The following is a 72,089-nucleotide window of genomic DNA, read 5'->3' on the forward strand; positions in this document are numbered from 1 at the left end:
TGGCCGGGCACATCCAATATATATGTATGTGTACACCAGCCATTCCATGCTACAGGATGTTTGAATTTGCTTTGTTGCACCAGGAGGCGTGCAAGTGATTCTCCTCCATCGACACATCTTTCGTTCATACTTAATCTCTTGATTTAGATCATTTTTTCTCTGTTACCATATCAGAGCTTGTATGCAAAAATGGGATTATTCAAAATCTTGAGCTACAAAGAAGGGTGCACAATGTAACAATATCCTGGAAACGCAATTTAGTTTACACTACAATAGTGCATTTTGTTCATTAAAAACTCAAATAATGGCATTTCCATATAGTGATTATTGCAATCTCATTTTGTATTTGTATATGCAGCACCTCCTTTGCCATTTGATTACTTCTCCATAAGATTTGAATCCAAAGGAGAATAATAAAATTTGACATCTTCTAATCAAATTTCACTCCACTTGAGGAAACTAAGACCGTGCCACCTGATCCATCATTCACCTGTTCATAACAACGCAGGTGGCAGGGATGAAAATGGCGAGGATGCTCTGTATGTGCCCAGCGAAAATTCCAGGAGCTCTCCATAATTAATGTTGAAATGGCAACTCGAAATAAAGTTTTTGACCAATACTCGCTAAGAATGGAGCTTATTTATATGGGAACTTGGGAAGAAATAAAGCGGCAGGAAAGAATTATGTGACATTGTTGGCCCTATATCGTCCTACTCTGTCCATGTGGAGTCGGGAAAGAATTGTGTATGTCCACTCCTCATCTGGCACCTGTGCTTGTGACTGCTGCCCCTACATATAATGTCTGAATTTTATTAAGACTAAGGGCTTTGCTCCGGTACTCCAATTACCTCTTAAGAGGTAAGAGAGTCAAAAGAAATCACAGCCGTTGATTTTTGGAATTTCCATCTATTAAGTAATTAAAATAAATAGGAGGAAAATCCCAACAATATCCCGCAAATCATGCAGCTTCCGTTTCCTATACGCTTTCATGCGCGGAGAGCCAGCTCCTCACGTACGCATCATGGAAAAAAAATGCCAGCCATCTCAACACAACCAAATATTGTATGATTCAAATCAAACCTACAGAAGGAACAAATTTCATCTTATAACTACTTTTTTGGTACATGCCATAAAAATAACCAAATCTTCAAGTGTGCCTTCACATGTCTCCCATGTCACGTTTTTGTTATGAACAAATCCATGTCACCCACGTTCACCATTCATGTTAGGAAAAAGTAATCGTTTGATCTGATACACTCATGCTTGTATAACTTGATCTAATAAGAAGATATTGGCCCTGTTTGGTTTCCTGTATTATAGTGTACTAGGAAATTTTGACCGCTAATTATGATGTTAAACAAAGCCAGTTTACAAAACCAACTCCAGAACCCCGCGTTAGGAACCTAAAGAATCTAATGAGGCCTTTGACCGCGTGATTGGAGGATAGTTACTGTAGCATCACTGTAGCCAATCATCGATTAATTACCGTTATTAGATTCATCGCGAAAAATTATACCCATCCCTAAAAAGGTTTTACAAATAGACTTCATTTAGTACTCCATGCATGCGAGATTCTTTTCTTGGATTGTGTGATCTAGGATCTCTAGATTGAACCAAACAGGGCCATTTTTCCTATTTTTAGAATTAAAACGTCACATGCCATTATTATTCTCTAAATTGTCAACCCATTAACCATATCACGTTTAGTTATGGGAAAAAAAATTAAATGACCATTTGATGGGAGAAGTAGCAATTGGCATGTGTATGCAAGCAGGTGCCTCAAATCTTCTACTTGGTGGCTGACGCACCCATGTAGTGACCTGACACGTTTTGACATTCACATTGAAAAACGAAATTCTTTCGTACGCACTCTCATCATGAACAGGAAATTGTCACGTTAAAACAATGAAACTTTATCTGTCCCGTTAGATCTTTTAGACGTTAGATCTAATAGGAAGTTAGTTCCTATATTTTCTCTATTTTTATAATTAAATATATAGATACTATTACCTCCTAGAAAGTAATACTTTATTTTCACCCTCAAGATCTACGGTCCACAGTTATTTCGGAGTACCGTAGGGATAGAAAGTGTGGATGGTAGATTAAATTCTGTTATTATTTAGCTGATTGCACCAAGCGTCTGAAATGAAAGGCAAGACGAGAACATGTTGTGACTGACAGGCTATAACTTATACTACTAGTTATACCAACTCTTAATAGCAAGTTTACTGTTTGTCCTTATGAAATTTAATTTGTTGCGACTGGTGGGTGAGCCAATGAAATCATAAAAGCTCAATTTACAAGTTACACACTATAAAGCTAAAACCACTGATGTGGGAGAAAAACTCACTTGCATGCCTCCTGATACAACAGACAGCAAAACTAATTCGCGCCTCATGTACCATGGAATGGCTCACCAGAGGGTGTGTGTAGCAATGTTGCATGGCGCGTCCGGAATTCAGAAGTGGCGACTCGATCTTGAAGAAGTTTCTTATGGGGATGGGAAACATCAGGAATTTTAGCTGCAGTAATGCTGAAACTGGAAGCCTAAAGTTGTGCAGCGAGGCAAATAAAGCTCTATCATGCTCTAGTTCCAAACCTAACGGGCGCCCAAACCTGTTTGCAAATTTCGGCGAGTTGAGGATGCCAGCAAAACAGACCCTACATCTACATGCATCAGCGTCTTGACGGAGCTGCTAGTCTAGTTTGTTTTACCCCTGCATCTGCCGAGTTCAGAGATGAACTCCAAAAAAATATAAAGAAAATACATTCTAACAATTGTCACAGACGGCTAGATAATAGTTAACAGTGCAAGTATCAAATGACATTGCGAGTGTGTTCTTCCATGCTATCTGAAATGAGAGGGTGTCGGTTTTTTTCAGTAGTTCAGTACACCCTGGGAGTACAAGCCACAAGTCCACAACAATGTAACGTATTGCATCATTTAACTGATTGAAACACGTTGTTAAGCAAGATGATGCATGGGTCAGCTATATAACTGCTGCCTCCTGTGTGGATCGAGCAGAGCAAGATGCTAAGGGGCCTGGCTGGGCTGCTCCGGTTTGGATTTGGATGTGGCCCAGCTGGCCATATCCATTTCTTTATTTCCAAAAAAGATTACAAAATTAAATAAGGGAACCCCCACAACACATACTCCGCTCTTCTTCCTATATAATGAGACCTCCGGGGAGCACAAAAGAGCCTTTTTTTTTCATCAGACTCTTTGGCTCCTCTTGTCTTTGAGATTTGTTTTCAAGTTTGAGGTCTCCCATAGTCAAATCCAAAACTTTCCCCTACATGGCTGCAGATGGAAAATTGACAAAGGTCAGGAATGTTATTATTGATAATTGTACCCGATGGCGGTTAATTTCTAGTTGGGATGGGATACATTGGGAATTTAAGATGAAGCGTGAAAAAGAAAAGATGAGCCGGGCATGAATCGTCATGAGGAGAGATGTCAAGATGAAGGATGCCCTGAAGTTTAGCTATCGCTTCTGCTTTTCTGATGGTTTCCGTTTTGCTTTGTACCCAGAATCTCATATTACAATCTTCGAGATTATGTAATAAATAAATCTATATAATAATTTAGTGCGATGTATGTCTGTGGTTCAAAGTGCATGTGGGGCGGGTTGTGGGCAGCCGCAAACCCACATACTATGTCGCTAATTAATTTTGCAGTTACGCTGCTAGCCACCGCAAACTCATACAAAGTGGACAACAATAATTCGTGGCCTTTGCGGCAGACCCGCCAAACCCGCATACGATCTCTGCTTGCATACTTCTAGAAGCAAGCACTTGTATAACATGGTGGTTAAAACAAATAGGATAAACACAATTAAACTGGCAACGAATCGATCAATGGCACATCAATAGCATAATCCAAAATAGAACTGACATATATTCTATACAGAACAGATGGAGATTACATTACATTACCTGGGATAAACACAAGCAGCTCAACACTAGTTTGCTGGAGATTACAGTACATTACTCGCTCTGTTCAGCTGGCTATGGTTGGCGGCCGGTGCAGATTTGCTGTGAGAGAAAAATACTGCTGGCTGGTTGGTGGCTGCTGGCTGGTGCTAATTTAGTGTGAGAAAAAATCGCTGCTGCTGGTTGCCGGCAGAACAGATTTGCAGACTTTCTAAATACTAATGAAATTTGAGACAGCGATCTTGATGATAGCTTATAATATGAATCTTTCGACACTAACAATGGCAACAAGTAAAAGTACGAATCTTCATACTCAAGTTCTCCTATCAATTCTTTCTTCAAATCTGGTTAGTTAAAAAAACAAAAAGAAAAATTATGTTTAGAACTGCATTGTAATTCAGAGTTCAGAGCTCTACAATACAGTGCATATCAGTTACCTTGTTATAAAGCTTCCAGAGTTTGGCTGTGGCTTCCTGCGACACCGGTTGTGCCCATCAATAATCTCTTTATACAGCTACGCTTCGCGTCATCAAACTCCGCCAGTAAGTGGAGCCTAATGAAACAAAATTCAGGATAAGAAGTCAAAACAATCGTTCTAATATCTAGTGGCTCCAGGCTATGTATATCCATCCACTCTGCACATAGGCAAGTGTCTGTGCTGAGAGCACATGCTAGCTCAAAACACCAAGTGCTCAGAAGATGAAGGCCACCAATCACCACCGATAGTGCCTGAACTTGGGGGAAGAAGAGTACGAGGTGTTGGGATTCAAAACCAGAAAAATTTCAGTTGCTATGCTACTAAAATGGGCGAATTTCAGAAAATTCAGATCGGGGTTCAATTGTTTGACCGGTCAACGAATATATTTTTAAACGAAATTTGGATAGAACTTGATGGAATTTTGGGCATTGATCACTCCTGTAGTAGATGGTGGAGAGAATTGGGGAGATATGGTGAGAAACTTAGGAGAAAGACGGTGAAATCATGTTGTTTCACCATTTGATAACTATCTTAAAGTGAAAGAGGCACAAAAGAGGTTTATAATTAGATTTTATTTGTGTTTTAATACCTAGAGTAGTACATAGACTTGTATGGACCATAGTCATGGCATAAAAATTCAGTTTTGATCAAATTTTTTGAACGATTTGGTTTCGTTTCGGTCCTCACCGAAATGGGCCAATTTCGGTGAAATTCGATCATCTCGGACCGAATCCCAGAACCACTACGTGCATCATCTAGATACCTCAGATTCCAGTGAGGAGGGGTGGAGTGCTGTTGAGGAGGGGCAGAGATGACCTGCACGATGAAGCCTACGCTGAGGGAGCAACGACCAGAGGGGTGGCCGCGACATGCTCTTGTGCTGCGACCGCCACCGTGTCAGCGCTGCCGCACCGCCCTTTGTGCTGCAGCTTCATTTTGCATCCGAGGGAGCTGAAGAAGATGATTCTGAGGAGCAGATGCCGGTGAGGAGGAGCGGTCGTGGCGGAGCGGAGCGGCTGCATCGATGGTGGTGGTGGCTGCCGCCGCTAGGTACGGGAGGGACTGCGAGGATTGTTTGCGGGTTTTGAGGGTTTCGTGTGTTGTCCGCAGGCCTAGGTACCCTGGCAAGTACGAGGCCACCAGAAGTTTGCAGCTGGGCCGCATTGGCCATATCAGTTTTTTTTTTTTTTTGCGAAGCAGCTATTATTAATTCATCAATAATCATGTTCATTTTTTTATTTTACACGAAATGAAATTATAAACGGAAGAGAAAGATGCAATTCAGCTTAAGAATCAAGTCATATGTAAAGGGACATATTGGACATTTGACATCTCAAATACATTCATGAAAAGCAAGTTGAAGCCATTTGGCTAAACGTTTTTCAGAACGACTCCGTCTCCACCGAGAAGCCGCTCCAGCAGAAGAGCCAAAATCCGAACCGTTTTAGGAGCCAGAGTTCTGTCAAACTAGCTCTAAGTGTTTCTTAGCAGAGCTACTACACACAGTTCATCATATTCACTGCACGGGATCTCTACAAGTTGGTTGGCGATGGTTGAACAGACATTGGGAGTGCATTACATACACTTCCCCCAATGAGATGGAAAATATGCACGTGTCCAATAAAAATTATAAGAGTATTATATATATGGACATTACACCTCATCTATCTAACTGCAACAACCAAGAGGAGTTGTTTAACCAAATATTTTTCTGTCACACTCCAAAATATTTAATTTTGGATTGTGAGTATCTTTTAGAATATGTTCAGCCATCTTTAGGGTTTTTCAAGAATTTTTCAGATTATTCTTAAAATTATTCTCATTTTTCCTGTGAGCTAATTTCATTTATTTGAATGGCTCTAAAATCTTTTTCAAGAGTTTCAAATATTTTATTTGGACTCTTGTGTCCCGAACTATCTTCAGCAATTGTTGGGAAAGTTTCGGATCTTCGGATTATATTTTTCAGGGTTTAATTTAAAATAGTTATCTAGACTGTTCTAGATTTATGTTAAGCCTGAAAATATGTCCTGAAAAACAAATTCATTTTTTTTTCACCTCAGGCAACTTGTTTTTGGCTCAATCCACTCTAAATTCTAGAATCGTGCAGTGCACAAGCTTGAGCTTGGCCACGGCCACGATCTCATCATCCATCGTATTTCCACCACAAAAAAAGTGCATCCGAAGCTTCTTGTGATGTACCAAAGCAAACACTCTTGTTTTCGTCGTTTTCCTTATTCCTTCCTTCAAGAAGTTTGCTTTCTTGTCGAAGATAGCTGATTGAAATTATGATCCTCGGTTTGCACGTCACACGAGCCCAACCATCCGTGTCTTATAAAAGGTGTAGCCCGCTCAAGCCTTATCTCTCCATCATTTCTTCTTTCCGCGGCCCACCTCGGAGATCCAGCCCAGCACCAAACAAACCTGCTCAGCCCATCAGCAGCCAGCCTCGATCGAGTCTGTGCGCTGCACGGCGTCACCGCCTTCTTGGCGTGCATGCCATCCTGAGCCAGGGCGTTGTGCCCTATAAATCCCGAGGCCAAAGCCCCCTGTTCCGCCCCTAGCACCGCCGGCCCTAGGTCATCGCATCTCCCCTGCTGCCGCCGACCCTCCTACAGCTGCGCCTCCACCCCTATGCGCGTTCCTCCGTGCCCTGCGTCGCCCAGGTCTGCTCGTCCCTAAGCGCCACCGCCGCCCGGGGTCGCAGCTCGCCCTCCCCCATCGCCTCGATCTGCACTCCTGCGCACGTCCCCTCGTCACGTTCGCTGGTCACAGGTCACGGATAGACCAACGACGCCCGCGCGTCGTGGGCCGTGGCTCCCTGCGACCCTCCCCCTACGGCGCGCCCTCCTGCCGTGCGGAAGCACCCTGCTGCATGCGACCCCATCTGCTCGACTCGCTGCGCCTTGCCCCCCCCTGCAGCGCCGCCTCGCTCCTCGCAGCGCCGTCGCTGCCTGCATTGGGCGAGCATGCCGGGTACCATGCCCCCATCGAGATCGCAAGTGCCTGAGGCTGCATGTCTCACTTCGTCTCAGTGCTACGAGCCCAGCCCTACCGCTCTTTGACTCCCCTGTCCCTGTGCGCCCATGAACCATGGGCAGGAGCTCGCTGGGACGGAGCAGACTGCACGCCGCGAGTTTCCGGCCAAAGCTGTGCTCCCCAACGCTGGTAAACCATCTTTAAATATCTTTACATGTGGTTTATAACTAAAACAAACGAAGCCCATAGTTCTTTTGTTTTCTTTTAAAATGTAAATCCTCCGATAGTTGTTTCTTTTCAACTCTTTCTCCGTTTTCTGTGTTTCTTGCGCTCTCGTAACCGTAGCAGCGAGCCCTATTCTTTAGTGCGTTCGTTTAAGGCGTTTCGTTTATTTTGGTGTAATGTTCTTAGTTGTACCTGTTTGCTTTGTATGGTTGCTCGTTGATTGCTTCGAGTAGAAGGATCGCTGTTTGAAGTTTGAAGAATCAAGAATTCCAAGTGAGCAAGAGCTGAAGAGCAGTAAGAGTAGCTTTTCGTTGGAGAAAGGCAAGTGACCCTAACCATACTTCTATCTATGCTTTATTTACAAGATGATATGATTTAATTGGAACATGGAGAACCACCCAGGAAAACAGTGCAACCACAATACTATATGGCTCTGGTCTTGGCTAAGTAACTAGAGGATCTATATGTCGTGCTGGGGCGTTTGATTGGTGGATTTTTCGGGTTATCGTGCTTTGAGGAGCGGGTGAAAGAAGCTTCGTCTTCTGAGGCACCGCAGAAAAAGGGACCAGTGCGTACATATAGTGATTCTTTGGAAAAGCCTCGTGGTGAATCCCTAGCCACTCACCAAAGGAAGTGTTAAGGGCTTTGCAAACCCGGGCGACATGGGAAACACGAATTGTGGGTAAAGTGTACAACCTCTGCAGAGTGTAAAACTGATATATCAGCCGTGCTCACGGTCAAGAGCGGCTTGGACCCTCACATGATTAATAAACTTAAAGATGGATATAAAACACTTTCTGGTTATTTCTTGTGGCCTTGCTGAGTACCAACCATAAGTGTACTCACCCTTGCTTACTGCTGCTTAGAAGGAAAAGTTGCTGAGAAGTATTCTGAAGATGTTGCTGAGTTCTAGGCATACGCAACCCCCAGTCGATTGCCTGTGAAGTTTGGAGCCCTCATTTCCAGGATAAGCTGTATAACTCTGATAGTCTTTTATTTGTTTTAGTTCTCTTTTTCGTGATACTGTTACTGATTATTCACTTATGATGTCTCTATATGTATGAAACTTGATCCTGACATACATATAGTTATGTATTTTCGGTTTTGTTCTTAAAACCGGGTGTGACATTTTCCAACAAGAAAAGCCAGAAAAGGCCGGTTCATTAGAGTTGCTAGAGCCATATTGGTATGAGTCAAAACCATGCCACACAGACCCTTAGTTTTGCATTTGTTATAGATGTATAAGTATGGTAAATAATTAAGTTTGGCATAAAATCATTTAAAAGATGCACACCTGTATAGCTATAAGTAGAAGAAAAATAAAGTGCTTCCCGTTTAGCAAATGTAACAAGCAAAACCTACGACTCTGACCTTCATAAGAAACGGCCGAGTCAAAACAGAGGAGTAAGACTATGATGTTGTATTGCAGCATGGCAATTAGAATACAGTGAAGACACTTGGGAAGACTTCCCCTAAAGATGGGATACATCGGGAGTTTCAGCTCAAGCTTGTTGAGGAAATCAACCAGAAAAACATTAACGTGAACAAGCACTGCAAGCTACCTTGTCCAAGATGCAAAACATATGTGCATCAGTGTATGTGAATTTGATGTGGGGTGTCTGATGATATCGTCCACGAGGTGTAGAATCTTCAATAACTTGTGTCGTCCGATTAACACGAATGCTTTTATGGTGTCTAGAGGTAATGCAAGTTAAAGAGACAGCACTTATTTTACTGCAGGTTCCTATAAAAGCTGTAGCCTTTCCAAGGGGACTGGGGGAATAAAAACACTTGGATCTTGGTGCAACAGTGACATCACAAAAAAAAAATAAAATTCATACAGACCATGTGTGGAAGAATAATGAGATAGCCTGAAACATGGCGAGGAAGTTGAGACATGAGTGCAAAGATGAATTGCATGGTTGAAGAGGTTTCAAGTGGGGATAGGGTGCATCAGGAGATTCAGCTCAACGTGGAGAGTATGAATCTGTCGTCACTCCCACCAATCTCGGAGAGGTAGTTTGTAGTTGTGTTCCATCATTCTGCGCGCGAACAGATGACACTGGAACATCATGCACGTGCAACATGCTTTTATCGGTATTATTGAACAATAATCTTGGTTTTCACCAAATTTTTAATTTGTAGCCGGTCAATGGAAGGAGGTATTGAATGGTAGAATGGATTTTTCGGTATGTGGGGTCGCGAGGCCACGACAGAGGACTTAAGAGTACATACACAACATTCACGACGCGATAAATTATACTGATGCGATAAACTAATATATCAAGCATTTTTTCAGAAATGATAGATGATGCAAATCAGGCAGGAAGTTTACCATGAGGATAGGATAAAGGCCGTGTCAGAGCAGCTCGTAGGATTCATTTCGAGGGAGATTCGAGATCCTAGAGGAGAGTTCTACCATGACAGCCATATCCATAGATGAGTATCCTCACAGACATCGTGATGGGCTTAGTATACTTGCATACATTGTAATCGTGACATCAATCAATATTTGTATATTTGTAAATATTATTTTGTCTAAATAACTTAATTACATCATTAGCACGCAACTAATGGACATATAGTATTATATAGCTCGTGTGTACATAGCAATTCCGAAAGAATAAACTGTAATAAACAAATTAAATAAAATAGGATTTGGGAGTAATCTGGAAAACCCCTTGGTATAGGTTGAAAAGACCAACTGGTACCTAAGGGGCCGCCAAGTTGCATCAGCGTGGCAACCCCTTAGGTACAGGTTGGTTTTTAATTTCCAACGGGTACCAAAAGAGGCCTTAGCTACCTAGTAAAATACCCGTTGTCCTACACCAACGCCTTTAGTCTCGATTTCGTACTATCGGTTGGAAATCCGGTACCGGTGGCCCTTTCAAACTAATGTCGATGGCCTGTTTTTCAAACTAATGTCGATGGCCTGTTTTGTAGTAGTGTGACCTTGTCATGTAAAATTATTAATGAGAAATATGGTCTACACTAATTAGCAGCACCAGCAAATAAGGTAAGAACATTGTGTTACACCAAGACCAACTTTTTGCTAAATTAAGTTATTATTTCGCCTAATTGACAAAGTCGCTGAGACATCCCTGATCATCTGTCCTTCTTTCTATCATTCAAACTCAACAGTGCGATCAAGGATGCGATGAGGTGCTCTCATTCTTTCAATAATGTGCATACATATAGCTGCCTGCTGGGGAATTGATGAGAGCATAAGGGCTGACTTTATAATGCATGCCTTTAAAACTGCACCATTCATTAAAGAAGTAATAGACCTCTTGCTTATTAACTCTGCAATAGTGGCAAACATCCAGAAAGCAGAATTCACACCACCTTTAGTCTGAAAAGTCTGCTCTTGAGGATCTTGTAATGGGGATGGGATGCGTCAAGAGTTTTTGATCAAGAGCGATTTGAGAAACAAGCAAGATGTAACCCCAGATTAGGAAGCGCTTACTGCTGCAAGATAGTAGCAGGCTTGATGGGTGTCGCAACTCAGCAGCAGCACGCCTTGGCACGTCGTATGATGGCTGCCACTGTTTAGCTGTCATCCACCCTTATCGGCAGCTTCCTTGTGAAACTAGCATGTACAATACCCATGGGTACTTCCCAATCCCAACCAATGTAACAGAGCTCCAAACAATAACCATCATAGCACATCTCAAGCATGGTTAGAATTTCTTAACCATTCACGGCATGGCCCAAGCAAATTAGTGGGTCGCAGTACCAGTGACGAAGGCGCATCTGATATTTTACTCTTTCTCCACTCATCTGTATCTCTTCTTGCTTGCCGTTCTCCCAAATCCAATCGTCACTGGCCACCGACGAAGGGAACAGGACAAAGGCGTGTCCTCGCCCACACAGCAACTGCAGTCGCCCACCTAGAAGAGGCATTGGTAGAGACGGTGGTGGTAGATCAGGTTCTTCTTTGCAGCGCATTGTTTTGTTATTCCCTCGATCTATCCTCACACTAGCTGTCTCGGGCTTATGCGAGGGAAGAAAAACCATAGGATCGGAGTAGATTTTTTGTTTCCCGTGAAATCAGCATCTTGCTACAGTATTCCGGAGGAAAGGAAGTGTCTTACATTTCCTCCATTCCAAACGCTCACTTCAACCTCTTTTCCTACGTTTTTCTTTTGAGATGAGATTCCTTCAATCCAAACGGGGCCTATTTCTTTCTCGAGCAAGCTTTATTCATTATAAGACAGCAATTATGACACATTATCAAAATTGACCTATGACACAGAAGAGAAGATAGCTAATAATTAGACAAACAAAACTGGCTCAAACAAAAGACAACTTCAGGCAATTCTTATGTCTTCTACTAATTGGTCAGAGAAACTGTCTCTGCCTGAGATCTATTTTTTATGATGAAGAAGTAGTTAGTCCATCTTTTTTTTTAAAAAAAATGCAGACATCTCTCCTTCAAATGGATTTGTTCGATCTATGTCTATCTTTTCTGATTTTTTCCGAGTGATGGACCTTGACAGCCCACTAAGATAATTATGCTGAGGCCTGTGTGAGCCAGTCCAGCATAGTGTGGGCTGACACCTCACATGTGTGAGAAAAAGAGCCGCCATTACTGAACGTGCCTATATATATTGGCCATAGCGCCATTGTGGGAGCAGGCTGCCGTTGCCAGCACTAGATGTCCATGTTGCACATAACTTTTTTAACTCAATAGATGTGTAGCCATAAATCACGCTAATGATTTGTTTAGATCCAAAAACTTCAGGACATCATTTTTTGGTCAAGACTCAAACAATTTTTGCGAAATTTGCCGAAACTTCATGAATTTTAGTAATTACTGTGGTGACTGAGAAAATTCTGAAACCGAATTCAGAACCCTGGTAGCGTTAGCAACCATAGTCTCTGATCTTCCATATGAGCTACAGTCAAAATAGTAGCGTGCTCTCTTGGAGTACCGTAGCAAAGCCCCCATCATATATATAGTAGTATTACCCTAAGACATAAAAAAGTTAGATTTAACTTACATTTTGCTACTACTCCCTCCAGTCAAGAAAGCTTGACATTCAGACATCATGGAGAAAAGCAGCAGAAAACTAGCTGTTCTCTTATCTCCAGTCGTGTTTTAATGTCTAGAGATAGTAGCATAGAACATCGACTAGTATTCTTGGACACACTATGTGCATGTATGCTCATCCTAGCTAACTAGCTGATGCAGCCCAACTATTCTTGATCCTGGACCGTGATCTAAATGCGATATGAAGGCAGCATGCAGGCATTTCTGGCACGGAGTCGACACAGCACGTTCGACAATGTTGGGACTCAAGCTACAAACTCCTGATGTATCTCATCCCCAGTAGAAACCTTGCCAATGATTGCTTTCTTGGATATGCTGCCACTGTTGTGCCGGGAAGCAAGTGATGATTCCCTTGCAGGGTGTAGCTTTGTAGGAACGTGTCCTGAAATGAAGGCTATCATATTGTTTCACCGGCGATCACACTATATATGCATAGCCGCATTTCTATTTCTATATATGATAGCCCCGAAGGTCTGCGGCCTGCTACGGTATCCACGTCGATAAAAAAATCGTCGCCGTAATTTCTACATCCAACGGTAAAAAAAAATCTCCCGAAGAATTGATCCATCAGTCAAACCCGAGCTCCCCTCCACCCCGGCGGCGGCGCACCCTCCCCAGCCAAATCCGGCCGGCCGCCGCTCCTCCACTCCTCCCCGCGGCCGGATCCGGCGGCGGCGCCTGCAGGTCGGTCGGTGGAGTCGCAGATCGAGCGGCGGCGGGCGGCGGCGTCAGCGCGGGCGCGACTGGGGCTGAGCGGGCGTGCGAGCGCGCGGGAGGCGAGCAGCGCGGAGCAAGGCGCCCGTCGCGAGGCCGAGGCGCGCGCGTGCAGGCCAGGCCGCGGCTGGAGGCAGGGCAGCACGGCTGCGCACGACGCGGGGGACCATGGGCCCCGCGGCGGCGGCGGCTCGGGTGTGCACGGGCAGGCGCGGGCAGCGCACGAGCAGGAGGCCGGAAGACGCGGCGGCGGCCACACGGAGGAGGTGCCAGCGGCGCGCAGGACGGGTTCCGCACACCTCCCTATGGCCCCCCTGCTCCATTGCCCCCGTTTGCCATTTCCTCGGTAGTTGTTCCACGAACCACACGCCGCCGGCTGCCGCGCGCCGGAGTTAGAACCGCGAGCGCAGCCGCATCCGCAGCCGCGAGCGCCGCCGCCGCAGTCACGGCCGGCGCCGCCACAGCCGTCGCTCCCCGCCCTTCCCGCGCGGTCCGCCATCCGCCGCCCACCTACGCACCCCTGCTACTACTAACGCTAGCATGCCAATGCGTGAGAGGGAGAGGATTAGCCTGCAGGGGCATCTCCGCTTCATGTCGAAAGGCCCAGCAACGGCGGCAGAGCCTAGCTCTGCTTCATATGGCTCACGTATCTCTTGTGTATTCTCTACTTTTACGTGCTGCAAGCCTTCAACTCCATGATTTACAAAATAGAGATTCCTAAATCTTCTAAACTCTACAGTCTTAGCTTGCAACTGTATTCATTAGATCTAGATTTAATTTAGTACTCTTACTATTTGAATCTTGCTAGATGTTCCTTTCATTCTTCCACTGTTTCTACCCTTCTGGCCTGCAGCGTTATGTTACTGTTATTTGTTCCTCTTTTACAATCTATAGCTTCGCAGAATAAAATTTCTATTTCTTTGTAGTGCCTTTTTCCCAATACTGAGACTTACAGTCCCCTTACTACTGGATTTAATCTTGATCTCACAAACTGATGCATTCAAATTTTTGATTCCCATAGATTCTATGCAGCCTGTCAGCTTTCATTTGTATTGATCCTTCTTCACTACACATGGTAAACAATTTTACATACATTTTTTACTTCCTCAAATATTTATTATTACTAGGTAATTAACAACAATGTTCCCTTTTAACAGGCAGCCCCTAGATACTTACCCATCGCACACATCGGGGCAACAGAACTAATTACAAAGGATAGGCAGAGCTTCAAAATGCCCTTGTGACCACACCAGTACCTCCTGCGTCTAAACCACTGATACAAGGCATCTATATTGCTATCCAAAAATACATGTGGTTCGCAACTCCAGCCAAAAAACATTTCATGCTTCCCACCAGATTTCATCCTTGAATTCGCAATGCCGAACCAACGAGACATGGTTCTTTCTTACAGAACCATGGAACTTCAAACTTAACCTCTCACCTTGGACAAATCAATATCGATCCCAGATAATTCCATGGAATACCCCTGTGACAATTAACATGGAAGGTATTCCCCCCACATGCCTTCAGTAATGAATCTTCAGGGCCTCTGCTATTACCTTATTGTGACATACAAGCTTCTGCATTTGATCACAGCACTGGCATATGCACTGCAATTACCTTTGCACATAGCACAGACTTCATTCCTACTGCCCAACAGCTAGGCATATCATATAACCATCAGCACAGCACAACTACACATGCATTTCCAGTAGCATTGCAAACCAGCGCCTACTATCAATCCGAGCACAGCAATGATGCAAAGTAGGCTCCAGACCCTTCCATATGCACTGATGTACATGATTCTTCAACAAATTACGACCCAAGTAATAGCAAGCATACCTTTAGAATTTGTATTCATTTATCTTCTTTTATGTAACACATATGCTACATAATAACTATTCTTATTATGCCTTCTTATTAAAAAAACAAACAAACAGAGATCTATGAGGACCCAGACATGGTTAGAGAAGCTTTCAAGCGTATCGTTGAAGGTATGTTTCTAACTATATAAATCATTTGTTCATCAATTCTACTAATTATAACCTCTGAAATATATTATTACCTCCTACTTATTCCTTTTTATTATAGCTGAAAAAGAGGATGAAGCTTCTTTGAATCCCGCTCAGTACAACAACAGCGAATACTACAGCAACAGCTCGGATGACATCAACCCTAACGACGACTACTATACCATAGGTATAAACAAAGAACAAACCATATTACACTTTCTTTTTTCCTTTCATTCTATTTCTACCTTAAACTAATCAAATATACAAATGCCAATTTAAATCCATTTATCTGTCCACTTGCAGATTCAGACCGTGAACCAGCAGAATGAAAGCATAAATACTAGGTAACCACACCAAAAAAAAGCCTTTCTTCTTACATGTAAACCAATAATATACTTTTGTAGACCAAATACTCTTATGATTAATTACAGGAAGTAACCGTATCTGCCGGTAGGCGAACGACGTCTCCAAGCACATCAAATAAAGTAGAAAGAACCTCTCTGTTCCATTATGAGTAAATATATTATCCGTCAGCTCTCTTAACTAAATTCATTTAATGCAAATTAAAAAATATTGCCAAATGAAATTGATCAAACACTTGCGCAAGGAGCAATATTTAGCAGCTTCAACTGTGCAAGCTTTTCTCTTATTTTTTCCCAAAACACTGTGCAAGCTTTTACCTCCCTCATCCTTTTTCTACACCCCAAGTATAATATATGTACATCTCTATGTATATGAATATGTATGCACTATCTTTCCTTATATATACTATACTCTTTAAATACATTGGCTCTACCTAAATTTAGACAAATGCAAACAAAAAAATATTGCCAAACGGAATCACAGAAAAATTTTACACGCGCGGCGGCGCGCGCACTGCACTCGTAGGTATATTCGAAGTTGAAACCCCTGATCTGATCAGGGCACTAATTGGCCTTTCCTTAACACAATGCAATGTCCTCTTAAGTTTGATGAAACAATTAACCTGCTGTGATGATGCTCCAAAACGTCTTCAGAAACTTTGTTGCTATCCACAAATAACGTTTTCAGAATATTATAGTTCTTAAAGAGTATGGCAATTACAAGAATGGTGCTTGTCAGACTAGGTACGTAAGTTTTTTGGCAACAGTCCACCGAATTGTTATTTAATGATACTCAACACATTATTTTTGGGAACCATACTTTTTCAACTTAAATATTTAGAAAAATCCTATTCAAGGCTGATGTGACAGCACGTGAGATAAATCTTGGTACCCAGTGAATCAAGCAAATAAAACTGACCTGGTGCTGAGCTAACTCTGGCAGCCAGTTTTCGGGTGATAGTAAGTTTCTGCATATATAGCTCCACGGTGGTCCATATATTTCAAGCTTTTCCTAGCCTATAAACAGCACATACTCCAGCATGGCAGCACCTAGATAAAACTCACAACACCAGGATGACACCGTACTATAGTGGAATGGTAATGGGATACATTGAGGAAGAAACGAAAACTCAACAAGAAAGCAGCACAAGCCGTTGGTTTCTTGATGTTGACATCTGGATGGCCCTAGGATCATTTCTGAGTGCTATGGCCTATGGCTCAAGTAGAACTGATCATGGATAGAGATCCTCTACAGAGCGGAGGGTGCTAATGCAGAGCACTGTTGTACTTTAGTATGGATGCATGAAGTGAACTAAAGTACTGTTGTACTTTAGTATGGGTGCTAATGCAGCGGAGGCGGCCTGTCGGTGGCGGACTTTAGTACCTGCTGGAGCCACCAGCCGGTACTAATAGGCTCCCAGGGCCACTATTCCTTTGGCCCGGTACTAAATTTGCACGTTAGTACCGGGCAAAGCGGTGACCGGTACTAACGGCCGTGGACGAATGTGCGTTTTTCCAGTAGTGTGTACTTTATCCGCCACCAGAAACATCCATTCCATGATCAGCGTCATGGATCTCAGTTGCTACAGATATATGTAGATTTTTAACATCACACAGCTGTCTCTAATATTTTTTTCCTTCGATGAAGCCACAAGTTCTTATTCATGTTCGCTTGTGTGTGTGTGTGTGAGCACCAGAAGGCAACCCAAATGGGTAGAGATGTGGTTGTTGCTGGTGCGTGCGCGCATACACATTATTACCCATGAGATAGCAATAACCCTTGCTTGAGACAGATGAAGTTACTGCCAGAATACGATCCGTGTTCTCCTTCTAGTAACGAATAAGCAATAAATTTAATTACTGTTGTTTACTATAATATACTTGTAACACATAGCAAAGACATAATATTGTGAAACTACTTTTTCATACATCTATTTGTATAATTTTCAAATATCAAAACATTACACGCAAAAAGTAAACAGCTACTGCCAGTATTAATTATTTGTTTATGAACCCAAAGTATCGTGCAGATTGTCAGTCCAAAGACCAACGTTTTGAGGCCAAAAGAGGTATATAAAACATTAATATTTCAGTACTACTTGAGACATATGACTTGGTGTATTGGACCCATCCATCCCTACTGAAACCAAATGTGTACAACATTTTTAATTTCTTCTAGTTTGACATGGGTGGTACCAGCACATTCAAGATCAATAGTTTTTGCCTTTCTAGAATCATGTATGCTGAAGTTGTTAGAACATCTTAGTCAGAAATTCCTCAATGTCACTACCTGTTCCGCTCGAACATGCAAAGGATTTTTTGTGTATTCGGTTGAGAAGTCACCTTGTCATTGAAGCGATGAAAATGGAGTGTCACATTTCCGTATACATTGATCGCTTGGTTAAGAGAATTTGGATGTCAAGAACTCCCTCTAGTCAAGTTCACTTGACGTTTCGTACAAGGAAAACAGCTTGTTTCCTTCAGTTTTTTGTCTACACATAAACTTTAGTTGACTACTAGTAATACAAATTTTACTTTTAACTATGAACAGCTGCACCCTTATGTCTCCTTTATTTACTGCAATAAATAGTAATTTGGCAGCCGTATTGCTCTAGCCTTTATTTCCCAGCTTATAAGTAGCACATACTATGTACTCAACTACTCAAGCACCTTTGCCTACGTTTTATGTAGACCGCCACACAAAATCAGGATCGCACTGTACTGCGCAGGGTATGGGAATGGGAGACATCAAGGAAAAAATGAAATGCAGCTCTAAATGATATGGGAAAACAAGCTATCAGTTTCTTCCTGTAAACATCCCTTTTGGCTCCGGTACTGTTTCCCCAGTGCTACGGCTTAAATAGAACTCATCATGAAATCGAGATGCTCAGTTGACTGATGCGGATCTCGAGGAGCTAATGCATATCATGAACAATGGCATTTTGTTTGAGTTTTTTTGTCACCCAATATTTTGAATAGGATAGGAGTAGCTTGTAATCGGATTTTACGAAGTAATTCAAAAATCAATTTCCTATGTCTTTTGTGGGCCGCCAGCGTTTTTCCGTTGAACTTTCGTTAGTCACGATTTCAGTGCAAATTAAATTTGTGAAATTTCTGGAGGGGTTTTGCTGCTAGGATGCTTGTGAGCAACTTTTGTTCAATCTCCCTCAATCTCGCGGATTCAACCCAAATCGTGTTTTTGGAAGAGGCGTTCGGATTTTTGCTCGATTCGTGATGACTTCTTGGTATTTTTGCGAACTTCTTCATGAATATGTGAGGCCTTTGGTTGCGCATCTATAGCTGAAGTTTCATCTTGATTAGTTGAGTATTGGGTGAGTAATTTGCTCTTCAAACTTCAGTTTTTAGCTCTTACTGCCCGTGCAGGCAGCCGGCCCACGCAGCAGCTGCCCGTGCGGCAGCAGCAGGCCACACGACCCGCGACCAGCCCAGCAGGCGGCCCAGGCGCGTGCAAGCGGCCGGTTAGGGTCGACCCATACTGCCCGGGCTGGCTCATTAAGCTGCAGTAATGATTAGTTAGCCTAGTGGGCTGGTAAGAGCAACTCCAGTAGGACTACTAAATGGTCTGCTATTTCCATATTTGCTCGGTGGATGCAAAAAAATTGATCTCCAGCAGGCCTTCCAAATAGGCTGCCATTTTGGTAGGCTTTTCAAATTTCTCCCCTCACCCGCCAATTTGGTAGCCCTCTATTTGGACTGCCAACTATAGGCCCTCTATAGAAGCCTAATTTACTCGGGCTGCTGGAGTGGAGGCCTATATTTGGGTGAGTAAAATTTAGAAGTGGGCTTCTAAATAGACATTTGCTCACCCAAATTTAGAAGCCCTACTGGAGTTGCTTTAAGGCCCATCACTCTCCATTTAGCCCGTTAGGCCGAACTAAAATGTCCAATTTAAGTAAAGTAAACTCGTAAAAAAATCATTTAAAAAGACCAAAAAGAGAGAGAAGGTTGACAAGAATCCGAGAAAATTCTAATAACTATCTGACAAATATGTGTGGAAGGAACATGTACAATTCTTTTCCTCTATATTAATATATGAATGTCAAGACTCTTGTCAGTACCGTTTTAAAAAAATACAACTGTTAAGAATCGGCTGAAGTTATCTTTTATTTAAAATCAATTCTTTAGTTTTTTCTGTTAAACCAAAGTAGTGTATGGCCTGCGGCTACTGTCATGACCTGAGTTGGTTAATCATGGAATCAAATGAGAAGGTAACATATGTGATATTTTCATGATACTAAGGATTTACTGCAAACTAATTTGCAATTTACTTGATTAGTATTAGGTTTCTCTTCTAAACATACTAACAACAGAGTTATGATTTTAGGGTATTCTCAGATTATTCAAGCCTCGCAACACGCTAATGCTAGTTTCACAAGCAAGCTGCTGATAAGTGTGACACTGATGACAGCATCGCGGCAGCCATCGTACGACGTGCCAAGGCGTGATGCTGCGACACCCAGCAAGCCTGCTACTATCTTGCAGCAGTAAGCGCTTCCTAGTCTGGAGTTACATCTTGTTTCTCAACTCACTCTTGATCTAAAACTCTTGACGCATCCTATTCCCATTATTACAAGATCCTCAAGAGCAGACATTTCAGACTAAAGGTGGTGTGAATTTTGCTTTTTGGATGTTTGCCACTATTGCAGAGTTAAGCAAGAGGTCAATTACTTCTTTGATGAATGGTGCAGTTTTAAAGGCATGCGTCATAAAGTCAGCCCTTATGCTCTCATCAATTCCCCAGCAGGCAGTGTATGCACATTATTGAAAGAATGAGAGCACCTCATCACATCCTCGCGAATCGCGATCGCATTGTTGAGTTTGAGCGATAGAAAGAAGGACGGATGATCAGGGGATGTCTCAGCGATTTTGTCAATAAGGCGAAATAACTTAATGAGCTAAAAGTTGGTCTAGGTGTACCACAATGTTCTTACCTTATTTGCTGGTGCTGCTAATTAGTGTAGACAATAAGATTTCTCATTAATAATCTTACATGACAGGGTCATATTTTCAACCAGGAAAAAAGAACAGGAGAGTTACCCTATAATTACATAGGTGTACATCATGCCAAATTATCTATATTAAGCTGACATTATTAAGGACACTAGTTATGCTGATGTGCCGGCAAAGAAATTATTGAGAGAGACAAAGTGCTGTATCTTGCATAATATATAGATTTGGCATGATACATTGGGTTAAAGCATAAATCTAATGTGCTATAGGTCCATTTTCATACATACAACACCGCGACAATTAAATGTTTTAGGAGCTCCTAAAAAACAACATGGTACTACACAATTGAACGAGGTGTTATCTCTGGCAATCAAATTAATGACATTTTTATGATGTACTAGTCTTAGATATGCAATAATTGGGGAGTAAAATCCATCACCGGTCCCTAAACTTATACCGTTGTGTCATCCCGATCCCTAAATTTGCAAATCGACCGTTTAGGTCCTCAAACTTGTTCATCTGGGTTATCTAGGTCCTCAAACTTGTTTAGTTGTATCATCCTGGCCCCTAAACTTAAAAATCACCCGTTTAGGTACTCAAACTTGTTCAGCTATGTCATCCCGATCCCTAAGCTTGATTTTGAGTCTCATCAAGATAAAACAATATGATCTAAAAACTCTATATCAAGAAATAATTCATAACTTTTTCACATAAATTCGAATGAAGATAAACTTTATATCAAAATTGTAGCCCTTGACGCGATCTATAACTTTGTAGTTGAAAAGTTTTTGAATTAAAAATATTTAGGGTCCCAATTTATTTGCTGTAAGTCTATAGAATTTTAAAATTTAAAATTTAAAAATAAATTGCACTAAACGACTTCAAATAAAAAAATTTTAACTACAAAGTTGTAGACCATGCCAAGAGCTATAATTTTGACATAAAATTTATCTTCATGCGAATTTATATGAAAAAAAGTTATAAATTATTTTTAATATAGAGTTTTTGACCGCTCAGACGAGACTCAAAACCAAATTTATGGACCAGGGTGACACAATTGAACAAGTTTGAGGATCTAAATGGGTGATTTCTAAGTTTAGGGACCGGGATGATACAACTGAACAAGTTTGAGGACCTAAACGGTCGATTTGCAAGTTTAGGGACCGGGATGACACAACGGTACAAGTTTAGGGGCATAATTGGGAGACAACTGTCCAATCATCGCTAATCAAATGAACCTAAATCTTTGGATCTTATGCATTTAGGTGTATGCAGAATAGTTGAGATGTATGCGCGAACAAGCTACAAGCTTATAGTATATGCAACCAGTGGGAAGGAGTGCCTCTTCATGTTAAATTCCCAATGCATCCAAAGGGAATCAATCTTTACACCCACGATCATCCTCCTGTGAGGTACAAACCTATCTACTCACCATTTGCACAAGTTTGCTGGCTTAAGCTTAATGTGGTATTTGTCGAAACAAATCCTTTTCTAGCCTTGGAGGAGATCAAAACACAGCTACATCTTCCTTTTTTTATGGATATCATAATTCTGTTCTGTTGGATTATATGGATGCAAAGGAATGATTTAATATTCAAAGGAATCCCACCGTCCCCAGTAAGGTGTCTTAAGACTTTCATAAAGGAATTTGCTCTTGTTATTCTTCGAGCAAAGGCGAGATGGAAGTTATGTTAGAATGGTTAGAAGCCTTTGTGTAATAGCGAAATATTTTTCCTTTCTTTGTTTCTCAAAATTGCTGTATAGAACACTCTTTTCACTTGTTTCTTTTTAATATAATATAATCAGTAGGGGGCAACCCCTCCTTATTTCCTTTCTTCCTTTGTTTCTCAAAATTGCTGTATAGAACACTCTTTTCAATATAATATAATTAGTAGGGGGCAACCCCTCCTGTTTCATAAATAAAAACCTATCTACTCACACAGTCACACATCAGCACTGCACTGAGCTCCACCGTGGGGAATCCCCCCAATCCCACCTTCTCCTCGAATCAATCTATTAAATTTCCTAATGTTTCTCATCCCCGGAGACAACCTAATCTCTGATAACCAATGGATTGCCACGATGTTCGCTGTAATAATCTTCATCACTCCTAGCTTGTCCAATTTGGTAATACATTTATGTAGGAAGCCATGATTTTTGTGGGATGTATGTACCCCTGTATGATGTGTATGCAGTAAATATAGGAGTGCAACGTAAATGTAGGACCAGACACATCCAATATATATGTTACAAGATGTTTGAATTTGCTCTGTTGCACCAGGATGCGTGCAAGTGATAGATTCTTCTCCATTGGCGCATATTTTAGTTATACTTAAATCTCTTGATTTAGATCATTTTTTCTTTGATACCATATCGGCTTGTATGCAAAAATGGGATTATTCTAAATTTTAAGCTACAAAGAAGGGTGCAAAATGTAACAATATCCTGGAAACACAATTTAGTTTACAGTACAATAGTACATTGTTCATTAAAAACTCATATAATGGCATTTCCATGTATATAGTTGATTATTGCAATCTCCTTTTGTATTTGTCTATGCACCTCCTCTGCCTTTTGATTACTTCTCCATAAGGTTTCAATCCATAGGAGAATAATAAAATTGAACATCTTCTAATTAAATTTTAGAGTAAATTTACCAGCGGTCCCTGAACTTGTCCCGAGTTCTCATCCCGGTCCCGGTACTCTCAAAATGCACGTCTAGGTCCCTGAACTTGTCCCGAGTTCTCATCCCGGTCCATGAACTTGCTAATCTGTTTCATATAGGTCAAAACCTCCATAACATGCGCTCCAAACAGTACGATTAAGTGAACTGATAGGTGGGGCCCATATGGTAGTCACACCTCTCCCTTCTCCCTCCTCTCTTGCTCCCAACGTCGCCGCCCATGGCCATGGCCATCTTCAACCTTGAGAATGGGGGAAGGGGGCAGGCTCAGGCGAGGGGGTCGCCGGCTCTCCGGCCGGGGCGGTACTGTGCAGGCCCGCGGGTGCTGGACCGGGACTAGGACCGGAGCGGGGCTCGCCCGCCAGGGCGCGCCGGCGGTGGTGGCCATGGAGGGCGCCGCCCTCGGGGTGGCACGACATCCACAGGGAGCGGGTAGCCGAGGGTCGCGTGGGACGACGGCCTTGACGGCAGCGCGGCTGGGTAGGGAAGGCGTGGGACCGGTGGAGGGGCGGCGGGGATGCGGGGTCCGCCGTCGGCGTGGCCAAGCGGCGGTTGGGGCATGAACGAGGACCGGGGCGGCGCGGAGCTGAGGTCCATCGTGGCAGCGCAGGCGCACAGGTGGCGACGGACGCTAGGGGTGGGGTCCGGCAGCGCCCATACAGAGGGAGGAGGGAGAAGGGAGAAGTGTGACTGCCATATGGGCCCCACCTATCAGTTCACTTAATCGTACTGTTTGCAGCACATGTTATGGAGATTTGGACCTATATGAAACAGATTAGCAAGTTCATGGACCGGGATGAGAACTCGGGACAAGTTCAGGGACCTAGACGTGCATTTTGAGAGTACCGGGACCGGGATGAGAACTCGGGACAAGTTCAGGGACCTAGACGTGCATTTTGAGAGTACCGGGACCGGGATGAGAACTCGGGACAAGTTCAGGGACCGCTGGTGAAATTTACTCTAAATTTTACTCCACTAGAAGAACATACAACTATGCCACCTGATCCATCATTCACCTGTTCATAACATACAGGTGACAGTGATGCAAAATGGCGAAGATCAGCTGTGTGACCCCTGTGAAATTTCCTGGCGCATCCCATCCCCATGATTCTAGCTCTCCATAATTCATGCTGAAATGGAAGCTCGAAATAAAGTGTTTGACCAGTACTCACTATTTGGGAGGGGAGAATGGAGTTTATATGGGAAGAAAGCGAGAGGCAGAAAAGATTCAGTTTGATCCAAATCATGCGACATGGTTGGCTATATCATGCTCCCTCCATGCGGACTCGAGAGAGAATTACATATTTCCACTAGATACCTATCTGAATCGATCGCCTTGTAGAAGGCTCTCCACGTCACAACTGGCACCACTACTAGAAAAGGCCATGAGGCCCGCGCCATGAAGCCCATTAATATCGGTTCTACACCCCGTACTGAGTAGCTGATACTAAAAGTCTCGGTCATCAGTACCGAGTGAATGAGTGTATGAGTTGTACTGTGTAATCTCAAAAAAGAAAAAAATCAGTACCGAGTGCATGACCCGATACCAAAAGTCCCGTTAGTATACTAGGTGATAACATCATACCAAAGCATGACATGTTGTTTTTTTTATAAAAAAATTGAACCTAGGAACAGGCTCGCACATGCTACCGAAATTCAAGAAATTTTGGATTCAAGAAATTTTGCAGAAATTGGAAAGCCAACATGCTACAACTCATCAAAATAATTGTTTTTGACTACTTGCATGCACAAGTAAATTTTGGAATTCAAACCACGAAGTTGCAAGCAATGTTGTTTTTGAACAATCAAGATAGTTCTAAAAGTTAACAAAAAGAAAAAAAAATACTAAAGGTTGCATCATGGCTGAGTCATCCACTTGTTGTCAGTTGTGCCATAGGGCAAGCTATCATAAGCACCCATGCACCACCTCGAGATGCCACCATGTGTGTCGGTTGTGCGTACGTGGCACCCGGAGAACACACGATTAGGCAATGTATTCTAATTGCATTATTACACAATGGCATTCATCAGGACGATATCTGCAGGTAGCTTGCATGCAGTACTTGTTGACATCAATATTGTAGATGCTGGTTCATTTCCTCAATCTCAAGCATAGAGCTGAAACTCCTGATTCATCCCATCCTTGGGGGAAGTCTTGGCAAGTGTCGTGACTATTCTAATTGCCATGCTACTGTAAAAGCACGTCCTCTTGGTAGAGTGCGAGTTTTGACCGTGTCCTATAAACATTACATAGTTTTCTGTACAGTACTGTAGCCTCTGGGCTTTCACTCTTCTTAATTAATACAACGGGCAGCTCTCCTGCCGGCTCCGTTTCAAGAAAAAATGCCGCTGTACAACATCATAGTCTTCCTCCTCTGTTTTGATCCGGCCATTTCTTACTAAGGTCAGAGTCTTGGTTTTTGGTTGTTACATTTGCTAAACGGGAAGCAATTGATTTTTCTACTACTTATAGCTACACATGTATGGGCCTTTTACATGATTTTCTATCTTTTGTCGATTCCTGAGGAACGAGAGTACTCTATCCTGCTTGTGATGAGTGAATTGTCAACCGTGTGATATGATCATGCGCTTGGTCTTTGGATTGCAGGTACACGGGCGTCGAGTGTCGACGGGGAGCTGCCGTGGAGGTGCTGTGGCTGATGGACCGTGCGGTGGACGGCGGTGAAGGGCAGCCGGGACCGGAGCTCGGACCGGGCGGCAGCTGTGGCGTCCACTCCTGGATCGAGGGCGCAAGCGGCGACGGAAGACGGGTTTCTTGGTTTGCGCCACAAAACCAAGGAGGCGGACGGCGGCCGAAGACGCCAAGTCGTGGAGGCACGGGCGTCGGTCTCGGGACTGACGGAGGCGACGGGCGTCGGGCGGCGTTTAGGGCCGTCAGAAGGCCGAGGCGGGAACGGCGTCTAGGGCCACGGCGTGGAGGCGGGAATCTTCCCGCGCGTGAGGTTTTGGCGGTTTTCTCAAAACCGGCCACCTACCCGGATTTCGCGGACCCTCCAAAACCGCGGACAGGATCTTCATCAAGACGGCGGCATCGCGGAGAAGACTTCGTTTCGAAGAAAGAACCTCGGCCGTCGGATGAGATCGTGTACAGGGGGTGCTGCAGGCCAACCGGTCTGACCGGTCCCTGGCACCGGTCTGACCGGTCCAACCAACCGGTCTGACCGGTCCAGCGTACCGGTCTGACCGGTCCTGCGGGTATAAATACCCCTTCACTTGTGTTAGGTGAATTGCGGCTTTTGTAATCTGTTCGTGGACTCGTCTCTTCTCCAGGCCGCCGCCCCTGTGTCTCTCTCCCTCTGTTTCTCTCTTTTGATAAGATTTTGTCCATGGATTGTTGAGACCTTGTGTGGGATTTGATTGGGAAATGAGGTCCTATCCTCCTCGTGCCCTCTGGGCTTTTGAATCAATTCAGTCCCCTGATTTTTGTGCCTTGTGCAATGGATTTTCGACTTTGTTTTTGGCGCACTTGATTACGAGGAGGCTACGAATTCTTTGCGGTGATTCCCGTGTTTCTAGCCCTGTCCTAAACCCTCTGGAATCACTCGCTCGTTAGAATTCAATTTCTTGAGTCTTTGAGAAAACCCCAATCCCTTTTGATCTCCTCCATAATTCTCAAGATTCGTTGATCTTTAGGACGAGATCTTTTGGGGATATGTTCACGGGGTAGGGGCGAAGCTATCCCCCAAGTTTCATCAATTTTCGTGGTCGTTTGGTTGAGATTCATTGTTTGAATCCAAGTTTTCGGGGGTTTTTTGGGTGCCACCGGTCAGACCGGTAGGCAAGACCGGTCAGACCGGTCTGCTCATTTTTGAACAGACTCGACCGGTCAGACCGGTCCTGTGCACCGGTCAGACCGGTACAGGCAGATCAGTTCTGCAGTTTTTCCGATTCGCTTCCGATTTGCTTCGTGGATTCACTCGCACATTCGTGGCTTTTTGTGTTGGTTTAGCTTTTCAATAGCTACTCCAAACTTTGGTCAGAACGCTTGAGGGCTTGGGTGATTTTGGGACATAGTCCAACGATTTGAATTTCAGAAGAAATTTAGATCGGCTCCCATTCACCCCCCCTCTGGTCGCCGGCTTCGGTCCCACAATTGGTATCAGAGCTTGGTTGAGGTTTTCAGTACCTTAACCGGTTCGAAAACCACTCGGAGACCATGGCGAGTCTTGGTAAGATCCCAGTGTTTTCCGGCGAGGATTATACTTACTGGAAGGTTCGCATGAGAGCCTTCCTGCAGAGCATGGGAGCCGATGTCTGGGAGATTACCACGAACCAGCTTTACGAGGTGCTTGCTGTTCGGACCACACCTCTCCAGGTGACTCAGCACGAGGCTAACGCCAAGGCCGTCAATGTCTTGTTAGCAGGCGTTTCTCGTGCAGAGTTCTCACGCGTTCAGGGTTTTCAGGAAGCCCACAAAATTTGGACGTGCCTTGAGAACTACCACAAGGGTACACCTCAGGTGAAGGCCAGACTGTTCGAGACTCACCGGCATGAGTACGAGAACTTCACACAGGAGCCGGGTGAGAGCATTGATCTGATGTTCAGTCATTTTCAGTCGATTGTGAACAAGGTCAATGTGAACAGATCTGCTGGTGCCCTTGAGTACACAAAGCACGAGAAGGCCCTCAAGTTGCTTTACGCACTTGATCGCTCTGTGTGGGATCTCAAGGTGAACACCATCATTGAGTCTGCTGGCTATGAGACTCTGACGGTGAACGAGCTTTTCAGCAAGCTCAAGGCCACTGAGGTGGATAACCAGACATGAGCCAAGCTCAATGGTGCCCCTCCTTCCAAGAGCGTCGCTCTTGTGACTGGCCCAGGTGGTGGTTCGAGCTCTAACGCTAACTCTGCTCTTGGCTTTTCTCTTGCCTCTTTGCCTTCTGTTTCAGATGAGTAGCTGGAGACGCTGGGCGACGACGACTTGTGCCTCCTCATCAGCAAGTTCCAGCGCGTCTACCACAACAGGCAGAGGAAGAAGAACCCCGGGTGCTACAACTGCGGCGATCTGAACCACTTCATCGCCGATTGCCCCAAGAAGTCCGGCGGTGGCCAGAACAACTCCTTCGACTACTACCGCCACCGCGACCGCGACGAGGGAGGCTCCAACAAGGAGCGTCGGCACCACAAGCACCGCAGTAGTGACCGGGGAGGACGCTTCGACAAGGAGTCGCTAAAGAAGCGCTTTCAGTACAAGGCCAAGAAGCGGGAGAAGGCCTTCCTGGCGCAGCTCAGTGACCTCGACAAGAGCTCTGACACCGACCGCTCTTCTTCACCGACCTCCGACGACGACGACAAGAAGAAGAAGAAGCGGGACAAGGAAGCCACCGGCTTCATCTGCCTTTGCTTGGCGGCCGGTCGGCGCAAGATCTTCTGCACCATGGCAGGCGAAGCCGATGGTGCTCGTGCGCCTTCGGGTGGACATGCTACACCGACGCACTCTGGCTCTTCTCCTGGATCAGAGAGCGATTCAGAGGTAAACTCCACGATCGACCTGCTAGATACAGAGGTTAGGGAGTTGTACACCGCTCTCGACAACCAGAAGAGGCTACTTAAGGAAGCATCTAGAGAGCATAGAAAGCTTAGGGCTGAGCTGGCTTGTGCTAGGGAGAAATCTAGTGAGGATGAGTGCGCTGGCTGCATATCTCACATGAACGATCTTGTTGCTCTCCGTGCCAAGCATGATGAGAACGTCGCAAACTTAGATGTTGCTAAGATTTCGCTTGCTGACATGTCTCACGAGCTAGCCAAGGCCAAGCATGAGCTTGAACTTGTCAAGGACGCTCCCATTGTTAGTGATGTGCTTGAATGCGATGAGTGTCCTATCTTCAAGTCTGATCTAGCTTCTTTGCAGTCCAAGTTTGCTACTGTTGTTTGTGAACTAGAGGAGCTTAGATCTAGGCCTGCTTTGCTTGGCGCTTGTAAGCTTTGTCCCACGCTTAGGTCGGAGCTAGAGGAGAAGAACGCTTTGATCAAGTCTTTTGGAAAGACTAAGGTCATAGAGTCTAGCCCACCTATTGACTGCTCTGTTTGCCCTGGTTTGATTGCTGGTTTAGATAGTCTTGCGGTAGAGAAAGCCAACTTGGAGAATGAGAACACATATCTTAGGGCGATTCTGAGTTGGGTTTCTAGCAGTGAGCCGCAGTGGGGCATGATGATTAAGCAGTTCAAGCGTGGTGATGGGTTTGGGGTCGGTTACACATACACGAAGTCAAACTTTGATAGGTTGTATGGTAAGATTGGCAAGGCTGCTGGAAACACTGCTAGCACGAGCACGCAGCCTTCGCTTGTTGACCCCGCGGATGGTGTGCTTAAAGAACCACCGAAAGCACCTCCGCAGAAGCAGGTTTGGGTTCCAAAGCCCAATGAGCTGAGGAATCCCCTCGACACGCTCCTTACTGCCATAGCCCAGGTTGCCCAGAAGAAGAGGGCTGCTCCTCCCCGTCCGCAGGCTAGGCCTCCACCTCCCAACCGTGAGGTGAGGTACCACTGCGAGTTCTGTGACAGGGAAGGTCACCTGGAGGAGTTTTGCTTCAGGAGGAAGCGGGCTGTGAGGAGAGAGAAGGAGAGACAGAACGCGGACAAGTACTCTACTCGGGTGCATGATCCTTCTCGGTGTGGTGGTAGGCAAGATGCTAGGGCGCGCCGTGTAGGTGGAGGTCAGGGAGACGGTGGTGGTTACCATGCTCCAGTGGGTAGTCGCTTTGCCGGCCGTGCTCCTGGTCGTTTTCAGTACGGCTATGGACCACAGGAGCGAGGCTTTGGAGGAGGTTTTGAGGCTCCACGCTTTCCTCGCGGTGGTGTTCGTCAGTCACGCGGTAGACGGGACGGTGGATATGCTTTGTCTGGTTTTGCTAACCCTTCTGTAGAGCAAATGGCTCGACACTGGTTTGCTTCTCACTTTGCTAACCCCAGTGTTGAGACATTTGCTCACCCTTTGTGTGACTACTGATGTGCAGGTCGGAGGCTTGGATAACAGGTGGATCATGGATTCCGGTTGTTCGCGCCACATGACCGAAAATGACAAATTGTTCTCCAGCCTCACCCCGATGCGCTCAAAGGAGTACATTGTGTTCGGGGATAATGGAAGAGGAAAGGTACGTGGACTTGGCGCTGTTCGAGTTTCTGATCGCTTTACCCTGAGAGAAGTTGCTTTGGTTTCGAATCTTGGCTTTAATTTGCTCTCTGTTTCGCAACTTCTTGATGAGGGGTTTGAGGTTCGCTTTAAGGAGGGCTGTTCGTGTGTTCTTGATTCCAGGGGGGATTTGGTTTGCCGGATTACACCTCGCGATCAGGTTTTCTTGGTTGACTTCTCTGGAACTCCGTTTGGCCCTTCTCATTGCTTGATGGCTAGTCCTTCTTCTGATCTGTGGAAGTGGCATAGGAGACTTGGACATTTGAGCTTTGATTCGTTGTCGAGACTGAGCTCACTTGGCCTGATCCGAGGATTGCCCAAATTGAAGTTTGAAAAGGACCTTGTGTGCCATCCGTGTCGTCACGGGAAAATGATTGCCGCTTCTCATCCGCCTGTCAATCAGGTGATGACCGCTCACCCTGGAGAATTGTTACACATGGACACAGTATGTCCTTCTCGGGTGATGTCTGTTGGTGGGAAGTGGTATGTTCTTGTGATTGTGGACGACTTTTCTCGCTATTCTTGGGTCTTTTTCATGAGAACCAAGGATGAGGCTTTCGAGTTTGTTCGAGACTTAATCTTGAGGTTGAAAAACGAGCTACCCCAGGCCATGCGAGCGATTCGCAGTGATAATGGCACAGAATTCAAAAACGCTCGTTTTGATGCCTTTTGCAGTGATCAAGGGCTCGAACACCAGTATTCTTCTCCCTACACTCCACAGCAGAATGGAGTTGTAGAGCGGAAGAATCGGACGCTGGTTGAGATGGCGAGGACGATGCTCGATGAGCATAGGACTCCTCGCAAATACGGGGCTGAAGCGGTTAACACCACTTGTTACGTGTCCAAGCGCATTTTCTTGCGTGCTTTCATGCACAAGACTTCTTATGAGTTACGGTTTGGACGCCAGCCCCGTGTTGACCATCTCAGAGTTTTCGGTTGCCGGTGCTTTGTGCTGAAAGATGGAAATCTTGATAAGTTTGAGTCTCGCTCGTCTGACGGTATTTTTCTCGGTTATGCTTCTCACTCTAGAGCGTACCGTGTGCTGATTATTGATACTAACATCGTCAGAGAGACTTGTGAAGTCACTTTCGACGAGACTGCACCGTGCAATTCTTCTGTCTTTGAAGTTCCAGGAGATGATGAGCTCGGCACCTCCATCTTTGAAGATGAGGAGGAAGAAGCTGCAGATGGCGAGGCTGAGGCTACCACGCGTGTTGTGGACCCAGCTATCTTTGCTACGAGCTCGAACGATGACGACGGCCCCGATCCGACTACGTCTACTTCACGGGGGCAGTTCGAGGAGGTGGCTCAGGCTTCACCAGCTGCACCTGAGGAGACACCAGCTTTGGTTGAGGAGGAGGCGACTTCGACACAGGAAGCACCGCGACACATTCAGCGTCGCCATCCAATTCAACAGATGCTAGGTGATCTCAACGAGCGAGTCACCAGGTCCAAGGTAACAAGTATCGCTGGCTTTGCTCATTCAGCGTTTGTTGCCTCCTTTGAGCCCAAAGATATTGAACACGCTCTTTCTGATTCTAATTAGGTCAATGCCATGCATGAGGAACTTGAAAATTTTGAGAGAAACCAAGTTTGGGTTTTAGTCAAGCCTCCACCTGCTTGTAACCCATCGGAACGAAGTGGGTTTTCAAAAACAAGCAGGGTGAGGATGGTTTGGTTGTTCGGAACAAGGCTCGTCTTGTTGCCCAGGGGTTTTGCCAAAAAGAGGGTATTGATTTTGAGGAGACTTTTGCCCCTGTTGCTCGTTTGGAAGTTATTCGAATCTTTCTTGCATTTGCTGCTTCCAAGGGTTTTAAGGTTTTCCAAATGGATGTTAAATCTGCCTTCTTGAATGGTTTTATCGAAGAAGAGGTTTATGTAAAGCAACCCCCTAGTTTCGAAAATCCCAAATTTCCAAACCGTGTTTATAAACTTCAGAAAGCTCTTTACGGTTTGAAACAGGCACCTAGAGCTTGGTATGATAGATTGAAAACCTTTTTGCTGGCTTAGGGTTTTAAAATGGGATGTGTGGATAAAACTTTGTTCCTCATGCGATCTGGCACTGATTTTCTTTTAGTTCAGATATACGTGGATGATATTATCTTTGGTGGCTCTTCTCACGCTCTTGTCTCCAAGTTTTCTGAGCAGATGTCCAGGGAGTTTGAGATGAGCATGATGGGTGAGTTGCAGTTCTTCCTCGGGCTGCAGATCAAGCAAACTCCTCAGGGCACTTTTGTCCATCAAGCCAAGTACACTAGAGACTTACTGCGGAAGTTCGACATGAGTGACTTGTCTCCTCAGCCGACTCCGATCAGCACATTGACGGCGCTTGATGAGGACTTGGACGGCGAGGCGGTGGACCAGAAGGAGTACAGGAGCATGATCGGCTCTCTCCTGTACCTGACGGCGACGCGACCAGACATCCAGTTCGGCGTCTGCCTCTGCGCGCGGTATCAGGCTTCGCCGCGCACCTCCCACAGGCAGGTGGTGAAACGCATCTTTAGGTATTTGAAATTCACCCCTGAATTTGGTCTTTGGTACTCTGCGGACTCTTCTCTGGTTTTGGTGGGCTTTTCTGATGCCGATTTCGGTGGGTGTCGGTTGGATCGCAAGTCGACATCCGGCACTTGTCAATTTCTCGGTACATCTTTGGTGTCTTGGTCCTCTCGCAAGCAGGCTAACGTAGCGCTTTCTTCCACAGAAGCTGAGTATGTTGCCGCTGCTAGTTGCTGCTCCCAGATACTTTGGATGAAACAAACCTTGCAGGATTATGGCTTGAGTTTCGGTAGGGTTCCCATCTTTGTAGACAACATGTCAGCCATTAGCATTGCAAAGAACCCTGTCCTACACTCCAGAACCAAGCACATAGACATCCAATTCCATTTCCTGCGAGACAACCATGAGAGAGGACACATAGACCTGATCCATGTCCCTTCAGATAGGCAAACTGCAGATATCCTCACCAAACCACTAGAGCAGGACACCTTTGCTCGCTTGCGAGGGGAGCTTGGGGTTTGTTACCCCTTTTGATCGCTGACTTTTGTTTTTGGTTAGCTTGGTAGGTTTTTGTTTTGCTTCTCTTTGTTTTCTAGGTTTGGTAGTTGCATTGTTCATATGCATTGTACATATCTGCATTTTGCATTGACTCACTTGCACTAGCATTCTTGTATACATTGCTATGATCTTCTAGTGCATGCTAGTGTGAGTTGATGAACTTGATCATGTATAGCTTGCTCCACTGTGTATATGACATCATCTGAGTTAAGATATTTTGATTTGAAAATCTGAAAACATGATCACCCTGTCTTGGCTACTAGCATGTTAGCGCGTGTTGATGTGCTTTGCTATCTTATTCATGCTAGTGTAGCCTTTCGTTCAGCAATTCATATTTGAAATGATCTAAATTTGATAAAATTGCTTGAACTGTTCTGAAAATGGATTGAAAAGATCCAGGTGGGATTGCTTGTCGCACTGATCGAGCTTTCGGGACGGCTCACTTTGCACTTGTGAGAACCCGGGCAAGGCTGTGCATGACTGAAAGGAGTACTTTAAGCTTCTGATTGTCTTTTGGCATAGGCTTGGTCTCGTTGCTAAGTGAAGCATGACAAGCTTTCAAACCCTGGCATTAAGATTTGCTTGAGATAAATTTGATTGAAAAATGAATGTTGGCAACTTGTTTTGGCTGCTTTGGCTCACCTGTATGAGTTTAATTAGCACTGCTTTCCATTCCCTACTTGTTAGTGCTAGATCATGAGTGATGCTTTTATTTCTCCTAAACTGAACTTGCCTAGTTCTAGACTGATTTGATATACCCTGTTGAGCTAGATGCAGGTCTTGTTTATGGATGCCCACGTGCTTGAGACTAGATGTTGCTCATATCATTGTATCCCTGAATGCTTTCACTTACACCTCCTGCATTGCATTCATTGCATAGCATCTGTTCAGGGGGAGTTTCAGCTTCAGGGGGAGCTTTAGGTCTTTTTAGACTTGATGTGTGCATGTGCCAATAAGGGGGAGAATTTTGAGAGAAGTGATCGAACAAGGAGGAGACTTGTTGTGCATAGGGCTTTGAGAGTGCATCATTTTGGGAGAGTTGCAGAGTTGCACTTGTGAGAGGGAAAAACTTTTCTTGGGGAGTTTCTGCTTTGGTTTTGGCTCCTGGTTTTCTCGTTTTTCCTCTGCTTCTTGCATGACTGCGTCGAGCGTTACCTCTGTCTTTGAGGAGTCATGTTTTGGCTTTTGATCGATTGCGTCGAGCTGTTGCCCTTGTCTTAGGGGATCGATTTCTGCAAGAGTAAGTGACTGTTTCTGCTTTTCTGGGCTTTGTGTCACTTGCTTGAGTTCTTCACTTTCTTGTTTCTCTTTTTATCACTTCTCTGCTTTTAGGTGGTGTGTTGACAATGCACTCATCAAGGGGGGGATTGAGGAACGAGAGTACTCTATCCTGCTTGTGATGAGTGAATTGTCAACCGTGCGGTGTGATCGTGCGCTTGGTCTTTGGATTGCAGGTACACGGGCGTCGAGTGTCGACGGGGAGCTGCCGTGGAGGTGCTGTGGCTGATGGACCATGCGGTGGACGGCGGTGAAGGGCAGCCGGGACCGGAGCTCGGACCGGGCGGCAGCTGTGGCGTCCACTCCTGGATTGAGGGCGCAAGTGGCGACGGAATGCGGGTTTCTTGGTTTGCGCCACAAAACCAAGGAGGCGGACAACGGTCGAAGACGCCAAGTCGTGGAGGCACGGGCGTCGGTCTCGGGACTGACGGAGGCGACGGGCGTCGGGCGGCGTCTAGGGCCGTCAGAAGGCCGAGGCGGGAACGGCATCTAGGGCCACGGCGTGGAGGCAGGAATCTTCCCGCGCGTGAGGTTTTGGCGGTTTTCTCAAAACCGACCACCTACCCGGGTTTGCGGACCCTCCAAAACCGCGGACTGGATCTTCATCAAGACGGCGGCATCGCGGAGAAGACTTCGTTTCGAAGAAAGAACCTCGGCCGTCGGATGAGATTGTGTACAGGGGGTGCTGCAGGCCAACCGGTCTGACCGGTACCTGGCATCGGTCTGACCGGTCCAACCAACTGGTCTGATCGGTCCAGCGTACCGGTTTGACCGGTCCCGCCTGTATAAATACCCCTTCACTTGTGTTAGGTGAATTGCGGCTTTTGTAATCTGTTCGTGGACTCATCTCTTCTCCAGGCCGCCGCCCCTGTGTCTCTCTCCCTCTGTTTCTCTCTTTTGATTAGATTTTGTCCATGGATTGTTGAGACCTTGTGTGGGATTTGATTGGGAAATGAGGCCCTATCCTCCTCGTGCCCTCTGGGCTTTTGAATCGATTCAGTCTCCTGGTTTTTGTGCCTTGTGCAATAGATTTTCGACTTCGTTTTTGGTGCACTTGATTACGAGGAGGCTACGAGTTCTTTGCGGTGATTCCCGTGTTTCTAGCCCTGTCCTAAACCCTCTGGAATCACTCGCTCGTTAGAATTCGATTTCTTGAGTCTTTGAGAAAACCCCAATTCCTTTTGATCTCCTCCATAATTCTCTAGATTCGTTGATCTTTAGGACGAGATCTTTTGGGGATATGTTCACGGGGTAGGGCGAAGCTATCCCCCAAGTTTCATCGATTTTTGTGGTCGTTTGGTTGAGATTCATCGTTTGAATCCAAGTTTTCGGGGGTTTTCTGGGTGCCACCGGTCAGACCGGTAGGCAAGACCGGTCAGACCGGTCGCCGGTAAGACCGGTCCAGGCAGATCAGTTCTGCAGTTTTTCCGATTCGCTTCCGATTTGCTTCGTGGATTCGCTCGCACGTTCGTGACTTTTTGTGTTGGTTTAGCTTTTCAATAGCTACTCCAAACTTTGGTCAGAACGCTTGATGGCTTTGGTGATTTTGGGACATAGGCCGATGATTTGAATTTCAGAAGAAATTTTGATCGGCTCCCATTCACCCCCCTCTGGTCGCCGGCTTCGGTCCCACAATTCCCTCTTAAAGTAGCTATTAAGAGTTGACATACATTATTGTACAATTTATCCTATTGTTTTTCTTTATTTTTGCGAACAAGACGAGCACTGCTGGGGAATGATGGGGAAAATGCGAAACAAATACTATATTTTTTGGATATGACAAGATGGATTCCTACCCGCTCCGTTGCAATTACAGAATAGATCATGCAATCAACGAACACAACTGTCGGCAGAGTCCATATATACCTCCTATAGTTTGCTGTTTATTTGATAAAGAGGAAACGGAAGATGCACAATGTTTATGATGTTCTACCTAAACCTGCAGTTTATGTTGTTCTACCCCTGTTTCTTTTTGAACTGTAATGGCTTTTGTTGTCTTCGTTTCTGGACTGCTCTTGCTGTCGGCAAGCAGTAGCCTTCTCAGCTACCTAAACCTGGACCGAACATGTTACTTTCTGCTCTGTTTCTATGAAATGAGGCGGGCCGTGGGCCTGTTCTTCTAAAAAAAACAATGTTTATGATGAAAGAAGCTCTAATATTTGATAAAGAGGTTCGTCCTTACAAGGTCCGTCGAGGCCACTTGACCTATCACTCCTGATGTATCAAATTCCCATCCCCATTAGAAACCTCTTCATGGGGTTGCCATTCGATTTTTGTAGTCGCCATGCTATTGAACATATTCAGTAACCTTTCATGTTTTCAGCCTAGCCAATGAGTACTAAAGCAGCTATGAATTTTTTTAAAAAAAACATGTTTCCTCTGTTGAACCAGAAAGCAGGTGAACTTTGTCCTCCACGACCAGTGCAGATTTATAGGCATAACTCATAAGGCTCTAGTCTTTCATTGATTTACCCAGCAGGTAGCCACATTGATAGCATGCGTGTTGCATGTAGACAAGTAAACTAGCTATTAATATTTCTTGTTATTTTCTGATGGAACACTAGCTATTCCGTTGGGCTGATGGAAGACAGAATGCCACACTTTCACTGCTAGAAAAAAGAGTCATTCGTCCACCTCCAATTAGTACCGGTTGCTTTAAATCCGGTACTAATGCCAATTTAGTACCGGTTCTATAACACAGTGCCTTCCGGAGCCATTTAGTACCGGGCCATAACACCACCCGGTACTAAATGCTATCATTTAGTACCGGTTGGTATTATGACCCGGTATTAAATGGCTTCCGGGGCCTCCCAACCATTTAGTACCGGGCTGTAACACCACCCGGTACTAAATGCGCACCAGCAAGCAGCAGCATGCCGCATGCAATAGCAAGCGGCGGTGGCAAGCAGCAGCACGCACAAGCAAGCAGCAGCTTGCCGCACGCAAATAGCAAGCAGCGGCGGGCGGCGAGCAGCAGCATGCAGCGCGGCGGCGGCAAGTAGCACGCGGCGGCGGGCAGGCACAGGGGCGGAGCTAGGTTGTGTGTGGGGTGTGCCTGGGCACCCACGCCAAAACAAAAACTCAGTGTTAATTATCAAATTTTCACTTCATAAATCATAGAGCTAGTAGCACAATCATGGATAGGGCACCCCCCTCGATTTAGCTCTAGCTTCGCCCCTGGGCAGGCAGACGTGCGGGAGGAAGGGGGTATGAGGAGGAAGAAGATTATAGAGTTAAGAAGATTCAATGAATGAGATGATTTGCACGAATCTCAAACACTGAAAGATAGGAAAAAAAAAACTTCCGGAAGATATATAAAATTCCTGACAGGAGGTCGGGTGGACTTGGACCTCGGATCCACGTGCATGCAGAGAGGCGAGGCAACGAGCAGGCATAGAACGGGTTTCATTGTCCCTGCGAACTCATGCTCGGCCTGTTATAGATGAAGGGGCCCACAAGCAAAGGAAGAAAAGAAACGGGCCAGCTGAGTTAACTGATCCAAGTCGATCCATCAAGGAGTGTAGGGTCGTTATTTCTATTCATCGGGAAAGGATATTTAGATGAAAGAAGAAAAAAAAACAAAACCCACAGAAGTCTAACCTCAAGCATCCAAAACTCTTGAGAGAAGTAAAAAATCTCGGAGATAGATTTGGGACACGAGGACTCCAAATGAATTACTTGAATCTCGTGAAAAGGATTCTAGAGCTTTCCATTAAATGAATTTCGCTCTATAGAAATGAGAATAAATGACAAAAAATTCTAAAAAATTCTTGGAATATTTAGAAAAAAGAATTTTATTTGAAAAGATATTCACAACGCAAAATTGAAATTTTGGGGTGTGACACCTAACTATACTATTCACAACATTATTTATATAATTGTGAATTTACTAAGATACCCTTGATTGAAAAAATAACTACGGAAATGGAATTGCCATTAATTTCTAATCCTCTTAACTTTGGAGGCGCATTGGGAGGCGTTACGGCACATATGAGCCCACCGACTATAGACACGTCTAACGCCTCCCGACGCCTCTTCGTTGATGCCTCCCAACGCCTACCCTCAATTGGACCCACAAATTATAGACATATGAAATGCCTCCCAACACTTCCCCAAGCATGGTAAAAAAAGTTCAAATTAGAAACTTGCAATTTCTACGAACATTGGACTTATTGAACTGTTGTAAGGTTTTTTGCTTGCCACCGACTATTGTTCAGCTGAGAAAAATGATTTGCCTATGCATTGATCCCACTACAAAGAGTGCCAAACGGAATTGGAAACCTAACATGCCTTGAAGCATTGATGAATCCAACACAAACATTACAGAAGAGTTTGCCGGCTTACTGAATTATTGAGGGTGCTGCGTGTTAACTTGAAGCAGGATCAGCTGAACGGCGAGCTGTTGGAGAGGGAAGCTGCAAAAGATTCAGGATCTAACTATCTGGGGCAACCATGTTCAATGCAACATCGGTGGATTGGATGGCATGGTTACCCCACCAAATCTCCGTAGTTTGGATACACGACGGGGCTGCTGGTTCTCAACATTGCCAGCTTGGATGAATCAATCGGTGGTAGAAAGGCTACGCATCGCCGTTAGGGTGCTAAAGCAGGACGACCTCGAAATCCTCGGTAGGTTGCCAGCTCTCCCCTATCTAGAACTGAAGGTGGACCACTTAATCAACTGGAGATTCGCTGTTGGTATGGGTGGGCATTCGGGTAACCCAAAATTTTCTGGTTGAGTATTTCAGTTTTTTAAAATTTAGGTTTCTAAAACTCAAACCCGAAATTTACTTTGAAAAATTGATGCCCCCACAATTCGGATACCCAATATTTCGGATTCGGGTTCGGGTATTCCCGAAATGCCCGAGAAATACGATGGATCTTGACTTTGGATCGAATGCTTGCTACAGATGGATGAGTACAAACTGGAAGACCAGCACCGCGTGGACCTGCGCGTGCGTACAGCCATTGAGGCATCCGCAGGGGTAGAACGCATGCGGGAGGGGCCAGTTGTTGAGGTTCCCAGAGGGTTGGCCGCCGCCGGCCGTCGCCGTCCCGCTCGCGCTCCCGCAAAACTTCCAGCGCGGCCCCCAAACATTGAGCACGTGGATCCACGGATCCTCCCCATGGCACTCAGGCGATGGCCTCTGAGGCTCTGATCCGGAGGAAATCAGAGATGTGTTGAGAGAGAAAGAGAGGGAGATGAAATTCTTTTTGCCTTTTGAGTTTTGACCCAACGTGGAGTGAGGGGATAAGTGGCTGACGGACGGTGCTTGGCTTGGTGTTCTACCGTTGGTGGGCCGTGTAAAGCATAGTAGCATTGGGCTAGTTGGGCCATGAGTATGCTAGGCATCTTTCGGGTCCATCGATTAATTCGGGTACCGACCGTTAAAACCTGAACTACCCGCAATTATTTTAGGTACAGACTAGCTACTCGAAGTAGTGATTGGGTTTTTTGGGCTCGGATTTTTCGGATTCGGGCTCAGAGTTTTTCGGGTTCGGAGTTCGAGTTTCAGGTATTGTGCCCACCCATAGCTGCGGGGGCTGGTTGTTCCCGTCCCTGTTAAACTGTAACTTGGATGGATTTAGAGGGCCTGTGTTGTTTCGAATAGAAGCTATGCCGAGGCTCAGACACCTTATGTTGCTTGGGTTGTCTGTATGGGAAAACGCTAGCAGCGATGGTGGTTTTGATTTGGGCCTGGTGAACCTTCTATCGCTGTAGGATATCTGGGTCCATTTCCCGTATGATGGCTCTAACAGGGAGGAATTGGAGCAAGCCAAGACTGCAGTAATGCGTTTGGTTCACATCCATCCCAATCATCCCACCCTTCACATCTACACCAGTAGTCACCCATGAGGAAGGTGTTGCTATTATTCCTTGTTTCTCTCCTTCCCCCTTTCATTCTGAATTAAATTGCATTTGTTTCTTCCACAGTCTGTTTCTTATCAGAATCAGCTGGCAGATTTATTGACCGACAGAGATGAAGGTGTGCCAACCTTGCTGGATTTGGTCTTGAACCATTTTTTCTAACTCACTTTTCCCAATTTCTTTCTTCTAACATTAAAATTTCCTATATTCCTGCCCAGAAGCAGCTCAAAAAGATGATTTGGAGGAAAAAACAAACAAGTCCGCAGTGGTTGCAGGGACAACAGGGATACAAGTTATTAAAATTTTGGGTCATTATGTCGGCCCAAAAATTTGATAAAATAAATTAGAATGGCATTTCATTTAATTAGTTTGGGAAGAAAAATGAATTAGAGTGAAATGTTATTGTAATTAATTAGCTAATCTAGAAAACACCATTGGGTACCCACATTCCACGTTTCCAAATATTTAATTGCTCGCCCATGGACACTTTTTCCAAAGAACCTGCACCTGTGAGTATTGGAATCCTGCACTCATGCGAGTGACACTAATTGTACATCTCTTCAGTAGTCAGTGCTCAGCAGTGATGTTATTTACAGAGTATGTGATTGTTGCTCTAGGAAATGATGTATTATTTTTCAGATTATTATAGAACTAGGAAAAATTGATGAAATATATTTGAGTTGTCACACCAATATGTTTGTTGGGTGAGTTCATGCATGTTGAGAACACCTCGTACGAATACTACACTGCTCGAAAAGTGCTTTGATAGAGAACTACCAGAAAGTTATTTTGCTGGGGTGAGTACATTTTTTAGACCTAGCTAGACCATCCTGTGAATCAGACTGTTTCTATTGCAACCGGAAGCTGTTTACAGAAGTAAAAAATCAAATCGCATCTAAGAAGCATCCTAAGGAACTTGCTTTACTTTAATTGTTACTCTGCTATTAGCCACAACAACATTGGTTTCCGGCATTCCAGATTCATTCTTCATATAGTTCTCCAATGCAAAATTGTAATGAAGTCGTCATAACAAGAAAGGTACATTTCTGCGAGATATATATGGTGTATTCACAGCTATCTAGAAAGTGCAGAAATCAGCTGTCGTGTTTATGCAGTAGTATTGAAAGTCTATCGTCGTGCTCCGGAGAAGAACACGCGTGGACGATTATTTACTTACAGATGAGGATGAAATGAAAATAAGAGCAGTCCCGGCGGGATTTCTACAGCCTTTGTTGGCATCTATCACTGCACTAAGAGCTAGTATTATAGTAGGCTACAAGCAGGTTGAATCCTATGTGGAGGAGAAAAAAGAGAGAAGATAGAAAGAAGCTAGCGTTTCACAAACCACCGGCTGAAACCAAAACTTTATTCTCTGCTAGTGGGCCAACACTAGCGCACTCGCCGGCTTGCAGCCTGCAGCATGCGCGGAGCGAGTGCTTGGCCTCGCGTATACCAGCCGGCCTAATTATTAAACCTGCTCTAATCACAGACATCCTGAGTCCCTCTGCGTATGGAGATGCGAGACGTCAAAAGAAAACTGTTGTTTTCTTGCAGAAAGTTGCAGCGAGATGCTTGTTTCGAGGAGCGCAACGTGCATCCACGTTTTTCCCATTGGAGATGCAAATACTTTCTATTTCCAAAGGAGTCCTACTAGCTTAGCGCCCAAGCTGGCCAGCACTTGCGGCCGCACCAAAGGTGGATGGATCCATGGCCGGCATTCTTTTTGTCCACCCAAGGGCCAAGGCTTGCGCTGCAACGCCTGGTTCTGCTCCAAATTAAAGCTATCTTAAGCAGCGCCACTGCTGCTGGCAGCCTCACACACGTACTCCGAGGTCGCGACGGGTGCGCTTCATGCTTTGGTGCACGGTAATTATAGTTCGTTTAATTTTTTTATTTTAAATTTGACCACTCATCTTATTTAAAAAATTATACAAAATACTATATTTTTATTGTGGCTTACTTTATTACTAATATATAAGTTCTTTAAAAATAATTTATATTTAACTATATTTATTTAAATTTTTTAAATAAAATGAGCGGTCAAATTTGAGATCAGAAAGTCAAACGAACTCTAATTTGAAAGAGGGAGTAGCGGCATGTAATATCAGCGCTTGAAATGCTTGAAGGCACTGGCAACACGTACGTACGTTCCGCTAGAAAGCGATCCAATAATTGCGCATCTCTTTCCCTTGCTACTCAATAATAAGTGCGCAACACTTTCCCTTCTCGCTCCCTGCATCGCTACAGCACTCAGCTCCCCGTACTCTATCTGCTAATCCTGGAACCCCAAATTCTTCAGAAGTTGCTCTAGTGTATATCGAAGATCAAAGACTGGCGGTGAGCGGAGCTGGCGCACGGTCGCAGGACAAAGGAATAGGAGAGCGCGTACGGCGGCGGGTCGAGGCGGCGAGGGCAAGCGGTAAGTCGAGCAGCAAGCCAAAATCACTGGCTCTCTGACTGTTGTCCTCGCCATCTGTTGCTCACGGACTGCGCTCCGGCCAGGTAACCATTTCTCTGCTGCCATTCGGTTCCAGATCTGATCCCTTCGTCCCTCTCCCATTTTCTCTGCTGCTCGCAAGCCTCTTTGCATGCTTCCATCATATATATGCTTCCTTCCGAACACACTAACCGGTCCATGATAGTTAATTAGTACTTAGTAGACCCCCTGTCAACTTCTTCACGAACACAGTGAAGAGCTCAGCTCTGTAAAATGATACATGTTCGACCCTGTTGAACCCAGCGCACCACTGCTTACTTCGTTTCTTTTAACAAAAGAAGGCTCTGTGCAAACAGGAATGGACAGTAGAGCTTCTACCTTTGATGATTACAGGAAGCAGCTTCAGATGGTGCTTGAGGATCCTAGTGAATCACCTGTACCTGTGTCACTGGATTTTTTGAAAGACATCACAGATGGTTTTTCTTCTGATCGACTAATCGGCAGGGGTGGGTTTGGAGAGGTGTACAGGGTAAAATCATTTCTTCTTTTCCACCAGTATTTTCAATTTCTTATTACAGGAATTCACTTTCAGATGTAAGCAGCTGGTAATGATGAAAGGCTCACGTACCATGTTCTTCAGGGAATTCTTGGGAGGGGCAAGTTTATTGCTATCAAGAAGCTTTATGCTGAACATGTGGTTACTGATCACAAATACCAAGCTGAGCTCGATTCTCTATTGAGGATACGGCACCAAAATATAGTGCTACTTATTGGTTACTGTTCCGAGACAAAGTTGCAAGTGGTGTCACGAAACGGGGAACATATTATGGCAGAAGTACGTGAACGTTTGCTCTGCTTTGAGTACATAGGCAACGGAAGTCTTCGTGACTATGTTCCTGATCTCCATATATTTAAGAAAGAAGGTATATACAGTCCATAGATCATCCTTACTTTCTTTACATAATTTATCAATTTATTAGAATATGAGTATGCGCAACCGCACTGTCAATCAGTAAGCCATATTAGAGTTCGGAAAAATATACACCCAATTGGCTGTAAGCACCACCTCACTCACGCAAAACCTTGAACTAATGTTAACCGATACTTTATTGTCTTTTGCTTCCTTGGCAAAAGGGGGATGATTCCAGCACCACCTTGATCTATGTATGCTAGCTTAGAAAATAAATAATCTCCACGTTTGGAAATAGTAGGCATATTTTGTTTAGTTAGGACATAACTTTGATCGTGATTACATTGTTAATGTCATTTGTATGATACAAAATCATATCACAAGTGAATTAGTTGAAACGATTAAAAAGCGTGTCTAATTCCGTGTCATGTTGTGACGATTTAGCGTGTTAAAACATGTGTTTAGAAACCTCTTAACAGTTAACACTGAAAGAGTGTTAAATATTGTGAGATTTGGACGCATCCTCGAAATCGTGTAAAAAACATATTTATGTTCCGGTGTAGATCGCGTGCGTTAAAAAAAATGTAGCTGCGAGGGGTTTTCGGGTAGTTTTGCGTTGTCTTGTTATTTTAATGGCTATTCCGATTGACAAGGAGCTCACTTCAACCGGTCCGCCAATCAGCCAAAATAATCGTGCCGACTTCAAGTAGAATTAAATGAAGAATTGCTTAAAAGTTTCTCCTACTATGATGCCTTGTTTCTGAGGATAAATTTTGAATGATTGGATTCCTTGTATTTGAAGGATGGAGGGAGTAGACATTAGTTTATTTGGTGCCACTTAGGACAGTTTGATGACATGACAACGAGATAAAAACAGTATCTCCATTGAGATACAACTTGAATCATTTAAAAAAAGAGATACAGCTTGGACAGAAAAACCGAGTTTGGAAACTGCGCCCATGTCCATGCCCATGTTTTGGGCCCATTGTTGATACAATACTAACTAATTCACATGTGTTTCTGTAAAAAAATCAACACCATGATACCATGCATTGCAGCGGTAGTATCATGCATGCTCTCATCATACGGCATGATATCTTTAGACAATGTTGGAAGTGGTAGGCCCAAGCCCCTGTTGACCAATCTGATGCCATTAGTTTTGTATTACAAGATCATGTACTATTAATAAAGAATAAAGAAATTTGTTAGTAAAGGCTTGTCTTAATGAAATGAAATTCACCAACTCGTTTCAGACGGAGTGTACATAATTGTTTCACCCCACCCACGTGCACAAAGTGGGCCCAAAATGCTACACAAAGTGTGATCATTTGAATATTTTCTGATCATCTATATATTTGTTCACAGATGATCAAGATCTTCCTGGCTGGGATAAGAGATACGCAATAATGGAAGGGATCTGTAGAGGTTTAGATTTCCTTCATGAGGAATGCAAACTTACTCATATGGACCTTAAACCTGAAAACATACTGTTGGATGGCAATATGGTTCCAAAAATTACGGATTTTGGTTTGTCTAGGCTCAAGGATGCAGAAAAGTCTCAAATTGTCACTCAGACGCTTACCGGAACACTGTAAGCAACGCCTAATATGCAACAACACACCAATGTCATTTCTTCTATCTTCATTATCATATTATTATTATATATCCTTGAAGTGTTTAATAACATTCAAGTTGGGCTGCAGCGGATACATGCCACCAGAATACCTACTCCAGGGCCAAATATCACATCAGACGGATATATACAGCTTGGGTGTTATAATGTGCGAGATAATCACAGGCGAAAAGATGCCCTTTGTCTGGAGTAGTGCCACGAGTAGGAAATTCACAGAGAGTAAGAGCGACTAAGCAAAAGCCACTGCATGCATGTATATATATACCAGCCATCATTATATATATATATATATATATATATATATATATATATATATATATATATATATATATATATATATATATATATATATCTCACCTATGCAAAAGTGCAGGAGCTTGCAGAAGATGGATGGAAATATTTGACAAGTCACTGAATGACGCGTCGCTAAAGGAAACATATATCAAACAAGTAAAACAGCTGCTGGACATAGCCCTAAACTGCGTGGACCACGACAGGATGAAAAGGCCTAGTTCATCGAAAATACTTGAAGCGGTTTTTAATCAGAATCCATCAAGCTTGTGTGAATTAAATAGCAATTATGGACAGGTATAACCTCTCTCTTGATCCTCATGCCGCGAGCTCTCGCCAAACATTATGTGCGGAAGAACATGCCTAAATAATAATAATAATAATAATAATAATAATAAAATAAGAGAAATTTTACCATTATTGAGAAAAATAGGAGCCATCGATCTGATAAAATCGTACAGTGGTGAAGGTAGAAAGTATCCAGAAGTACTTATGGTAAAGTACCCGGTACTTCTAAAATGTAGGACCAAGTACCAAAAATGGTGGGACCAAGTACTGATTTAATTTAATTTTTATAGATCAACGGTTAGAAAAAAAATTCAACTTCTATCACCTTATGAATTTGTTATCAGCTGACTTGTTGGCCCTCTTCTTGACGACGGCAGGTTAGCGAGCTCCTCACCGTGCATCCACTGCAGCTCGATTTCTCTTCGCCTGACACAAAAGAGCCAAATTGCAGCTCGTGCTCGCTGCATTTAACCAACAACATGGATATACCTGTGGCCTTCAGGCTCCTACCGTCGTCTGAGACTCTATCGGCGCATTATTTCTGGCTGCGATCTGGCGTGGTGCCGCCCAAGTGCAGGTACACACTCGCTGTCATAATGCGTCCACAGCGAAATCCAACCTTCGGCAACGACGACTTTTTTACACTCGAGAGCACCAAAGCGAGGGTAGTTCACGGCCTACGGTTCGTCAACGACCCAGAAGAAATATTTAAGAGAGCGACAGAAAGGAGCTTTAAGGTGCACGAGGTGAAATTAGCTTTTGTCTGTGCACGTACTGAGGTGAGTTGAGCTCTCTTTCGCACGGAATGAATGAATGGGTACAAAGTTAATTTCCATTGCATACGGGTGAGATCAGGATGGGTAAGGACTGTGGATAATAATTATTGTGTGTAAATAAGAGTGGATTTGTGCATATCCTTCCGGTGGCAGGCCTATGCATATGTACAGGCTAGCTAGGGGTGCCAATGGGTGACCGTTAGAGGCTAGCAACAAGTAGATGACCGGACTCTATTTTAAAATATTTTTTATTTCACAGCTGCCAATAGGTCCCGATTTAAAACCAGAGCTGACCCAACGAGTTTCCTGGGACGGACAAGACATGAAGCCTGGACTCGTGGTGCGTGATTTTCATTAATTAGATTGTCTATTTGATTCCATTCCAGAAACATATGTTACTTTTTTTTTTGGCCTACTCTGGTTTGATTTTTTTTTTCATTCTATATCAGGTGATACCAGGGAATAGGGACGACAACCATCGTATTTTAAATCATTTGGAGATGTGTGTAGTGCATCCAACAGAGCCATGGTGAGTGGAATGTTTTTCTTTTGGGAGAAGCCAAATTTCAAGCATTTTTTTGCTTTTGCTCGCATAATAATAGGCGTTCAATCTAGCTTAACTGTGTGCTGCACATATACCATGCGTGCGCGTGTGTGGTGTATAAATTTCTGAGTGCATGTATATGTCCCCTTATACCTCCTCCATTATTCAAATATAAATTTAAAAAATAAACTAATTTGTTGCCATAAACATCATGTTATAAAGAATGGAGTAGTAATACTTTAATAAAAAAAAGCGGAGCTAGATTTTTATTAGAGATGTGTTACAGGGCGTACCTTTTCTATTTTGGTAAGGTACCGGGAGGTACATTTCCTATTTTGGTATGAGTCCCACCTATTTTGGTACCGATCGAGTCCTTTTTCTAGGTACCTCTTATATCTCAGCCATCGGTTTCAACTTGATGGACGATCCTCATTTGTTTCAACGACGATATTGTAGGATAAATTACGTGATGTAGTCTACATGCTTAGCTTTAGTTACGTGATGTTGTCTACATGCTTATTACCTTTAAGTGTAACAAATTTATACTTGTGATACACAGGATCTTTAGGAAAGAAGACCCTTACGAGTACAAATTTGTTGTATGGAACTATAATAGGCTGGTAAGTCTCATAGTTAATATTCCTTTCTTGAACAAGGAGACAACATTATTGATCATTTGAGATTAATATTACAATATTAAGCAACCCTACCCACAACGGGAAGCTGCACGCCACACCGAGCAATGAGGTGGTGTGTTTCACCCATAGCTCGTATGATACACATTTTCATTCTCTTTATACTGCCAGAGTAAATGAAAGAGAATCCCGCTCAATACAGCCGGAAGTAACTATGTCATAAGCACGTGACAGTCATGAGATTTTAGGTTTGTGATTTTTTTCTCCGTCATATTTATTATTCCCTTTATATTTGACGATAACCCAGACGGGACCTTGATACCGCTCAGGCACTCTCAACGCAAGCTTTCTTTTCTTCTTTGCTAAGAGTGTAGCTAGCACGACTTAAGCATTGACGTTCTTTAGCTCTCTTTTCTAGTTGAAGGCCAACTTGTTCTTCCATATGTTTCAGGTCCTGTCGTGCTTCTAGCATATTTATTGTCTTCCGGTACATGCCTAGGAAGCTTAGTAGGTTCACATAAAGATTCTTCGTGAGGTGCTTCATGTCAATTGTTTTACGTACCTATAAGAATTCACAATATGGTACGTCCCAAAATATAGACTTCTTCAAGATGGGTCTCTCTTTCCGTTTTTACTTGGATTAAGTTGGCTACCAGGTCCCTTTCCAAAGACTACTTTGAGATCCTTTATCATACCAAATACGTGCTTACCATTACAGTGCATAGGCTTACTACAGTGGTTTGCCTCCTCTTTGAAAGGATTGCCTTTATTTCTTACAAGATGTTTGATAGGAAGAAATCCACGATGGCTCACACACAACTTTTCTACAGTTATTCAAATATATGTTGTCATTATCATCTAAATAGTGATTGCAGGCCCTAGATCCCTTGTTTGTCTATTATTAAAGGTTACTAAAGTAGGCCAATCATTGATGATTACGAACAACAATGCTCATAGGGTAATATTCTCTTCTTTATGCTCATCGCACACACGTACACATTTTTCGTGCCACAACAGTAAAAGTTCTTATGGGAACTAGTATGCTCGATCTTCCATAAGGTGAGGGTAACTCTCGATTTAGTGGAGATTTGACACAAACGATCCGTCTTCCGATCAACACGACCCGAACCCTGCAATCGTAGCACCTCTTTTCTTCTCGTTATCAATTGTGCACTTCCCGATATACCTCACTTTGAAGGTTATCCCCTAGATACGAACCAAGAACACAGGCAAGAGCAAGGAAGAAGACAACTCAATTTGCCGAGAACCTTGAATAAGCACTCAAAGTTGTGGTTTTTTGAAACCCATGAACATCGAACTATTCGTTTACTGTCATGCTTCTAGTGTATTTTTTTTGTCTTCCCGCCTGTACGTGCCTAGGGAGCTTAGTAGGTTCACACAAAGATTCTTTGTGAGGTGCATCATGTCAATTGTGTTATGTACCTCTAAGAATTCCTAATATGGTACGTCCCAAAATATAGACTTCTTCTTCCAGATGGGTCTCGTTCCATTTTCACTCAGAAAAGGTTGGCTACCAGGTCCCTTTCCAAAGACTACTTTGAGATCCTTTATCATACCAAATACGTGCTTACCATTATGAAAGTTATCGGGTGCTCTAGCCTAAGAGGGGGAGGGGGTGAATTAGGCACTCTAAAACCTAAACCTATGGCTCCAACTAGTTTGCACAAAAACTTAAACTAAAACAAGCTATCTAGATGTGCAACTTAAACTAAAACAAACTAAAACAAACTCGTTCCTCTTTGTTTGCCTCAACCACATCGAGAAAATAATGCTCAGCATTGAACATCCATTGTCGGAATGCCGGTTCATCTATATTGTATGTATGAGAAAGTGAATATATCAGTGGGTTGGCTTCTCACCACTGCACCAGGCCTGCCCTTCAAAATGTTGTAATATCAAAATGTGTTTTAAATATGTGATATATCTAATGTGACTAAATTAATTTTTGTATGTTCAAATTTTGATACTACCAAATTTTTTATAATCACATTCTTTGCATATTCACATTTTGATATAAACTCAGTTGAATATATTCACATTCACTTCTTTTTTACACTCAAATTTTGATATAACGACATTTAATAGCCTCATTTTAACATATTCACATTTTTTATAATCATAATCGCATTTTGATTAATTATAACCACATTTTGATATTTTCAAATTTTGATATATTCTCATTTTTTATGTACAAATTTTGATATGATACCATTTTAATATATTCTCTATAATCGTTTTGGGTCAACTACTTCTAGTAAGCAACATCTACATCTACAATATATCAAGAAAATTAGAGTTTGAGTGCTGTTTCTTTAAAAAAAACATTCTCTCAAATCCAATAAACTTCAAATTTCTCTATTTCTTAAGCAAGAAATAAGGCATACTAACAATGAAAAGGTGAGAGAATGAAGTTGCTAACCTTTAGAACACTCGGGATGAATGAAACTAACCCAAAATAGTGGAAGAAATGTCCGCATGCCATGAACAGAAGCTCGATCTTTTCATGACTCAGGCAAGGGGAGAAGAATTGGTTTTATCACTAGAGATGTTAGTCCTCATTGTTGGCTCCAACCAGAACTAAAAATATATACCGGGACTAACTCCCCAAGACCCCAAGTGTCCCTAGTCGTTAGCACGAGAACTAATGTTGACATTAGTCATAAGCCCAACATCAGCTAGGACTAACGTCCTAGACTGATGTGTGCTTTTCCAAATAGTGACGTATCCTTCGATATTCATCTCACTCACTTTGTAAGGATCAGGTGCTCTAGCCTAAGAGGGGGAGGGGGTGAATTAGGCACTCTAAAAAACTTAGACCTATAGCTCCAACTAGTTTGCACAAAACTTAAACTAAAACAAGCTATCTAGATGTGCAACTATGGTTGTTCTAGTGTGAAACCCCTATCCCAAAAGAATTTAGCAACCTATAGCCTTTCCTATCAAGAAACTACTCTAAGAAAGTAAAGGCATACAAATTGCTAGTATGAAATGCGGAAGCTTAATGAGCGGGATAGGAGATAGCAAACTCTTGATGCGGGTGTTTATCCCGTGGTTCGCTTAGCCACAAAGGCACACCTACATCCACGTTGTTGTAGCACTCACTAAGAGTATTGCTACTCGGTCACCAAGTCACCTTGGCCTCGGGTTCCACTAAGGAGCTTCTCCACAAAGGATGGGGGTCTCCACGTCCCCCGCACAAAGTGTCGTCGCCGCTCCACACCAAGTCGGAGGGTCGATGACGTTGCCGGCGAGCTTCACAGCTCCAAGGGGCCGGCACACCAAGCTCTTCTTTTGGTTCACTAGAGAACCACAGCACAAGGGCTCAAGGCCTTGCAATCTCACTCACTAAGAGCTAATCCTTTACACAACACTCTCAAAGTGTGCTAAGGGCTAAGGATATGAACACTAAGCTCTTGGATGGCTTGGAGTGGTTCTTGGGTGTGTATGTGACTTCCTTGAACTCCAGCAATCTTCAAATGGCCGGGGGATGCCATATATATAGGCCTCCAAGTCGTGGAGCCGTTGCTCCAACGGGCAGCAAAAATCTGCGTACCATCAGATGAACCGATGCCTCTGCCTGGGGTGGTGTCGGTTCATCCGGTCACTCTAAGCAACTGAAGTAGCCGTTGGCTTCACTGACACAGTTGCAACGACTCCAGGGATCATCGGTTAGACCGATGCTTAGGGCGTCGGTTCAACCGGTCACACACAACAACTGGACTAGCCGTTGGGCCTCCCTCTTCTGCTGACGTCAATGCACCGATGCTATGCTCCGATGCCTCGCCGGTTCAACCGGTGCTGAAGACTTGGCTCCTGCGCGCTTGACATCGTCTCTGGAACATGGTACGTTGAATGCACCGATGCCTATCTTGAAGCTGTCGGTTCAACCGGTGCTTCACTTGATCTTTACATGATCTCCAGAGGCGTACAGGCTTGTGCCAATAGCCAGGCCGTCGGATCATCCGACAACCATCGGATGCACCGATGCCTATAGCATCGGTTCTTCCGGTGCTTCTGATTTTAATAGAACTCGTCCAATTCAGCGTTTCTTTGAGTTCTTTCTTCGTGTTTTGCTTTGCATGGCCTTTTTACTTCATCCCTGGGATCTAGAAATGTTCACTTAACAATACCATTTGTCCCATTGATTGCGTTGTCATTCGATCACCAAAATCACTCGAAACGGCATAAATGGTGCCATGTTCGTTACAATCTCCCCCCTTTTGGTGATTGATGACAACACAATCAAAGCAAGCATAATATTTGCAAAATTTTTTTTGACAAATTTAATCACTTGATATTAATTGAAACCAATTGAAACCACTTAAACTTGCTTGGATGCTTACCACCATCCAATGATGGCTTGGTCTCCCCCTAAAACCATGATTTCCCCCTTTGTTCCTCCCCCTATCTTGCTACTTCTCCCTCATGACTTGATTCACTTAGGTATTTCTCCCCCTTTGGGATATACTTCTTCTCCTTGAGAAAATACCTTGCTTTGTTCCACATTTTTCCCCCTTTGGAATCAAATCACATAAAAGGTCTTACTCCTAAAAAGGTCTTGCAAAACAATATAGCTCAAGAGAAGATTAGTAGCATAGGGAGTTAGTTCCATGACTCATGATCCAATTGTATGATATCAATGAGATACCAATTGAAAATTTTCACTATGCTGGATCACAAAATCACGAAACTAGCATGACATGAGCTAAGCCCTCCATAAGTATGTGCACAAAAAGATAATGTGAAAATCAAGTGCACAACTAGATGTTATAACTAGAGAGCTTAGATCATATCATGCACGGAGGTAGCTCTAAAAAATATAAGGAATTGACAATGATATCAATTGAATGAATTTAGAACCTTGCATACCTCTGGGGGGGTACTTTGTTTACCTTGTATGTACCAATTGAAAGTGACTCTTGTGTTCATGGTACACATATGAAATACATACCTCATGAAGTCCATGTACCATGAAGGGTAACTTTGTGTAGCTTTCTACACACTTATCAAACCATATAGATTGCTCATGGGTTAGAATCATGACACAAGCAACCCACCATATAAAACACTAGGAGATACAAAACATGCAAACAACCTAGCAAAAAACAATGGAGCTATATGATGCTTGAATTGAAATTTTGCTACCATTACCTTATGGGAGACTTGGGCAACGAATGTCCAAGTTGTGAGATTAGCTTGTTTTGGCTTGACCCTTCACTTCAACTTGTAAGTTAAGCCTCCAAATCCCCCAAAATCATTCTTGGGCTTCAAGTCTCCTTTGGAACCCACACCATTTGAGGCCCCTTCATATTGGTTATGACATTCTTGGGCAGCCAAATGGAGTAATTCCAACTCCTTTCTTGATTCCCAACCTTGTGAGCAACCACCTTGCCATTGGTTTTCTTCTTGATCACATAGGAGGTGCAATTGCTTTTGTTCCTCCGGTTGGGCTTGGTGTAGATGAGAGAACTCTTGATTGTAAGATTCTTCTTGTTCTTCTCATCCGAAAGCTTCTTCCTTGGTTGAGGGCACTTGTTGGACTTGAAGCCTTATTTGTGGCACTTTGAGCAAGTCATGGTGGACCCCTTCTCAAGCTTCTTCACCATGTCTTCACGGTTATCTTGAGAAGGTTGGACATTGCTCTCTATGCTTTTGCCCTTCAATCTATACAAGTCCTCCATGAGCCTTTCCACTTCTTGCTTGAGCTCATCATTCTCCTTGGAAATGAGATCATCACATGATTCTACAACAACATTCTCATTGTATTTCTCATCGCAAGGGTTGGAGCAAGATTCATCAAATAAATCAATGCAAGAAGTTGAAGCATCTACCCTAGAAATAGAAATTGCAAAAGGGATAGTTTGCTTCTTTTCCAAAGAGTCATTAGTATCATTAATGCTCTAAAATTTTAATTTGAGCTCTTCATGCTCCTTGCTAAGCAATTTGAATTTGCACATCAAATCTTCAAAATTTGTAGCAAGAGAAGCATTTAGATCTTTGAGAGCACTAAGGTTTTTTATTTCTTTTGATTGCTTCTTAATGACTTTTTGGTGCTCAGGAACAAGGTCAAGAAGTTCATCAATTGAAGGAGAATCGGAGTCATCATCACTTAAATCTCTATCCATACCTTTGGCCATAAGGCAAGTGTTTGATGATGATCCGATGCGGGTGGTGAATTTCTTGTTTGATTCATCACTTGAACTAGCACTTGTTTCTTCACCACCGCTAACCCATTCACCAAATATGCCAAATGATTCATACTTGGGCTTCTTCTCCTTCTTTTACTTGTTCTTCTTGAACTTCTTCTCAACCTTCATAAGTTGATGGTGAGGCCCATCTTTGAGGAAGACCACATACCCCATGAAGTTGATTTCCTTCAAGCATTTGTTCATCTTCTTTACTTGCTTGTAAAGGTAGGGGTTCATTGGCTCTTGATCATCACTTGAGGAGCTTTGGCATGCTTCCTCTTCTTCCTCTTAACTTGAGCTACCTTTGATGGCCATCTTCTTCAACTTTTTGACTTAATTGCATGCAAGTGCACTATGTGTTGGTGAAGAAGGTGGCGCTCTTGGCTTGATATCATGACGTAGCTCATGGGCGATCACTTTGTTGAGGACTTGATTTGGTGTCATTGTGTTGATATCTTTCTCATATAGAATTGTGGTCACCAAATCATAGTCCAGCCTTCGGAGTGAGTGATGGATCTTGCGAATGAGTTCCAAATCTTCAATTTTCTTCACATCTAAAGAGTTAATCTCATTCACAAGAATATTCAACGTGAGTACATAGTTTCGGCATTTTCATGATCAAGTTACTTGAAGCTATTAAGTTTATCAATGAGAACATGATATCTTTCATTTGTAACATCTTTTGTTCTTTCATGGTTCTCACTAATAGTTTTCCATAAAACTTTAGCATTTTCGCAAGCAAACACACGGTTGAACACATTTTCACCAAGAGAGTTTAAAATAGCACACTTGGTTATGTCATCATATTGCTTCTCTTGTTGACTATTACTTTTAGTTCCTTCTCTCGTTACTCTCCAAATATTTAGGCCTTTTGCTTGGAGGTGTGATTACATCAAAATCTTCCATCGTTGGAAGCCCGTGCCATCAAAATGTAGAGGAGGCCTTAGAGAATCCATCCATTCCTTTAAAAGAGATAATTCACTAGGCGGTGAAGCCTAACCGATCAAGTGAGCCGGTAAACACAAATTGCCAATGGAATTGGCTTTCTTTGTGAAAGAAGTGAGTCCCGGCTCTGATACGACTTGTAAGGATCGGGTGCTCTAGCCTAAGAGGGGGAGGGGGTGAATTAGGCACTCTAAAAAACTTAGACCTATAGCTCCAACTATTTTGCACAAAACTTAAACTAAAACAAGCTATCTAGATGTGCAACTATGGTTGTTCTAGTGTGAAACTCCTATCCCAAAAGAGTTTAGCAACCTATAGCCTTTCCTATCAAGAAACTACTCTAAGAAAGTAAAGGCATACAAATTGCTAGTATGAAATGCGGAAGCTTAATGAGCGGGATAGGAGATAGCAAACTCTTGATGCGGGTGTTTATCCCGTGGTTCGCTTAGCCACAAAGGCACACCTACATCCACGTTGTTGTAGCACTCACTAAGAGTATTGCTACTCGGTCACCAAGTCACCTTGGCCCCGGGTTCCACTAAGGAGCTTCTCCACAAAGGATGGGGGTCTCCACGTCCCCCGCACAAAGTGTCGTCGCCGCTCCACACCAAGTCGGAGGGTCGATGACGTTGCCGGCGAGCTTCACAGCTCCAAGGGGCCGGCGCACCAAGCTCTTCTTTTGGTTCACTAGAGAACCACAGCACAAGGGCTCAAGGCCTTGCAATCTCACTCACTAAGAGCTAATCCTTTACACAACACTCTCAAAGTGTGCTAAGGGCTAAGAATATGAACACTAAGCTCTTGGATGGTTGGAGTGGTTCTTGGGTGTGTATGTGACTTCCTTGAACTCCAGCAGTCTTCAAATGGCCGGGGGATGCCATATATATAGGCCTCCAAGTCATAGAGCCGTTGCTCCAACGGTCAGCAAAAATCTGCGTACCATCGGATGAACCGATGCCTCTGCCTGGGGTGGTGTCGGTTCATCCGGTCACTCTAAGCAACTGAAGTAGCCGTTGGCTTCACTGACACAGTTGCGGCGACTTCAGTGACCATCGGTTAGACCGATGCTTAGGGCGTCGGTTCAACCGGTCACACACAGCAACTGGACTAGCCGTTGGGCCTCCCTCTTCTGCTGACGTCAATGCACCGATGCTATGCTCCGATGCCTCACAGGTTCAACCGGTGCTGAAGACTTGGCTCCTGCACGCTTGACATCATCTCTGGAACATGGTACGTTGAATGCACCGATGCCTATCTTGAAGCTGTCGGTTCAACCGGTGCTTCACTTGATCTTTATATGATCTCCAGAGGCGTACAGACTTGTGCCAATAGCCAGGCCGTCGGATCATCCGACAACCATCGGATGCACCGATGCCTATAGCATCGGTTCTTCCGGTGCTACTGATTTTAGTAGAACTCGTCCAATTCAGCATTTCTTTGAGTTCTTTCTTCGTGTTTTGCTTTGCATGGCCTTTTTACTTCATCCCTGTGATTTAGAAATGTTCACTTAACAATACCATTAGTCCCATTGATTGCGTTGTCATTTGATCATCAAAATCACTCGAAATGGCATAAATAGTGCCATGTTCGTTACACACTTTTACTGCTTGGATTTTAAAATCCAGCAACTGACCACCAAGGTCCTTAATTTCTTCTAGCAAAAAGCAGAGGGCAGATCGGCCGGCATGTCCTGTGTCCTTCAATCACTGTTGCAAACCCATTCAGTGGTCCAAATTCACTCCTCTACAGGCGATCGCTTCCACTTACTCCGCGAAGCTGGCATGAAAGACACGTCAGGCGATTGTGTTTGCCCGCCTGAAAAACAGTCTAGGACCCGCACGTCAGTGGCATGAAAGGCCCGCGTGTTGTGTTTGCCCGAAAAGGCACCGTCTATATATATTGGATGCTTGTTAACAGATTGAAATAAAAAATGGAAAGCTATATGGCATACATCTTTGCGCAGGAGGTGGTGCAGTTCCATCTTGCCAAAAAAGAACAACGACTCAATTGGAGAATCACGGATGACAATACATCGCCATATTATGTTGATGGTCTATTCCTACCAGGGCGACCAAAGTTTGTTTCACAAAAAAGATGGATTTTGGTCGGGCTTGAAGATAGAAATTATTACAGACAAGAAGTTGGTTACATATATGTGTACAATTATATTGCAGTGCAGAATTTTAAGGGATCCAAAACATATCTAGTATCAAAAATAAAGAGTTTTAAGGCCCATGACAACGGCAGTGTATTTCTGGACGTCCATCCATCTAGGCCTTATGTGCTGTCGTTATCGGTAATTTCTGATGGTTATGATTCCGGGAAGTTAAAGCCAGTAGGGAAGAGCATTATTAAGCTGTGGGACTGGGAGAATGGCTGGGATTGTGTTAAGACATTTAACATGGAAGAAGCCGTTACAGGAGGAGCTCAATTCAACCCAAAGGACCAGGATACTTTTGGTACGATTTCCAAAAATGGTGTTGTAAAGGTACATGAATTTTATGTTACTTCATCACGAGGGGTTTGCATATTGCAGGCTGCCTGTGTTAATAGCATATGGAGAATTAATGTACTTGTGTTGAAATTATAGGTATGGAATATTGATTCTCCAGAATGTACTTATACATTTACCACGACAGGAGCAAGGTGTTTTGATTTCTTTAGTACTCAAGGTGGAAAGCAATACTTGGTCATTGCTGAGGATGGAAAGTATACGGTATGTAAGGCATCTTTATTAATTTGGGAAGGAACTGTCTGGTCATTCACTGAACATTAATGTCGTCTGTACGAAATATTGCCGCAATGACTTTTGTTTCCCCTGATGAGTCAGATATGGGACTACAATAGCGGGACACTTGTTGAAACTCTCAAAGGGAACATGGGTACTGTTTATTCCCATCCTGAGCTTCCGGTACTAATTACAGGATCAGACGGCAGCAGCCGCAGCGGCGTCGCCGCCGGAAGTGTTCTCCTATGGAGCTCCAGTACATTCAGGTGTGCATCTAGTATATATTCTAGCTTTAATTTCGTCGCTACCGATATATAGTAACAAGCTTAATTACATTGCACCCGTAATTTATAACCTTGTTAGCCTAATCGATCATCTTAGAGGAGGAAGTGTGGTTTGGTCGCGCGGCTTGGCCATGCTGAACCGTGTGCCCTGATGCCTCATGTGTACGCGCGCGAATCAAGAGTAGTTCGGTAAAACAAATAGAATTTCACCTCCTTCAGATCTGTTGGCGTTCAGTAATATCAATACCAATGTTCCTTGAAGCTCTTGGCATTTTTGTGCCTTCTGGCTCTAACCATGCAAATAAGGAGGGCAATCGAAAGGCGTATATATAGGAAGAGAAACAAAGACCCTACCTATATTTTGGATTAAAATAATACTTGTATATTTGGAATTGAAAGGGACGCAGAGAGCAAAAGTAGACATGAGAATGAAATTTCTTTTCTTTCTTTTGAGCGACGCCTAAAGTAGCCATTAGTTGGCTCAAAAGTAAGCATATTCTGAGAACAATTAGCTTTCCTTGTCTTTTGCACCAATGCAACAGTGCTTTTAAGTTCCCTCGTGCAGAGCTATGGAAGAATGTTCATTAATCTACTTGGTCAATAACTTATGCCAACATGATGAGGAACCAATGCCTTTTGAACTATTTATTAGAATAAATACTTATACCTAATAAAGATTCTTTAACTGTGAAAGTGGGAACAATATAGGCTCTGTTTGGTTCATAGCCTAACCATACCTAGCCACAAGTGCGGCTGCCGCACATGCTTTAGGCATCCGTTTGGTTAGTATCCAGCAGTTAGGCGTGCCGCACAAGCGCAGTTCTTTCTCCCATTGTTTTTGTCGCCTAAGCATGCCTAATGTGCGGCGAACAATTTGCTCGCCGCACATGCGGCGCGGCCGCTGCTCTGGCTCGGCGAGCTGCGGCGGCAGCCAAACAGACCCATAATGTTTTAATTAGTTAGTTTGCTGTGTCTGGGCGTGCAATACCATGGTATCTGACTGGCAAGATGAGTGGGTAAACTCATCTAGTAGATGAAATTTGTCAATAACTTCTACATAAAGACATTATTAATGCGATGTTCTTCGCTTACATTATGATGAAGCCATACTTTCATTGCAATTTGTGCTTCGTACTCTTTTCAGTCTTGTGGGCGTACTGAACTTTGATCTTGGAAGCATACTAGGAGTAGCTGGAGTGAAGGGATCAGGAAGGTATGTTCCTAAAAGGGTATATATCCGGCTGAGAATCTGGATGCGTTTGTTTCTCTGTGCAAGCTCAGCATGTACTCCCTCCGTTCCAAAATGTAGGTCATTTTAGCTTTTTTAGATTCATAGTGTTTGCTATGCACCTAGATATAACATATATCTAGATACACAGCAAAATATATGAATCTAGAAAATCTAGAAAAGTCAAAACGACCTACATTTTGGAACGGATGGAGTATTTGTTTACTGTTTCCTTTTGTTCTGTGTCAAACATGTGAAATACAGAATATGTCAATTGTTGCAGGATCGTAATCAACCATCAGCATGGAATTGCAGTTGCTGAGATTGGCCATATGCTAGAAAATGAAAGACCACATGAGTCAGAGGGAAACGAGATTGAGTAAAGATAAAGATGAAGCAAAGCCAGTTGGTATTAATTTTTTGTTTGCTTTAATTACATAATTTCAGCGCAGCGTTCATCTACTGCATTACTACTCCGTAGTCTCATGTCCCATGTTGGGGTTGAAACAGTTGATTAAGATTTGAGTGAGACTATATATTCTGTTGGTAAGTTGAGTTATGCATGTGTAATATACCGTATGCTGTCATTGATGTTCTAAAAGTCAGAGTGTGCTTGATAAAGTAACAAATCCGAATCTTTTTTTTAAATGTTAGTTAGCTATCTAAGTTCCTATGCATTGCTACGGCAATGGAGCCCAATTCTCCTCTATTTGCCTTCTCATGCATTCTGGTACCTCTCAAATTCTTGAGAAGCTGCTATGTATAGTATATATCGCAGATCCAAAGGGGTGAAACCTTGCCGTGTCAATGAGCGGCTGCGTCGACCTAGCGCACGGATGCACGACACGTGATAATATGCGCGGAGGGGTGGCGCACGTCTCGAGGAAGTGAGGCCACCGAAGGCGAGCATAGAGGTGAGCCAACCTATACAAGATCGCCAGTATACGCCGTTTATCGCGCATAGTCGCGCACAGACAGAGGCCGGAGGGTCACGCACACGCGCTCCTGCAAGGTGCAGCTCCCTAAACCCTAGGTTATGATTTAGAGTTAGGATGAATGAGTCATGACTCTCTAAAAATATAAAAATGACATTCTAAAAATATAGATAGTAAGGTGTGCTGGTAATGTACATGAATACAGTATTTCTATCGGTAAAATAAGGTACAATACCTAAAAAATACAATATTTTTCGAAAACGATTGGAAGACGCTCAAATCATTTTCGTTTTCACTTTCATATTATTTTACCATTTTTTTCATTTTTTCGTTAATTATTTTCATTTTTATTTAGCCTTAAAAGTCAATAAAACATCGAAAATGATCGTCAAAAATCGAAAATTATCATTTCTGTTTTCATCCCTAGTAACACCACGATCAAGATCAGGTGCATTGAACTCAGATTGTGAGTCCAGTGTAAGATTTTTAAGAACAAAGTCTAATTTTCACCCTCCAACTATCACAAAACTCTTGTTTTCAACCTTAAACTACAAAGTCGGATAAAAAAGCCATCCAACTGTCAAAATCGGGCAAATTTGACCCTTTGAGTAGTTTCAGAGGTGGTTTTCTATTTTGTAAAAATTAAAAAATGGTTTATCTAAAAAATACATAAATAATTTATTTTCATTTAGATTTAGAAAAATATGAAACTAGTACTAAATTTTTTAAAAATGTAAAATATCTGTCTGTGGTCTATTTTGGAGACATTTGCATCTTATATATTCCAATTCCAAATATTTTTAGAAAAAGCAACAAAAAATAGTAACTTAAACATATAATATCCAAATAACTCCAAATAGTGCACTAATAGATAGGTTATATTTTTCTAATTTGTTTTTTTAGATTAAATTAGCTTTCTATAATTTTTCACAAAATAGGCTTGCTGCCGGTGCGGGCCTGCGACCATCTCGCATTCTTCTCTTGCCCAACACAACCGGCGGCCATCCACCCGTACAGTTATCCGCAACTCCAAAAGGATGAACTGGTGGAGCGACAGTGTGTCAGTGTGCCACCACGTAGCCCAAGGAGTTATTCGCCGAGTGTTAAGATAAACCTCGTGTATATCCTAGTAGTTAGGATAGATAGGCTCTAGAGGTTGTTGTAATTCATGACTTGCAAGTTAAGTTGTGTAACTTCTTGTACAAGATGTATGTGCCACGCTAGGGGCTTTTACTAGCCTATATTAACACGCAACCGAGAGCCCGAGAAGGTATCTCGTTCCATCATTCTCACGTGGCAATGAAAGGAGGTGCGCAGCTTTGCCAGCATGGCACAGTAGATCTGCTCTATCTTCCAGTCTTAAGCTCAAGCTGAAATTTCTGATGTGTCCCATCCCCATTATATATAAATCTCTTTGAGGGTAGCGTGGGTTCCCAATGAATTCCTAGTGTCATGCTACTCAGCATACTCATCGACCCACGCAGTTTAGCTGTAGGTTCAGCCAAGCCATTCGATGCTGATGAATGAGACTTGAACTTGCTCTGTTGTACTAGGAGGCATGGTAGCGATTTTTATTTCTGCCCCATCCAAATGATGTTATCTTTATATAGGACTGACATAACTGATAAATTGAGCTTTTATGTTTCCACTGACACCCACCGGGTTGCTACGCGCCCTGCAAATGGTTTAGGCTTAAACTCCCTAGAAGTATAAATGGACCTAACAGTTTTAATAGTCTGGGTTTCACTTTGGACTTCTTTAGGCGGCCAGATGCTAATGGGCCAGCAGTATAAATGGACCGATTCAATTTGGGCTTCAACTCCCTAGAAGTTTGGTGCGTACTTGGTGTGGATAGGAAACGATTTGGTTTTTAACAGGATGAAACCGTGGGTTATGTCGTGGTTTCCCACATGGGCTGTCTCTGTAGCGACTAGTAAGAGCAGGGCCTTTTTTTCATTTTTATATTTAAAAGAAATTAAAATTTCAAAAATATATGGCCGTTCTAAGAAATTTCAAAAATTGGCCCCTGTCGCCCATGTGGAGGGTGACAGACCTTTTTTTTTAAAAAAATTTACAAACCGGTCCTCGGTCAGCGCGGCGCGGGGGCTCGGGGGGGGGGTCGCCCCCCCTCGGGCGACAGGGTCCCCCCTCTATATAAGCCCTCCACCCCCATTTCCTCCTCATTTGAGCGCAAAAAATCCACCAAAAATCCAGAAAAAAAGAGAGGGGTGAGGACAAGCAAAGCGGCGAAGCCCTGCCGGATTGCGCACTTGTGATCTGCAGGTAATTATATTTAACTTATGTGTTTTTCCATTGATATTGTAGAGTAATTAAATTTAATTAGTGCTATAGTAGAACCAATTTAAGTAGGAGTTTAAGGATACGCGTTTATTATTAGTTTAGGAAATTAAGACTACGCATTTATTATTACAATTGCAGTACTATTAGAGACGTGTTTATAAATTAATTACGATTTAGAATAGAATTTCGCATATGCAGTATAGAATTTGAGTGTCATCACGTAGTTATGAATACTTAAATGTTGTAGTTGAAATCTATACTTAGTTTTTACGGATTATTGAATAAGGTAGTGAAGTAAAGAGTATAACTCGATAAGTATTCTGTGATATACAGATATGTCGAGCAAAATGCAGTTTCAAATATTTTTTGGTGACTACAATGTTTTGTATGGGCCAAATGGATTAGACCTTTCTGGCTTTAAGTGCACATCTAGCGCCATAGATAAACCTCTGGAGAGGAGTTTTGGTTTCATATATAAGTGGCTGCAGCGTGGGTTTCGTGTTGATCCGGAGACACATGTGATGACCGTCCATTCTTTTGTTAATTGGGAAGTAGAAAGTGATTTTATGGGAATTGATGATGATACAGCACTGATGACTGGAAGAAGTACATGTAAGCAGCTCTAGAGCGTGGGTGGCCTCTGGCCATTCTTGTTCAAACTCGAGAGAAGACACAAAATGAAATCCAACATGGTGCAGATCAAGCAACTTGAGTATTCGAAGAGAGACCAACTATGTTGAGCAAGATGAGTTAGAAGAGATAGAGAACCAAAACATCGGACCACAGGGCCTTGCTGATAAGGGAGAGAGGATACATAGCATCGTGGACGAGATGGAGGCAGAAGACCAAGCCGCAATGAAGATGGAAGAATATGAGGGCTCATCTGATGACGAGCAGTACTCATTGCCAAAAGAGTGGAAGGAGCATGGTTTTGGCAATCATGTCGTAGAAGACGTACGAAATAAGAAGTGGGAGTACAGAGGAAATGAGGTAGTGCAAGGTGCAACATATCCAAACATTGAAGCCGTAAAAGATGTTGTGAGAGTATGGGCAAAATCATTGAAGCGAGAATTTAGAGTCGTGAAGTCTGGCAGTAAAAAATATGAGGTGAAGTGTGTGAATGATGGATGTCCATGGCGAGTACATGCATTCAAGGGAAAATGGAAGTCGAACTGGAAATGTTCCATTGTGACAGAGCACACTTGTTTGCTGTCAGAACTTCAGCCCTCGCATCGCAATATATCATGCGACTTTGTTGCAAAGCAAATATATGGGTTGATTATGGACAACCTAAATTATGAGCCAAAAATGATCGTTCGACACATTGAGCAGACTTACCAGTACACCATTAGTTATTTGAAGGCATGGCGGCATATGCAGAGTTTGGGTTGCAGCCAGGAGTATTTCTTTCACCTTACTTCAGCAAGGAAGTAGCTGTATCCACCTGAGGACATGAGGTATACGGGATTGGAATAATGGGACCTTTCATTCGGGATAATGAGGATAAGATGTTTATTCCTGATCCAGCCACTAAGAAAGGTAAAGGCCGCCGTCATACACGTCGTATTCGGAATGGTATGGACGAGTCCGGGGCAAGCAAGGCACAAAAGCGTTGCAGCCAATGTAGAGCATTGTGTCACAACTACAAGAAGTTAGTTTATGTTTGGGCCACAGATACCGGCCTACACAGGCTAGTTTATGTTTCGTATTTCGGTTTCTACATGTCATGATGAAAGACACGAGCGTACGCTAACATCCGCATTTTATGCGTAGGATTCTACCCCAATGTGGGTGCCGGACCTTCTTCCTCCTTTAGACCTGGTACAAAATACTCTCTCAATACACTCACTAATTTACCACGCAACATATGTTGATTTACGTTTATATGTTACGCAGGGTTTGCTTCGAGTACGTTCGTTCCAGATAACGAGGGCGTCACCTTAGACGAACTCGACAGCTTGACTCCAGACTCACTTGGCGCGCACGGTGACCCCGATGTCTTGGGGTATTTACAGCTAGGAGGAGCACCACTTGGGATCTCTCAGCAGCAGACACCGCAGTCCCTTTTGCGTCCTGAGCGACAGGTGAGGTCTTCGGATTGCCACACATACTCCGAGGGCCATGTCCGTGCCCAGCAGAGGGCTAAGAGGATCCGGCGCCCTAGGGGTGGTTAGATATATCCGATGTTTGTATCTCTGATGTTTATTTGTAATGAGATAGCTGTGGACCGCTTATTTGTACACTTCAACGTTCGCCTCTGATCACTCTCGTATTTTCCATTACATACGATAGATGGTATGTTTATGCTTCGATGCTCCATTAGGACTAACTACGATTCAAACTCGACATTATGTACATGTCCAGTGAATGCAAGTTAGGTACGAGACATACATACAAGCATAATACAACATTAACAATACTAAATGCGAATATATCTTGAACTGATGAACATCATATGTTATAGATCATTGCATGAAATCATTTAGGTCGTCATCCCAGTTGATAGATGGTGGTGCTGCAGGTGGTGTAGTATGGCTCGACGAACCTCTTGCCTTTCCCTTTCTCTCTTTTCTGGATCTAGGTTCATGTACAGGGGGAGGAACATCATGTGTTGGAGGCCATAGTTTGGGGGGCATGAAGTCATCCATGTCGTCATCCCAGTTAACACAACTTGGTGCTTGAGATGCTGCAGCATGACTTGATGAACCTCCGGTCATCTGTTCTTGTGGAGGCCAAGTACTATCACCCGAAGATCTTCTCCACTTCCTTCGCCTAGTTTGCGGCATAAGTCCACCGAAGATACATACCAATTTATAGAAATTTGGTATTGATTTGTTAATCAACTCCGTGTCCTCGGGGTAATCCTAGCATATAATTAAACAACAATTTTACTATTTTATAAATATAGATTCCAAATGACGGACGGAATTAGAACTGAATGAGAGTTACCTTAATGTGCATCTCATACACCTCTGGCCGCATCCATATCTTACAAGAACTTTGTAAGAATCCAATGACATTAGGATGATTCGCTAGTTCACATACTCTCATGTATATATTCCGACATTCTAGCAGGTGTCCCTTTACATCTTGCGTTGTAATACTTCGAAACATTGTGAAATCTTTAAATTCTACTATTTTGGACAACACCATCTCTATCGTACCATTTGCTAATGGATCCAACTTCTTACTGATTAAAAGATGTGTCATGATATCAAGTATTATACTAGATTTTTCTTCGGTACATGAAAATCCTCCAGAATTGGAGGCAGCCATTGCCTTATGCTGTAATATCAATAAGGTACTGTCATTATAAATATACAATTCTATATTTCACTATCAAAAAATTAATTCTATCCTCGAACTCATACTTAAATTGTTCTACTATAACACTAATTATATTAAATTGCTATACAATATCAATGGATTCAAATATAATTACCTGCAGATCACAAGTGCGTAATCCGGCAGCGCTTCGCCGCTTCCCTTCTCCTCACCCCTCTCTTATTTTTCAGGATTTTTGGTGGAAGTTCCTCTCTTTTTTTCTGGATTTTTGGGCTCAAATGAGGGAATGGGGGTGGGGGGCTTATATAGAGGAGGGGACCCTGTCGCCCGAGGGGGGGGGGGGGGCGACTGCCCCCGCCCCCCCGCCCCCCCCCCCCCCCCCGCCGCCGAGCCCCCGCGCCGCGCTGACCGAGGACCGGTTTGTAAATTTTGTAAAGGCCTGTCGCCCCCTGCCTGGGCGACAGGGGGCCTGTCGCCCTCCCCATGGGCGACAGGGGCTCATTTTTGAAATTTCTTGGAACGGCCATATATTTTTTAAATTTTATTTTTTAAAATACAAAAATGAAAAAAAGGCAAGAGTAGTGACTCGCTTCGCTACCGCCGCAGCCGCCGCCGCCCGCCAGGACTATGCATCGTGCGGGCTGCTAAGCAGATCCATTGCCTGAAGAGTGATCGGTTAGAGTTTGGGTTTTTTCTTTTATGTATTTAGCCCAATAGTGGGTGTGGCCTGTTTCTCTATCATATAAATGGGTTTGCAGTAATGTTGATTTTGACAAGAGAAGACGAATTAACTTTCACACGCTTGATGTTGGATTCTGCATAATCAAAGTCTGGTTCTCCCATTTATTTATTTTCATTTTTTTGGCTCGCATTGCAATTCATCGCTTACTTGTTTTATTTTCTTCCATATCCTTTTAGCCCTTTTTCCCTCATTGCTTGTTTCGTTTTCTTCCAATACTTTTTTTTTGTTTTGCTAATTTTTGTAATATTTTTATTATAGGGTGTTCGGGTAAAACTTTAGTCCCATCACAGATATTCGACACTAGTTATGAGTATTAAAAATAGACTAATTATAAAACCAGTTGCTTAAATGGAGGCTAACTGATGAGACAAATATTAAGTCTAATTAATCTAGAAATTGACCATATTATGCTGCAGTAAATATGTGCTAATGATGAATTAATTAGGTTTAATAGATTTATCTTGTCAATTAGCCTTCATTTATGCAATTAATTTTGTAAGTAGCTTATATTTAATACTTCTAGTTAGTGTCCAAACATCTGATGTGACGAGACTAAATTTTTAGCCCCCCTCCAAACACCCACACACGTTTTCCTCTTATTTAGTTATTCAATTTTTCTTCTAAATCACATATATGTTATTTTCATTTTATAATATATGATAAAGTAATAGTTTTACCATTTTATTAGTGCAATATTTGAATCCGATTGGATATGAGATTGTTCATGTAATAAAAATTTATTATTTTATAGTATATTATATTTGTGCAAATAATAAAAGTATATTGGATTGATCAAAAGTACAATGGTATATTCGATTTCTACATTTATGCAAATAATATATTATTCTACAATATTATTTATATATTATTCTATTATATTATTAATATTATGAATCATCCATTATATGAAACTATTATTATATTATATACTAACTTGTTTAGCACCTATATTAGTGCTTATAATTAAATTTTTTTCCAATATAGATGCATTTGTTTTTGTAACTAATTTGTTCACAACGCTAAATTATTTGTTTGTTTTGAAGGTTATATTGTTCGATGATATTGATTCATTTGTTCGTGATATTCATTTTTCATATTTATCTTATTCAGTCAAATGTTCACCCTATTTAATATTTTTGTTTGCTATATATTATTATTTGTTCGTGACGTTTAACTTTTTATTCGCAGAAATAATTATTTGTTCGTGTTGTTATAATATTTGTTCCAATAATTTTAAATTATTTTTATAATAATAAAATTTTAAAAATATCATGCAATTATAGACAAGTGTTTACTTGTTTGGAAGATTTTGGTTCAAAAAAAATAATGGTGCTTTAAATTTAATTTGGATACTCAGTTTAGTACTTATAGCTTTTTCAATTTTCCAATTTGCATTCATGTGGATGACATAATCTTTATTATCTTATATTGGATGTATGCACACAGTTTCTTCTATTTAGGTGCAGTCCCGGCCCAACAGCGGAAAACATCTGCTTCAGCTAAACTATCACCTTGAGTGATGCTTAACTGCACCTGCACATGTTAAAAGCATTAGAATTAATTTGGTTTTTGATATCAAAATATTTATTTATTTTTAAACTAATTTTTTCGGTGATGCTGAATCATTTGTTCTCAATATTCATTTTCCATCACTCATCCTATACAATCAAATGTTCATGATGTTCAATAGTTTGTTCTTAGTACATTATTATTTGTTCATCATGTTTAATTTTTTGTTCGAAATAATCATTTGTTCGTGTTGCTAAACTATTTGTTCCCACTATCCAAAAATAATTATTTAGTGTTAAAAATGTTTTTTTAAAATATCGTGCAAACATAGTCAAGTGTGCTCTTGCTTTCAAGATCTTGTCATAAGAAAGATACTTGTGCAATCAGAATTTTATTTAGATAGACGGTTTAAGACTTATTATTTTTTTAAATCTTCAACACGTAAAGAGATCTGCCTTTTTTGCATCTTCCTGTGCATGTGCTCACTATATATAGATGTCTGTTGCATGTTGAGTTTTGATTGGGCTAAAATTTGATTAGGCCATAGTAGATTGGTGGAGGTTTGATGGTGTAGACTGTGTAGAAATTAATTTTCGATGCCTTCGGGTGATGGTTGGCTGGGCCGTGACCTGAAGCGATAGCTAATCGTGCCCCCGCCGCCACCGCTGTCGTGTAACACCCTAAATTTTTTCTTTAGAAGATTCTAGGTTAGTTTCACAATTTTCTAGCCTCGAAAAGATTATTTTAGCACCTTTCGAAAACACACCATAGGCTCTAATTTGATTTTTTGCATTCATGCTGGTGCATATTTTATTTTTAGATGATTGTACTTGAGTTCCTAAAGCTCCCACAATTTTTTTGGAATTTTTGGAGTTTTTCTTCCTATTTTCTACAAATTTCTTTAGTTTTCTAGGTAAAGGAAATACCTTTTTCTTTTATTTTCTCTTTTTCTTTCCCTTTTCCTCTTTTTTCCTTTCCAACTGGGCCGCCGGCCCATCTCCTTCTTTTCTTTTTCCCCCGCTGGCCTGCGTCTCTTTCTTTTCCCTTCTTCCGGCCCATCATGGCCCAATTCGTGCCCGCTTTCCCTATTCTTTTTCTTTCCCTCCCTCCTCTCACTGACAGTCGGGCCCAGCCCGTCATCCCCCTCCTCCCATTGGGAGCCGAGCACGGCTCGGACCCGAGCTGCACCGCCTAGGCCCACGGACCGCACGCTGAGGCCGACCCGGCCCCCATGTCGCGGCCCCTTTTCTCCCGCAGGACCCGGCCCCACCCCGCCGCATTCCTTTTTTCCGCCCTAGCTTGGGCAACGCGCACGTGCTCCCGCCACCGTCCGAGCTCGCCGTGCGCCGCCGCCGATCTCCCACCTCGCCGTAGCTCAACCCACTCTGGTAAGGCAGGGAGTTTCCCCGCTCGCCCCCGGTCCGTTTCCCCTCTGGTTCGCCCCGGTTCCGCGCCAGGACGAGCTCCACCGAGCTCGCCGAAACCCGCTGCCGCAAGCTTCCGCTATCGGCCGGAGTGGGTGCCTCACTGAGTCTCCAAAATCCCCCAGATCGGTTTCCCACGCCGCACTCGTGCTCCCGGGTAAAATCGCATGATTTTTGGTGTGCCATAACGCCGAATCGGCATTGCTCCAACGATCCTCCACCGCGTTCGCCGGCGGCGCCGCTGCTCCGGCGTCCCACCGCCGCCCAGCGCCCAGATCCATCCAAGGCCGTTCGATCGGCGATCGACAGCTCAGAAGCGATTCAACCCGAGTCAAAGCCAGTCCGCTCGGTCAGCACTGCTAGTTTTGCAGAAAACCCCCTGATGTTTTCCATAATCAACCCACAGTCCACCTCTATACAAAAATAATTATGTTTTAGCCCAGAATCTTTTAGAAAACACCCAATCCTTTTTCAAAACGCAACCCGCCGTACAAGGGATGGTTATTTTGCACGTTAGCCCCTATGTTTTATACAAAATTATGTTTTCAGTCCTGTTTTCTTACTGTTTAACCTGTTTTTAATGTTTTCTCTCGCAAACAAATTAATGCAGAATTGTTTTTAGCGTAACTTCACCGTTTTAGCTCCGTTTTTAGCATTCTTGGTACCGTTGCGATCGTTGTAATGCGTAGAGCTAGTTTCTAAGTGTTTTATCTCTATTTTTCCATGATTGGTATACTGTTTTAATTTGTTTTTATTGTTTGCTTGTATGTACTTGTGTTGCTTAGCGTGTTCATGATGATAGACGAGGGAACGTTCGAGAACTTCCAAGAGCAAGACTTTGAAGACTTCGAGCAGCAGTAAGTGATTGAGGAAGACAAGTATATTCCTTGATCATTTTTTGTCCCAATAACATTTAGTTAAGCTTGCATGCAACAAATTTGATGGGGGAATACCTATATATCCTTGTTGATTACCTTGTCCTTGATTAGCCGGGTTTCTGTTACAAAAGTCTTTTGGGTAGTATGCTTAGCCGCTGAACAACGATTATGGGTGGGTTCTACACTACTTTTGAGACATGAGATGTAACATCCTGTAATTTTACGGAATGTTATGATCTTCAAAAATACGAAATTTCAAAAACTTTTTGCGTGGAAGTGTTTATAGCTAGGATCACTTAAGGAATAATGCTATCCTTCCTCAATTTTTAGAGTTTAAATCGTAATTCTAACATAAGGATCTAAATGCTAGCATGCTATATTTGAAGTTAGGGTTTATTTGACTCTACTTGTTTCAAATTGGTTTGAACAAATTTTGATTGAATTGGGTGGTTTTTAATTTGAATCAGCCATTCAAATTAAAAACAAAAGCTAACCTAACCCCTAACTTAACCCAAGCCGGCCCGCCAACCCTTTCCCCATTCGGCCCAAGACACCACGCACCCACGCGCGGATGCGCCCGCAAGGCCCAGCCGGCCTGCTTCGCGCGGCCCGCTCTACCGCACGCCCGCCTGTTCCCCGACCTGCTCCGCCCGGGCGGGCGCTCGCGCGGGGGCACTGACAGGTGGACCCCACCTATCGGCTTTCTCCACCACGGCGATGCCCTTGCCTTTTTCCCCTTTCTCTGCTTTTTCCTCTCCGCGCCGCGACATCCGCCGGCCGCCTGGCTCTTGCTGACGCCCGCACCTAGCTCCGCTGTCGACCGCGGCCGCCGCGCGCGATCCCGCTCCATCCCACGCTCCAAAACCCTAGCACGAAGCCCTCCTGATGCCGCCACACGTCCACCCACTGAGCCTGTCCCATCCGTGTTGTTCCTCGGCGTTTGGGCCCGCCGTGGCCACCCAAACCCCTAGTGGCCGCCTATATAATCCCCATGGCTGCCTTCGCAAAGCCCTAGCCACCAGGGGTTTCCCCTATCGTCACTGCCATCGAGAGAGGGGAAGAAACAGCGGAGAAGGTGAAGAGAAGAAGGAGGAAGAAGGAGCCGCCGCCGGAGCTCCCCCACGCCGGCGACCCATACCCCTGCATCGACGCTGCAGCTCGGCACGGCACGGCATCGACTCGCCTGCACCGAATCGACGCCGCACCGAGCACACCGACCACGAGCCCGCCAGGTGAGCGCCGCCGTTCATCTCGCCTACCCTTGCTTGTGCTGGTGTGCCCTTGGCCATCGTGGAGCCAACCCTAGATAGCCCTAGGGCCCCTTTCCTGTTGTGTGAGCCTGCAGG

At 43.4% G+C, this 72,089-nt stretch overlaps 1 protein-coding gene and 2 long non-coding RNA genes across 7 annotated transcripts; 2 read left to right on the forward strand and 1 right to left on the reverse strand.

Annotated features, from left to right (window-relative positions):
* Positions 1 to 3,875: 3,875 nt before the first annotated feature.
* Positions 3,876 to 5,471, reverse strand: LOC120695893. Its single transcript, XR_005683934.1, has 3 exons — positions 5,228 to 5,471; positions 4,371 to 4,486; positions 3,876 to 4,277 (listed from the first exon to the last, which is right to left on the reverse strand). It is a non-coding gene; the product is annotated as an uncharacterized LOC120695893 (long non-coding RNA).
* Positions 5,472 to 14,682: 9,211 nt separating this feature from the next.
* On the forward strand, positions 14,683 to 15,972 carry LOC120665674. 3 transcript variants are annotated; one of them, XR_005671271.1, is made up of 5 exons: positions 14,683 to 15,205; positions 15,320 to 15,373; positions 15,471 to 15,578; positions 15,695 to 15,735; positions 15,823 to 15,972. It is a non-coding gene; the product is annotated as an uncharacterized LOC120665674 (long non-coding RNA). The 3 variants fall into 3 exon arrangements; XR_005671275.1 differs by having other exon boundaries at positions 15,846 to 15,972; XR_005671269.1 differs by having other exon boundaries at positions 14,684 to 15,205; positions 15,695 to 15,825.
* Positions 15,973 to 42,964: 26,992 nt separating this feature from the next.
* On the forward strand, positions 42,965 to 60,317 carry LOC120665685. Of its 3 annotated transcripts, none has more exons than XM_039945315.1 (15): positions 42,965 to 43,263; positions 43,555 to 43,727; positions 43,839 to 44,121; positions 45,474 to 45,699; positions 45,812 to 45,960; positions 46,115 to 46,329; positions 46,698 to 47,099; positions 47,356 to 47,436; positions 47,546 to 47,625; positions 48,200 to 48,260; positions 57,393 to 57,917; positions 58,020 to 58,145; positions 58,260 to 58,423; positions 59,586 to 59,654; positions 59,953 to 60,317. In XM_039945315.1, exons 2-15 carry the CDS (start codon positions 43,557 to 43,559, stop codon positions 60,050 to 60,052), a joined length of 2,652 nt encoding a protein of 883 aa, XP_039801249.1. In that variant the 5' UTR covers positions 42,965 to 43,263; positions 43,555 to 43,556; the 3' UTR covers positions 60,053 to 60,317. The 3 variants fall into 3 exon arrangements, 2 of the variants coding, with proteins under 2 accessions (XP_039801249.1, XP_039801262.1); XR_005671281.1 differs by having other exon boundaries at positions 42,966 to 43,263; positions 58,354 to 58,423; XM_039945328.1 differs by lacking the exon at positions 42,965 to 43,263 and having other exon boundaries at positions 43,555 to 43,704; positions 43,791 to 44,121.
* The last annotated feature ends 11,772 nt before the right edge of the window (positions 60,318 to 72,089 follow it).

The sequence above is a fragment of the Panicum virgatum genome, chromosome 2K (genome assembly GCF_016808335.1).
Source record: "Panicum virgatum strain AP13 chromosome 2K, P.virgatum_v5, whole genome shotgun sequence".
NCBI lineage: Eukaryota > Viridiplantae > Streptophyta > Magnoliopsida > Poales > Poaceae > Panicum > Panicum virgatum.

Bases quoted from the DNA above. Each gene is read 5' to 3' on its own strand.
- LOC120665685 (XM_039945315.1), top strand. From the start codon at position 43,557: ATGGACAGTAGAGCTTCTACCTTTGATGATTACAGGAAGCAGCTTCAG. The intron at 45,700-45,811 runs GTAAGCAACGCC...GTTGGGCTGCAG, and splicing joins CAGACGCTTACCGGAACACT to CGGATACATGCCACCAGAAT. The intron at 47,100-47,355 runs GTGAGTTGAGCT...TTTATTTCACAG, and splicing joins TTGTCTGTGCACGTACTGAG to CTGCCAATAGGTCCCGATTT.